This window comes from Myotis yumanensis, unplaced genomic scaffold (genome assembly GCF_028538775.1).
Source record: "Myotis yumanensis isolate MYYU_CA2020_CCGP unplaced genomic scaffold, mMyoYum1.0.hap1 SCAF_15, whole genome shotgun sequence".
Classification (NCBI taxonomy): domain Eukaryota; kingdom Metazoa; phylum Chordata; class Mammalia; order Chiroptera; family Vespertilionidae; genus Myotis; species Myotis yumanensis.
Genome location: NW_027223766.1, coordinates 35719803 through 35791891, shown reverse-complemented (window position 1 = coordinate 35791891; position 72089 = coordinate 35719803). Strand labels below are relative to the sequence as shown.

General features: G+C 37.3%; 1 protein-coding gene across 1 annotated transcript; it reads right to left on the bottom strand.

The window, feature by feature from the left end:
* Window positions 1–23060: 23060 nt before the first annotated feature.
* Window positions 23061–30417, bottom strand: KCNV1 (potassium voltage-gated channel modifier subfamily V member 1). The gene is made up of 3 exons (XM_070392275.1): window positions 29864–30417; window positions 28540–29069; window positions 23061–25009 (listed from the first exon to the last, which is right to left on the bottom strand). Exons 1-3 carry the CDS (start codon window positions 30328–30330, stop codon window positions 24498–24500), a joined length of 1509 nt encoding a protein of 502 aa, XP_070248376.1. The 5' UTR covers window positions 30331–30417; the 3' UTR covers window positions 23061–24497.
* Between the last annotated feature and the right edge of the window lie 41672 nt (window positions 30418–72089).

Below are 72089 nucleotides of genomic sequence, written 5' to 3'. Positions count from 1 at the left end.
ATATTAGCCTTTTATTATACAGGATGACTCGTCTATTATTGGTGGTTTATTTACTCAAGCTCTTTTTTGGGGGTATACATTTTTATATTTTAGGAGGTTTTGTATTTTTTCCTAATACAGTGGGGCCTTGACTTACGAGTTTAATTCGTTCTGTGACAGAGCTCGTAACCCAAATTACTCGTATGTCAAATCTTAAAGTGAACAAGTGAGACACATGATGCTGGGCTGATGTTGTGGCATTCACTGTGACGTTTGCTGCGCCAACTAGTGGTGGGGTATCTGAAGCTGGCTCATAACCTGAATTTTAGCTCGCAACTCAAAGCAAAAAATCGGCCGAGAGACTGCTCGTATCTCGAAAAACTTGTTAGTTGGGACACTCGTAAGTCAAGGCCCCACTGTAATTACCTTTGTACTAAAATCTTTATATAATACCCTATTCTCTCTTTCCCTCCCTCTGTCCCTCTTCCTGCTCCCTCTCCCCTCGGTTTCTCTCCCTTGCTATTAGCTAATGGTTACTTACTATGAACAATACTAAAATTATCTAGTAAATCCTTTTTCTTCCCTCCACTCCCTTTCCCCTCCATATTCTTACTTGAGATAATATCTTCTTACTCACTGGTAATATCCTTTTAATACTCAATTAATCCCTTTAATACTCAAATTAATACCTAAGTCTCAGTTAATATTTAAGCAATTACTGGGCTTACTTTTCAATATACCCCTCCCCATTCCTACCCTGTCACTCATTTTGGGGTAGTTGAAATACATCTATATTTTAGAGCACATGGACATTATATAAGTGCTGCTTTGCAATCATTATTTAGGTAAATATGTTTTTTTATGTTCTTCACCAGTGTTTTTTTTCTCTCTGAAATTTCTCTTATCATATATATATACATCCCACATTCAAAGGCTGTTAAATTGCGTTGTTTACCCATATCTTCATAAAAAAAATCACTTCTGTCATGGTAAACAACCTGCTTCCCTACTTATAATGGTCTGGCCCTCTAGCAACTTCAGCACGAAATTATAGCTAATTTGCCTACAAACATCAGGTGGTCATAATAATCTGGCCACTCAGTGTTTATTCCTCATGGGAACAATATTTCCTAAGTTATTTTATATCCTAATAATTTGTCTGCAGTCTTTAATACTTGGAAGTCAATTTGACCAGATATAAAATATTGACTCACATTCTCACTTCTTGACTATCTTAAATACATTTTTATATTCTTTTCTAGCCTAAAAAAATTGCTTTTGAAAAGTTTAATGATAAGCTAGCTTTTCCTTCTCTTCAAAGTTCAATATATTTCCTAGAACAGGGATTCTTGAATCTGGTCTCAGGAACTTCTTGCAGTTTTAAAAAGTATTGAGTATCACTGTCCTAGCACATGTGGTTCAATGGTTGGAGTGGTGGCCCTCACACCGTAAGGTCACAGGCTCGATTCCTGGGTTATAGGTTTGATCCAGGGCCCCAGCCAGGACACATGCAGAAGGCAACCAATTGATGTGTTTCTCTCACATCAATGTTTCTCTCTCTCTCTCTCCCTGTCCATCCCTCCCTCCCTTTTACTCTCTCTAAAAATCAATAAGAAAAATATCCTTGGGTGAGGATTAACAAAACATTTAAAAAGACTAAAAATATTCCCCATCCCAAATTATTGAGCAGTTCAGTGACTTTTATTTATGTGAATTACTTCTAATGACATTTTCCTTATTAAAAATTAAAACCAAATAATTAGAATACTTATTTATTAATGCAGTTAATATATACCAAAATAATATATATTAAAAATAATATATTTTTCTTTTTTCAAAAGTGGGAATAACTCTTCCTTGTCAAAAAAGAATTGGGAGTTGAAATCTAGTGTAGTAGGATGAGTAGATGGTACTGTGGTAGTTTTGAGTAATTATAGGAAATAGCCCTTTGTACCAAAAGTCTTAAGAGTTTAGTTTCCACACAAGGGCATGAAGGGGTGCAGAATTTGCCACCCCAAAACATGCCTCTAACGATAAGGACTACTTGGGGCTGGTTATTTTGAGAAACTGCAGATACAGCAGAAGCTGTGAAACCCAGTAGAAGTTACCCTTGTATAAAGACATTTACATCTATAAGGGAGATTTCCATTTGCAAGGTGCCTCCCTCCTTGTGCCAAGAAGAGGAGAGGATGACTAAATCTCTAGAAACTTATCAGCAAAGAGGTCAATAACCTAAACCTTCCTAATAACCTTTCCCTTGTTTTCTGGGCTTCTCCCCCACCCCCAAAGCCTCCCCCACCACCCCAATCTCCTTTTGTCTTTAGCTGCAGATGGTATCGAAGGCGGTGGCTTGGGCCATTTCAAGGGGGTCAGTTTTCCTGTCTCTTTCTCTCTCTCTCTCTCTCTCTCTTTCTCCATGCAAATACTACAAAACCATGCAATGATATAACTCAACAGGAATGTCAGTCTACAGACAAAGCAAGAAGGTGAACACACTATAAACTTGAGATTATGAACAAAGTGAAATACATTATTGAAAAAAAAGGTACAGGTACCTCTTACTTCACATTAGTAGCCTGAAAATTCTGAAAAGCAAATATCAGCAGGAAAATGATAAGTGGAAACATATTTTTCCATTAGTTTAAATGAGAAAAATTATAAAGTGTTACAAGTCATTCTCAAACTCCCAATAAATTTCCTAAAATCTAGCTAAGGCTCTAGAAAATCTTAACATGTAAGTAAAAAACAAAAAACAAAAAAACCCTATCATGTTAGCATGTAAAATGCTTAAAACATTGTTTCATGATTATAAAACAACTAATTTGTTAATAGTTGCTCCGTATGAAATTACTTAGATGGTGTGCATGCTGTGACATAAACACTGTATTTTCATATGATACAGCAAAAACAGAGCAATAAATAAATCTGTTAGAAAAATGCAAATGAAATTTATAATAAATATAAGATACTTTTCAGTAATTGTTATTATTCAACAAGAGGACTGAAAACTTGAACTTGACTAGAGAATGGAGGAGACCATTGACGTCATCACTGCAACCAGTTGCAAAAGCTGATAGAGCAGACAAAGAGGGTGATAAAGAGTCATCTCAGGCAACACATCAGGTTAAGAAGATTAGTTATGGATTCCTCATCATATGGTGTTGCTGTGGAGACTCCTGAGCAAGAAGGCTTTGAAAAAATCTTTATAAAAGGTGAATGGATTGATGCCTTAGGATAACATCTCTTATAAGGAGAGCTTGACTTACCTGCCCATTTATTATGTTGGTAAACATTAGGCTTCTAGAACCAACAATATCCAAGGTATATGTTGCCTTCATTGACACAGCATGATTTTTCAAAACATCTAACTTTGATTTTTAACATTTTACTAATTATATTTTGACCATAGCTTCAGACTTTCCTCCTAATGTTATTTTGTTTAAAAGTGTTGAATTGTAGAATATATAAATATAACAATTTTCTATGTTCACATCAGCCAAAAAAGTACACTGAGACATATACATGCTATACATTTTCAATATAAAAACCATAATTGATATTACCAGGAAAATATTGAGTAGGGAGGTTTCTATGGAGATGTGTCTATATGTTTAATTAGATAAAAGGACTATACTCTTAAGGGAAATAGATAGTATAAAAAAATAAAGTGAAATAAATATGATTATGAGAAAAAGATCAAATTAGAATTTCTAGAAATATAATATAAGGCATTGAAGTAAACACTTTAATGGATAGGCTAAACCAAATATTAGCACTAGAAGGGATAATTAGTTAACAAAAAACTATATCTTATGAAATTGTCAAAATCTGTGAGACCAAAGAGTCAATTAGATAAAAAGTATTGACAAACAGCAATGAGAAATTTCAAGATAGGAATTCTGGAAGGGGAGAATTGGGAGAATTAAGAAGGTAATACAGTGGGGCCTTGACTTACAAGTTTAATTCGTTCCGTGACAGAGCTCATAACTCAAATTACTTGTATGTCAAATCAATTTTCACCATTACAATGACACGTGATGCTGGGCTGATGTTGTGGCGTTCACTGTGACCTTTGCTGCGCCAACTAGTGGTGGGGTATCTGAAGCTGGCTTGTAACCCGAATTTTAGCTCGCAACTCAAAGCAAAAAATCGGCCCAGAGAGGGCTCATATCTCGAAAAACTCGTTAGTCGGGACACTTGTAAGTCAAGGCCCCACTGTACTCAAAGAATTGGCTGATAACGTGATGGGTTGATTGACAATTTCTCAGATTTAATAAACGATGTGAACCACCTGATAGGGAGAATACAAAATGGAACAAGCATTGCTAAGAAGGCAACTTAAAATGCAGTTGGGAGGTTCTTGAGGAGGTGGACCTATCTGTGTCTATTATCTCAGTTCTTGGAATTATTAAGTTGTTGACCTGTTGCAAAACTCAGCTCAAAGCAAACATTCGGGATCAATGATTGTTACATGGACATGTATGGACTTCCTTCCTTCTTGTTATAGTGACTAGACCATCAGTATTTTCACCTTGAAAGGAACAACTTTCTTTCAACAACCATCCTCCTTCATTTATATAATGGACCTAACCAATCTCAACTGACTAGCCAACACCATTCATTTACATGGAGGACCTTAATGAGAATAGCTCTTACGGTTTTGATAAACTCTGCTTTTATTTGTTCCTTTTCCAGCAAATTTGTACATGACATGATAAAGGGATGTAAATAGTAACTCTGGCATAATCATTTATTGAAATTTTTACTGAAAATTATTATTAGGAGTACTGTTATAAATTTTTGATGATATATGATTGATAAAAAAGAGGAAAAATAGTTAAAATCAATAATCAACAGACTACACCTATATGGAGACAACATGCCAATCACCACCAGGATATGTTAATTGAGATCAAGGATAATTAATCTGTTGTATGTATGTCTGGTGTTAACACATAAGTTTAAGATGTCTGAATGAAATCTTACATAAAAGGACCATATGTGATTTAAAAAAAAATTAAAATTCTAAGTCTTGCCTTCACATCCCCAATTTAATTATCATTTTATTTACTTGTATTATGTGACAAACTGTCAAAGCTTGGGTTATAACCCATTTAAATTAGATTGTCTAAAGTATATCTTGAGGCATCTATCCCTCTATTCAATTATTTTAATGTGTAATGCAAAGCAAGGGCTGATGTGGCTAAGGGGGAATCAATTAACCTTTAAGCTTGCGGCAGGAAGGAGTTGTTGGAGATTTGGGAGGGTAGAGGAGGAGACAGAGTATTTAGAAATGAAAGAGATGGACTCAGAGGTTAAAACAAGAGACAAGCATAAATGCAGTGCAGAAACATCTTGGTGACAAAAAATTGTTAAATGTAACTTTAAAAATTTTATTTTTTTATGGGGATTGGGAATGAATGAAGAAAATAAATATCTTTTGGCATATTTGTTCTTGAAATGACATTTCCATTTTAGAATATTTCTAATATTTTGAATTAATTCCATTTTAAACACAACCTTGTAGGATAAATATAGATGATTATTATTTTGTGAAATATTTTAATGATGCATTCTAGCTTTAACATTCAGATTGGATTTAATTTTTTTCTTTAGCCATATAATCATCTCATCATATCAACCACTGGGAATATTATTTTCCTCTCTAGTTTTCATTTGCAAATTTCATTTTAGCATGATATGGTTACCATCTGGTGTTTCTTATATAACATCATACTCAGGCTTTTCAGCTTTGAAATAATAATATTTAAAAGCAAGTAGAAATCCTTTCTGAGAATATGATTTCATGTAACATATTTATAAAACATAAAATATAATTTGCAATTATTATACATATTAGAAATATGCAGATAAAACCAATATGCATATTGGTTTTTAATAGTTTATTATTTAGCCTATCGAGTTCTTTAGATTAGCTTTTTTTGCTTAACATTGTCATTTTGGTTGTCTTAAAGTCTTATAATTATTTTGTAAACTTGTAAAGTAGGTTTTTGGAATGTATAAGCATGTGAGTTTGCCTTCCTTCCTTCCCTCTTTTATTTTCCTCTCTCTCTCTCTCTCTCTCTCTCTCTATATATATATATATATATACTTTATAGCTGATAGCTCAATTGATGTTTTTTTCTTTGCAGATTTAACCCATCAGAATTAAAATTATGCAAAGTGTATATATATTTTGTGAAAGGGTTAAAAAGGAATTTTCAGAACTGCACTGGACCTCTAGTATACATATAAAGGAATTAACTTGTATTTAATTCACTCTTAAGGCAACTTGGGCCCAGTACAAACACAATGCTGGGCCCATGTTTGGTGCCCGTAAATGTTTGTTAAACTGTACTCAGTCTGCATCATTTGTTTTACAGGCTCCCTTAAATGTTGCTGCTCTACATGTATAATAAATTCCCATCTTTAAAATGCTCTGAATGGCTAGAAATGGTCTTATATAAATTTAGTCAGTTACACTTTTGGTCCATGACTGACATATTGTCTTCTTCAACACTCAGCATTGGACAGTAACTCCAAAACACGATTCCTGTACTTTAATAGCTAAATTAAGAAAATATATACATAAACAATTGAGTATATGTAGTAGCCAGATTCCTAGATAGTTTCTCATAAAGCATATGGTCTTCCTATGAACTGTTCCTCCCATAGTCATGCCCTGTATAGTTTCCTTCCTTTGAATTAGGAAGGGCCCTTAACTCACTTGTAACCAATAGAATACAGCAAAAGTGATGTTGCAGCAAATTCCAATAAGCGCCATGAAGAATAACAAAGCAAGGAATGGGGGTAATGATTGCTGAGGCGTGTGTGGGTGGGGGGGTGGGGCGGGGGGGAAGGGAGAGAGTAAACTTTTAAGCAGTGAAGCCAGAGAGGGCTTCATTGAGAAGGAGACCCTTGAATGAGGGTCAGGAGAGACCCAGGATACACCATCTACAAAGGCCCTAAGGTGGGAGAAACCTGGCACATTCAGGAAACACACAGGAGATCAAATGGTCTAGGAAAGGTTAAAAAGGAATTGCCAGAACTGCAGGGGGAAATAAACTTAGTCAGGTGACACATAGGTTTATCTTCAAACTTCAGAAGTCCTTAGATCAATGATTATATTTTAGTTTGGGAGAAGATGGAAATGCCAGAGTTTTAAAAAAAAAGTGTTACAGAGTATAGACGAGGGAGAAGTCAACTCTTTAATTACTAGGAAATGAGATTGATATTTTGGAACCATTATTTGCATGTAAATTGCTTTTCTTCATCAAAACCTGAGTCTTAATTTGTCATGATCTAGAAATAAGGTTATAACCTCCTCTCAAGCGAGAAGAGGAATGTGGCTAACATAATTATAATATTCATTTTCAGAGTTTCGGAGAATAAAGAAGCACTTTAGTTATTTCCCCATCTTTATTTCTGTTCTCTGATCAAGTTTCCTTTTCCTTCCCAATTTCTCTCCTAAAGCGCTTTTATATACAGAATTAATGAGAGAGCACTTTGTTAAAAAAATAAAAACAGACTTTATGGAAATGTGGTAGTTAAGGGCACTTTCAGTTAAAAGGAAGTAGAGCCCTGGCCTGTGTTGCTAAGTAGTTAGAGCGTCAGTACTTTTAAAAAATATGTTTTTCTTAACTTCAGAGGAAGAGCAACGGGGGTGGGGGGGGGAGAGAGAGAGAGAGAGAGAGAGAGAGAGAGATCAATGATGAGAAAGAATCATTGATTGATTGCCTCCTGCATGCCCCCTACTGGGGATCGAGCTGGCAACCCAGGCATGAGCTTTGACCAGAAATTGAACCTGGGACCTCCTGGTTCAACTACTGAGCCACACGGGCGGGGCAGTAATATTTTGAATGTCATAGGTAGTATCTTCCTGGAGCCAACACTTGAAAACAATTAAGTTTTTATTCTGAGTAAAGAATAAGACAAGGATATGCACTGTCACTATTGCCATTTAATATGGAACAAGAGTTTTCAGCTAGTACAGTAAAAAAGAAAGGAGATATAAAAGATATAAGGATTAAAGAAGAAGAATGAAGTTATCATTTTTAGTTACAAGTCACATAATGTATATACTAGTAGAAATTTTTAAAAATTGTATAATTACTGAGTGAGTTTAGCAAGGTTTCTGGATAGAAGATCATCATATAAAAATTAATTTTATTTATAAAATGCATCTGGAATACAAATTACCAAAGAACAAATCTATAATAATAAAAGCATAATATGCTAATTAGACCAGATGGCCAAACTACCTTTTAGACGACATTCTGGATGACCTTCCAGATGACCTTCTGGATGAAACCAGGGCTGTGAGGGCCGAGCCCCATGCACAAATTTCATGCATCGGGCCTCTAGTATAAGATATCTCCATAGAAGACAATAAAACTAATTGATAGAATTTAAAAAGTTCCAAATAATTGGAGAGCTCATACATAAATTGGAAAAGTTCAATATTTTAAGGATATCTCTCCAAATTGATAAATTATTTAAATTCAGCACTTATTAAATCCTAGAAGTGTAAAAAATGGAATTGACAAGCCAATTCCAAAATATATATGGATATGTAAGATGTTAAGAATAACTAGGTAACTTGAGGAAGAACAAAATAGGAGGGCTTGCTCTATCTGATATCTAGAGTTGTTATAAACCAACGGTTAATCAAGACAGTGAGATATTGATACAAGATGGACAAATTAGATTGCAGAAAGGACTGAAAAAGCAAACTCATATGAACACTGAAAGCTCAAACTTATATGAACACTGAAAGTTCAACAAATATCTAAATAGTGTTGTTGTTTTATTATAATGGTCTTGAGAGCTACTGCATGTTTTTGTTTTTGTTTTTAGAGTACCCAGCACCTTCACACCACATATAAAAGTTGTTTCCAAATTGACTTTAAATCTGTCAAAAGAAAAGTAATAAAGCTTTTAGGAAGATTATCATGTTCTATTGGGAGTGACAAAAATGCAACTCAAATGAAACTAAGCAATTGTCTTTATTGGGTAATTGCCTTTGTTGGGTAATGCACCGGAAAATCTGATTATGGGCCTCAGCTATCCTAAACACGATGGGTCTGTCTTCCTCTCTGCTCTGGAAGCTCATGCTTGGTTTTGTTTTGTGTATAGGCTCTCTCCTCCAGGTGAACAAGATGGCCCCAGCAGTGCCAGACTCAAACCCTCTGATGGCGGCAACCCCACTGAGGAGGAATGGTCTTTTCAGGTACTAACTGCTTGCTTGTTTCATGTATCCAATAGTGCAGACAGCACAATGTCCAGCAGGAGAGGGCCTTGATAGGATCAGTCTAAACTCTTTTCCCCTGGTGAAACAGGACCTGTGATTGCTACACAAGGATGACCCAAGTGGGAGAGTAGTACTATATATAGATAGATAGATATAGATATAGATATAGATGATATAGATATAGATATAGATATAGATATAGATATAGATATAGATATATAGATATATAGATATATTACTTCAGAGAGAGTAAGGGAGAGGAAGAGATAGAAACATCAATGATGAGAGAGAATCATTGATTGGCTGCCTCCTGCATGCCCCTACTGGGGATCAAGCTGGCAACCCTGGCATGTGCCTTGATCAGGAATCAAATCGTGACCTCCCCGATCATGGGTCTTTGCTCAACCACTGGGCCACACCGACTGGGCAGTACTATTTTTTTTTTTAAGGACGCAATGATGACCATTCAAGTTTAAAAGAAAAATAGCTAAAATAAATTTTCAGTCCAAAACTTACAAATTATATATCAGAATAATGTGACACTCATAATAGCTAGTGAAATGTTTCATAAAAATTTAAAAATACTGCATATATATTTTTTCATCAATATCAAGAAATATATTATGTACTAAGCATCTAATATGTGCTCTGCTTTTTATATACATTATCCTTACTCTCCACAGCAAAACTGAATGATCCCATTTTTATTCCTATTTTAATAGAAGGAAAAATGTCAACATGGAAAAATTGTGATTAAAATCCAGATTTGTCTCGACTTGCCAAGACTGTTGTGTTTAAATGTACCAAGGTGCATCTCAATGGAAGATTGGTTAGCTTAAATTGCAGTGTTAGTAACTATTATAATCAGCAAAGTTCACTGGGTCACTTCTTGGGGAATAAATTTGGACATGTATTTAAAAATAATTAAGATTTACATATACTTTTTAATTCAAAGAGGACAATTTTCACTTATTAAATTTAGAGTTAGATTGCACAGAAAATAGTGGTGATGGAGAGTAAAGGCAGAAATGTTAAAAACAGCATACATTTTGTTCCCTGTGACTAACAAAATATTATTTACAGATTTGGTTGCTGTGGTGATGGTCTCATATGTTCATCTTCATCCAGAAACCCAACAGAGATTTGCTAGCAGTATAAATAAATTCCAAATTAAACATTTCATTTTAAGATATTTAATTTTTATGAATACAGAGAACATTCAATTATATATAATTTTATTACATTACTACTCCTTTATTGGAATAGTAAATTAAAAGATGTATTTAAATCTGTAGCCTTTAAAGACTATATTTGGAAGAAGGGATTCTGTTTTTTTGGCTTTGCATATTCCTGAAATGCTATGGCTTGGTTCCCTTAAGGCTGGGAGACTTGTAAGCTTTCACAGATCTGAGAGCACAGTTGCAACCAGGAACTTCTCAGTTTAAATTTTTAGTGCAGTCTGAATATAAAGAAATGTATTGGGAAGGTTAGATCTCAGATAGGCAGCCAATACAGAAAAAAAATGAGCAGAACTTTAGTTTGAATGAATTATGGCTGAAATATTAATCCTCTCTCTGTATAAATGTTCAATAACTCAGAGGACTAGTGTTCTTCTGCATGTCAAACTTTTAGCCTTATAGGGACTTACTTTCTATTTCCATTCCATATGGATATTTGAGGTAGAACTTCTTATTCACCTTTGAAACTTCATGTTATCTAAAATCCAGGGCTGCTGTCAGTTAAGTAACTTCTCTTCCTTTGCCACTGTCATAATTTCCTTGCATTGATTTTGAGAGCTAGATCATTTAAATGTGCCATCTGTCTCCAACTGAATGAGTGATTGACTATCTTCATTTTTTTTATGTTTCTGGATGCTTGGATTAATCTGTATACAATATTCATTCATTTTGACAGACGATATATAATTTTTCTTTGTTTTCATTGTTCTATATTAACTATGTAATTGCCATTGCCCTTGCCAAGCTTAAAATTTTCTTGTCTAAGTTTCCATCTGCATCTGAAAATGTTGCATTGATCAGTTTGTGTGGAAATTAACAATTCACAATCTAGTAACAAATTATCTAGAAATGACTCCCAAATGGTTATGGTGGAAAGTTTATTAAATGAAAGTGTGGAACATTTCTAAGTATGTGTGAATACGGCCTTTATTTCTGCATAAGGTGAATTATGATAGCAGCAGTCAATTTAATGCCTTCCTAAGTAATAATATTCATGAAATTATAACATTTATGTACCATTTATCCTATCTTACTAATAAAAGCCTAGGTGGTCCTCATGCCATCACACTGTGATGCCCTCACGCTGTGATGCCCTCACGCTGTCACAAGATGGCTGTGTGCACAGTGAAGGTGGGGCCTGGCAGCCACTCCGAGCAGTTTCTGCTGGGGTTCCTGTGGCCCCCTGGTGGTCAGTGTGTGTCATAGTGACCAGTCATTCCCAGTCATTCTGCTATTAGGGTCAGTTTGCATATTACCCTTTTACTATTTAGGATAGAGGCTTAGTGCACAGGTGGGGGCCGGCTGGTTTGCCCTGAAGGGTGTCCTGGATCAGGGTGGGGGTCCCCACTGGGGTGCCTGGCCAGCGTGGATGAGGGGATGATGGCTGTTTGCAGCTGGTCACACACCCTCAGGGTGGGGGTCCCCACTGGGGTGCCTGGCCAGTCTGGGTGAGGGGCTGAGGGCTGCTTTCAGGCTGGTGGTTTTGACTGAAGCTCCCAACCACTCCTTTTTTTCTTTTTTTTTTTTCTTCTGGGCCAGCTTTAGCTCTGGCTCTAGCTCTGAGGCTTCCGCTGCTGGTTTGTTTGCCGTTCTATAATCGAAACAATGTATAACTTCAGCTCTGAGATCCCAGCCGGCTATATTTGTTACAAAGTTTCAAACTGCCAGCTCAGAGGCCGGCAAGTGAGGTGGGGAACGTTGGAGTTCGCAGTCACTGGAGCAAGCAAGCCTCATGTTCGCTTCCAGCTGCCTGGCTGCCGGCCGCCATCTTGGCTGACAGTTAATTTGCATAAGGATATGCTGATTAGCCAATGGGAAGGGTAGCGGTCGTACGCCAATTACCATGTTTCTCTTTTATTAGTGTAGATTTTTCTGTGATCTTCTTTTTGTTGTTTACTCTATAAAGTAGATCTTCCCTTCAACTTCTTCACTTAGAAAACTTTCACGACATTTTCTATCTACTTCTCTTGGAGCAACTGTTACATTACATTTTATGTACTTGGTTGTTAATATGTGTGTGTTTTTTTTCATAGACTGTGCTTCTTGGAAAATATCTGTCTCCTGGTTTTATTGAAGCCAAGTCTTACAGATTTACTATTTACTATGAATAATATTTCCAAATATCGGTGGTTTTTGTATCTATTTAAGTAAACATAGGCATATCCTTTTCTTTTTTATTCCTTGACAGTGGAATTATGACATACTCATTAGAGAAAATTTGGAAAAAATATTAGAAATTCCTTTCTGCCAGGCTGGCTGAGAATCTGAGGTTGCTTTAAAGTTGAGTAATTACATGTTTTTGCAAGCCAGGCTTGTGAGTTTGTTTACAATACAATTTTCTTAAAAACTTAGAACATCTGGTCTATTTGATTCTTGTCGGTTATGTGAAAGAGTAACCAAAGCCAAGGATCTTGTCTGATTATAGTTAGTAAAACTGGGGAATCTCTTCTTTATTTCCTGATGTCTATGGGTGGTGCATCCCTTTTACAGCAGTTAAGATGAAATGATTTAGCATTAGTTAGTTAGAAGCCTAGCTCTCACTATGTGACAGAGGGGTCTCAGTGAGAGATGATTAAGAGAAGTCACCGGAAGCCTTATCTTCTTCTACTTACGCTATAGATGCAGTTGGCTTTTCTAATCTTCCAAAGTCCCAAGTTGCTGGACTCTGCCAATATCTATTACAGTAAGAACTCAGAAAGCTGCTCTTGGCAGCGCCGCTCCATCTCTGCTTGCAAACTGGATGACACTTGCTTGGTTTCATCCCATCTCTTGTGTACCTTGCAAAAAGCAACACCAAGCAGCCAACCTCAATACTCAGACCATTTCCAACTATTTCCCCTAGATCTTGAGACACAGAAAATGCATGACCAGCTTTTGAAATTTCTGCAGGAGCATAGTCAAGGCCAACAGCTCTCCAGCCCACAGTAGCTGTTTCCCCATTGTGTGTTGTCCAGGTCTCCTATGAGTGCCACATCTTTTAGGTTGTTATTACTGTATTCCACTTCTAGGTGCCAATTTCTTTATTAACTAAGATATAACTAGTAGGTAGAGAGGATCTGATGAGAGAAAAGTTTATTTCCCTCTTCTGTAATGATATGGAGGTATGAATAAATGGCTTCATACCACAAAACCATTAAAGGGACCAGGTTCCTGCTCTTTCATCCCTTAGGATAGTGAAAGTGCCTATGAACTCTAAGGGAAATAACTGTGGGCAAGTGCAAATGCTAATGGTTTCATTCTCGATAATGATAGAATTAAACACTAGCTATTCTTGAATGTTATGATTTAGTACTTATATAATTAGGCCTATTATATTAATCACTTAGAAAATTTCATATTGGTCGTTCAATTGGTTGGAAGATTTAGTTTCTCCCAACTAGTCTTTTTAAAAAATATATCTTTATTGATTTCAGAGAGAAGAAGGGAGAGGGAAAGAGAGATAGAAACATCAATGATGAGAGAGAATCATTGATTGGCTGCCTCCTGCACGTTCCCTACTGGGGATCAAGCCCGCAACCTAGGCATGTGCCCTTGACCAGAATCGAACCTGCGACCCTTCAGTCCGCAGGCTGACGCTTTATCCACTGAGCAAAACCAGCTAGGGCTCTCTCAACTAGTCTTTGCTTTCTCTAGAAGCTATTAACTTCAGATTTGATAGGGTAAGTAAGAATACCCTAGTTGAGTGATGTCTGGGGCAGTAGGATCTGTCCAGAATTTGTCACTGCTTACAATCTCTGGCATACCTGGGGAGGGTGATGACATGAGTAAAAGGAAAAACTAAAATCAAGGGAAGATAGTGGAAAAGGAAAAAGCAAATTTTTTTTTAAACACTGAAGAGGAAATGAGTAAAAAAATCTATTGCAGATGTTTGTTTGTTCATTTGCCTTATTTTCCAAATGACTCTTCATGGTAGCCTCAGTCGGTTAGATTATCCAGGTAGAAAAAAAATTATTTAAATAAGACATGGAAAAATAGAAGAATAAAAATGCATTATATTTGTGTGGCAATTTAGAATTTCTATCTTGCCTATGAAAATGAAATCTAACCCTTTGGCAGAACCGCATGGAAAAAAGCAGCTTAAAAGTGATAGGTTCTGAAGGAGAATTGTCTTTCCGACAAGCAAGTGCTTCCTATGGGAACCACATGTTAACCCATCAATTTTGCACAGCCAATGAGATGACTAAGCTTCCAGCCTTCCTTTGAAGGAAAATAGATGAGAATTTTTATTGATCTTGATCAAGGAGATTACAGTGGTGTTGAATAAGCAACACAATAAGATTATCCTCTTAGATTTAAAGGCCAAACTAAATTGATCTATGCTTATTCATGTAACTATTTTGTGAGCTTCTTTTCAATACAAGCAAAGAAAGAGCTAGTGCCCTTTGTAATTATGCTGATATAAAAAAGAGACCAAGTAAGCTTGAGAAAGAAACAATACATCTAGGATTGAATGATTAATCAAATGATGCAGAATTTGATTAAAAATGTAAATAAGCATTTTATTTTTAAAAATTAATATGCAATTCAAAGGAAATTTTTATAACCCTCATATCATTGCATCTGTAACTTTCCCATCTCTGCATTTTAGGAGGCTGCATTATTAAACATTATAGGCATATCTTGGTCACCAGACATATCAACTGAATTATTTAGAGAAGTAATCTGAGACTTTCAGTGAATCACGTGTCTCCTTTAAGTGACTTAAATTTTTTTCTATGTAATAGAAATAACACATATTTTGATACAAAGTTTATTGTTAAAGACAGAAACAAATTAATACATATTTCAAATCACTTCATTTTTAAAATAAAACCCAGTTTTAAGAGCAGTTTTGATTTACAGAAAATTGAGAATACAGTACAGAGGGCTCTCCTATGCAGACCCTCAACGTTTTTCTTATTATTAACACCTTTGATTAGTATGATATATTATTACAAGGAATGAACCCATACTGATGCAATATTGCTGATCAGAGTTCGTAGTTTATTCATACATCCTTACTTTTTACCTCCAATCCTTTCCTCTTGCAGGACCCCATCTAGGGTACCACATTGCATTTAGTAGTTCTCACTGACGGTAAGAGTTTCTTCCACTTTTCCATGTTTTTGATGTCCTTGAATGTTTTGAGAATTGGTCAGGCATATTGAAAGATGTCACATTGGAATTTGTGTGATATCTTTTTCACAATTAGACGGGGGTATGGGTTTGGGGGAGAGCCAGGGTACAACTATCATCATGGTTTATGAATTTGATGTTGACCTAGATTACATGGCAGTGCTTGTCAAGTTTCTGCACTGTGAATATTTTGTTGTCTCTGTCTATGCTGTAATCTTTCAAGGAAGGACTCCATGCACAGTCAACACAATGAGTGTGGAGTGCTACTCTGTTCTTTAGGATGGAGTAGCTACATAAATTATTTGGAATTTTTTTCTGCATGGAAGATTTGTCTCTTATCCCTCATTTATTAATTTATTCAGTCATTTATATCAGTATAGACCCATGGATGTTTATTTTATACTTTAGATTAGAATACAGTATTGCTTGATTCATTTCGTTGCTCAAATTGTTCTAGCTTCGGCCACTGGGAGCTCTTACAATGGGCTCCTCTGTCCTTTTGACATAGGCCCAAACCATGTGTTTGTTTTGCTTTCCTACTTTCTGGCACTATAAAATGTTCCTGACTCTTCTGTTTATTTCCTCACTCAGGTCTAGAATCAACTATTTCTCCAAGGATCCGTGTGTGTGTGTGTGTGTGTGTGTGTGTGTGTGTTACATTGGAGAATAATACCAAACACCCAGATCTGAGCATTAGGTGTGCTTGATTGATACTCAGGTATTGTTACTTTTAGCCCTGTCACCTGACATAGCAAAGAAATATATGTGTGTATGCTAATTTATTTAGGTACACATATGTATAAATATTATTATATATAACCATCTTTAACAATATTCAGCTAAACATGAGTTCATACTATGTCAAACTCTCATCAATTACCACATGGACCATTCCAGCTTCCTCCCCTTATGTATCTGTATTTTCACTACAAGAATGAGAAACCTGGCTTCCACCATCTGTCATCTATTTACTTAATTGTTCTATTCCAATATCAATATATAGCACCATTAAAACTGTGAACGCCTACCCCTATGGGGAACAGCTTTATACCCTAGAGTGTAGTAGCCCTTCTGTTCAGTTCCTTTTGCCTTTAGTCTTATAGAATCCATTCATTTCCAAAATTAGGTCAGCACTTTCTCTCCCATCTTCTTCAGTGAAATTGCTTCACATATTTATAATGTAGTTACATTTTCTTGTCACTGTCTGCATTGCTTTCTGGAATCCCCTAACCCAGCGGTTCTCAACCTGTGGGTCGCAACCCCTTTGGCGGTCGAACGACCCTTTCACAGGAGTCGCCTAAGACCATCCTGCATATCAGATATTTACATTACGATTCATAACAGTAGCAACATTACAGTTATGAAGTAGCAACGAAAATAATTTCATGGTTGTGTCACAACATGAGGAACTGTATTAAAAGGGCCAGAAGGTTGAGAACCACTGCATAACTTTTTAAATGATTATTTTAAAGATTTTTGCACACATTAGAGATTATTTTCTGTGCTGTAAAATTTTATGTTTTTTTTTTTTTTACAAATGCATAATGTAATGTATCTATAAGAACAATAGCATAAGAATAATTCCAGTGTACTAAAATTTCTCTTTCCTATACCTAGTCATCCTCTGCCACTGACTATGAGCCCTGGGAAACCACCATTTTTAGTGCAGGGAAATTATTCTGTATCATATTTTGTATGATATTGGAGTTATAGATATAGAAAACTATGATTTTGTCAAAATAATTTATTGATAAATCAGATAAATCTGAGTAAGAGTGGCACTTATGTACTCATCATAACATATTTTTCTTTTAGTATTAATAGCTGCTGGGTTATTTTTGTTTTATAGTGTTGAGTAGTTTATGTCCATGCTCAGCTTAGTTTAACATCAGACATGGATTAGGGAAAGTAATACTGACATTATGATGAGAGGGTAGGTAGACAAGTGGGCTATGTCAAATTATATTTCTAGAATCCTACTGTAGCTCTAGAGAAAGAACGTCTTTGGTGGTTTATAATTTATGTAAATTGTACTTTTTCTTAGTGAATATACAAGATAATCAGGAGCATATTTTTTAAAGAAAAATGTTTTATTTGTGACAGTACCTTATGCACTTCATTACTATAATACTGAAAAACACCAAATTCTATTTGGCTCTAAGGCAGAATGATGGAAAGGAAGAAATTGGTCTTTCTTTCTGACTGGAACTTCACCAGTGACTCTTCTGAGTCTTTAGCTTATTCACTGCAGATCTTGTGACTTGTTAGTCTCCATAATCATGTGCCAATTTATTATTTTACATATTTGACATATTGAGTATACATACATACATACATACATACACAAATATTGGTTCTGTTTCCTTGGATAACCCTGACTAATTGTTTCATTATATCAGTGTTTTCAAATAATAAAGAAATTGCAGTAAGAAATACATTTTACATAGTGAACAAGTAAACATTCTGCAACATACATACTAGTATATGCTCATACATGTAAGAGAAAGTTTGCCATTTTTATAAAACCAATTTTATATCAAATATTCTATTGATATCTAATAGCTCATGAGAAAGATTCTTAAACCATCTCCCTACAAATTAGAAAATATTTCATTTACCATGATAAGTGTGTCTGGTTGTCCAGGACACACAGAAATAAAGCTATACATAACGTTTATGCTTGATTGAGGTTTTTTTTCCCTTTTATTCCTCCACCTCAGTCAAGGATGAACATTCTGATTCAATTAAGCAAGTTGTGAAAAAATAAAAGTTTCCTCTGTCTGTTTCACAATACAATATATTCTTTAATATTAATCCAAAATCACATAATATCTGATAATTATCTTTCAATATAAATGAAGAAACAAATTATAAATGAAGTATAATAACGAATGAATTGTAATAACGTATTTCCTTTAGGCATGAAGCTTAACTCAATTATCGATGCAGGGTTTTGAATAGCAAATGGATCTTCTGAAAGTTTTTCTATTTTCTTCAATAAAGTAATGATTAAAAGTTTGAGGCAGAAATAAGTTGTAAATATATTTCTAATTTTATTTAATTCAAACTCCCTTTGTTATTCATGTCCTCTTCAATGTGATGCAACATAATTTGGGAACATGTAGGAGATAAGGGATGACTTTGAGTCTTTTTTGCAATAATGATAGTAATACTTTTGGAAACCTTTACATATGTTTAGCTGCCAATAAGGAAGGCTTAAAATGTCAGTTAAATATGATAGCATTTTTATTACCAAATCACCACGTAGAAAATATCTTCCAACTGTGGTTAATTTACATTTAGAAAAAAAATAAAATTCACTTTAAGTTCATGATCTGTCAAGAATTGTGAGGTTTCTGAGATCCCTCCCACCCCCACTTCTTGTAAGCTAACAAGTTAGCCTGCCATAGTTTCAAAAGATATGAGACTCCTGGGAAAGAGATGAAGGACTTTATTATTTACAGCAAACAGGACAGCACAAACTTCATATTTCTTCTTGCTTCCCAAATCACACTGGACAACATGGAGGTTGCATTGGCCAATGCTGCACATGCAGTGAATGTGCCACAGATGAGAGAGTCAAGTACAGAAGAACCTAATCTTCTAAAAGCCTTCAAGTGAACATGTTCAACCTTGACTCAAAGGGAGACATGATCTTTATTATCCTGGGCATCACACCCATCTACGAGTGTCTCAGAGGAGCCATGCTATTTCTATTTTTCAACATTTCGTGCTATCCAGACATTCTTGAAGATATTCTAGAACAAATTTATCAGTGCTTCCATTTGCAAAATATGTAGAAATGCAAGAGACACATGGCAAATTGTCTCCCAGTGTAATCTCTCTTAGACTTTTTCTGGGACAACCAATACATTTCAGGATGATATAATGTTTAATTTTAGACAAAAATACTGGATATTATGTTATCACTGAGAAGTATAATTTTGAATTTTCAACTGATATATAATGTAAAAATATCATACATTTCATTACCATACATATTGTAGGAATGATTCTTTAGAAAGTTGTTCCAAATTATAGAGTAAAAGTACCCCTTTTTATTAGCAGCTATAGAAAATTAAGAAATTATTTAAATTAATATTGTTTCTTTGAATATATTTTGGGGATTTAAAATATTTTTACTGATTTCAGAGAGGAAGGGAGAGGGAGATAGAAACATCAATGACAACAGCTTGCAACCTGGGCATGTGTCCTGACTGGAATTGAACTGTGACCTCCTGGTTCATAGGTCAACTCATAATCACTGATCTTCTTCACCAGCTGGGCTTGGGATATTTTAACAAGTCAGCTGGCTGTATTTCCAATTACTTTTCAATGTTGACATTTTAAATCTTTCTTTTGCAGGGATATCATTAAAATTAATACTGAAATGTATTGTTTTTATTGAGGTTAGTACATTTAGCACAGTTGAAACAGGATGACTTTATGAAGGGAACAATGTAAATAGAGAGGAGATGAGGACTAGGATTGACTGACCACTACAGCCAGAAAAGACGAATGAGCAGTGGGGGAAGGGAGAAATCAGGAGGGTGTGATGGGCTGGAAGACAAGTGAAGAAAGTGTTCCAAGGTAGAGCTTACAGTTATCCTTGTAAATGCTGCCAGTGGATCCAGCAATATAAAGTATGAGAATTGATTATTGGGTTCAGCACTGATGGGGTAATTGCTGACTTGAAGTGGCTTTTCAAAAAAGAATAGGAAAAAAAGTGAATATAAAAATGTAGAGAGTGAATATAGAAAATGCCTTCAAGGAGTTTTGTCAAAATGGAGAGCCTGAAATCAGGTGTTTCCTCAAGATTGAAGTAGATTCAAGGAGGTTTTTTGTTTGCTGGCTTTTGTTTTTAAGAGGGGAAAAATTAAATCATGTTTTTATGCTGCTGGGAGCAATCCAGTAGGAAAAGTTATGGTGGCGTAGTGAGAGGGAACGGACTTTCTGAAGCAGTGTTCTAGAATTGCACAGAAGGGACAGGATGGGCAGTTCAAGCCTCATAATAGGAGGAAAGGCACATAGGGATAAACACAGATACACGTGGGTGGCAGCCCTTGTAGAAAAGCTCTTCTAACTGATTCTATTTTCTAAATGAAGTGGAATCACAGGGAGGTGTTAGAGGTTTATATTTACTGAGAGAGTGGATGGATTCTGGAATAGCAGCATGATTGCCTAGCAGCATCAAGAAGTCATTCGGGGTTGTAGGCATGAATGTGAAACGAGAGCAGTCAGCATACATTGTTTTTTCTGTTATCGTGATCAGCTCTTCAGGGGCAGGCACACAGAGGCACTGAACTGAATTGAACTAGGGTTTGGGTTTCACCAATTGTATGGCAAGAAGGACCACAGAGCAATGGAGTTGTGGAGGTAGATAAGGGGATGATTTTAATATAAGGCAAGTAAAGACCTGAAGATGGTGAGCACCCAGGTTATCCCATTGCCCCTGAAGACACAGCATGTGGACAATTGCCAGTGGCGTTTATGAGGAGAACTCTCCTTGTGTGACATTTTAATGCTATATGTCAGCATGGCTTAGAGACAGGTTTGGGCGTGGGGGTGCTTTGTGAAGGAAACCAACAAGGGAAGCACTGGACCACATCCCCTGTTAACCAATATCTTCTTGGACCTGAATTGAAGGATTGATAAGACAGAGATATTAATGGCTAATATTTCCAAAGAGCAGACTTTTCATGTTATCAAAGTGTATCAGTAGAAATATTTGTCAAATCAGTAAATTTACCAATGATAATATTTTGCTTAGATAACTTGGGCCAACATATATATTTTCTGCAAGGGTTAATCAAAAGATTTTAATGACAGTAAGAATTCCACATTGAAACACAGCACTGAGATTTCTACCTCCGTTATTTTCTTTGTGCATCTCAGACATTGTACTTAATACTAATTTTCATTAAAATGACAAATGAAACAATTTCTTGTATATATTGGAAAAACAATAAAACATGAACATGATGCCATTTCTACCAGAGATACCTCAGTAATTTCTTAAAATTGCTCTTTTCAGTACTCAAGAATTACCTCTGTAAACTCAAATGTTTTAATTAGTATTCTAAGAGCTTACAGAAAGCCAATAATTCCATTATTTATATTTCCAAAAAGTGAATATTATTTTGTAGCAGTAAGTATTAGATTTTAAAAATAATGTCAAATGTTTTCAAATGATGGGATAAAAGATTAACAGAGTTTCTGCTTTGTTTTGTTAATTAAATTTGGTTTGCTTATATGTACATGTGTTGAATAACTACTGGTATTTTATGTAACAACAAAACTGAATAAACATATTTAAAAATTTATTTGAAACACCCATATCATATATGTTTAGTACAAAAACTACATAAAACATATATTTTTTTCATTTTCCAAATTAATTATTCTAAAGATAATGTTTGCCTTGTTTAATAATGACTATAAGGTGTGAGAGCAACTTTTCCGTAAAAGCACCATGCCATCTCTGAGAATAAGCTGATTTTTTTCTGAGGACATATTAAATCTCTCCACCTACAGGAAATCGGCTTGTCTGCCTAAGACATCAATCCCCTACTATAGGCTGTTGGGGTTCATGAAATCTGTAATGTGACCTTTAGGAGTATCATTTCCAGCAGATTAGGATTCATTCCTGGCTCTTTCACCTGTGTATGGGCTGTATGAATGTGGACAAGTTACTTCATCTTAAGCCTCAGTTTTGTCATCTCTGTTCCCCTCAAACCCTCGAATAGAGTATTAAATACAAGAGAACAGGACTTAATGTGGTTCAACAAATAATCTCTAGGGCTAGCACACAGATGGATTCTGAACAAGTATTGTTGAGTGAATAAGTATACCAACTATATACTTAGAAGAGTACAAGAATAGCAATTGTATAATAGGGATGTTTTAAGGCTGAAGTGACATAATACATGATGAGTACAGAAGTCCTAGATTAAAGTAACTATTCTTATTGAGCAGAATTCCAGAGAAGCCTTGATAAATTTGCCTTCTATGTCCAACCTCTATTTCCCCTTCAGATTGTGAATGGGATTTAACTAGTGCCCCTATGGCATACTTTAGCACTGGAAATTGTGTAAGAGAAAAAAATATTTATTTTATTACTACTCATAGCTCCTAAATCTTTCATAAAATTTGGAAGAAGGGGTAACAAGTCAAGTGAACTAAAATATTTTAGCATATAATCTAAAACTCATGCCATCAATAAAAATGTTTTTAGGGCTTAAGAATACATACCAGAAAACCAGAGGTAGTATATGTGATAGTTCATTAATTTTAATATGCATACTTTAAATTTTTACATTTCCTAACTCTGGATGCATTTTATACTCTATGGCATCTTATACTTGATTGGGTTTTCATTTTTCCTTCCTTCCTTTCCTTTCCTTCCTTCCTTCCTTCCTCCCTCCCTCCCTCCCTCCCTCCCTCCCTCCCTCCCTCTCTCCCTTCCTTCCTTCCTTTTCTTTGCACTTCATCATATAATAGGATTTCAGTATAATTGATAAAATATGATCTAGTCACATGTTAAAGCAGTATTGCTCCATATTTATTTCTTATCACCACCCAACCCTGGCAAGAAGCCTCTTAGCCATTTTTTTCTAATTTCCTACCCCATTAAATTTTAATACCATAGATATACTCTATATCTGTTAATGTACTGCACACATATGTGTGTTTTATGAATAAAGAGTAAGATATTTTTTCCCTGCAAGAAACCATTTTCATCCCATTGTTAGCACTATTACACTCATTGAGAATACAGGTATTAAAATTAAAGTGATACTCCATATTATACTTAGCTTTAAAAATTTCATTTACTAGAATATTGGGAAACATTAATTAATTATTAGGTTTAGAACTTTTGGCTTTAATTATATAACAGAATGTCTTGGAATTTTATTATTATCATGAATGTCCAAATGCTGTCAACATGCGTGCAAAGTTTGAACATTTGTTATTTACCCCTATAGTCAGAAAGTTATCCATAATGTTTTTTAACAAATAAAAGATCTTCAAGTTGATCCAGTGATATCATTCAACGTATGATTCTCATTTCATAAAATAAGACTAATTAATGATTTCAGAATATAAATTTAAAATGTTCACTACTCCATTTTTACATGTTCATGATTTTAAAGACATAACTTGAACACAACATCAATAAATATATGTTTAAAGTCCATCTAATTTCCATGGAATACTAAGAGATATTTGCTTTACACTCAACATATAGCCCTCAGTGTGGGGATGAAGAAGTGTGATTCTTGAAGCCACTGGATAGCATTCTTCTACTGAAGTCTAAGCAGTTGGGAGTCCCATCTATGTAACAATGGTGGAATACAGAGCTCAGCCCATTTGTAACCAGGGTTTGCACCAGAGGGAAGAAATGACCAACAAATCAGGATTTTTCTCTTGTAAAGGTAATTGTTGTATTCAACAGCTTTAATGGATGAAGAAAGGAGTGATTTATTTACTTGGGGAATATCTTTAAATAACAAAATTGTTTCATGTACTCTTAAATGTTCACTTATCTTTTCTCTGGGTTTGGTAGTTTTAACATTTATTTTTTAAAGATTAGTACTGCAAAAAACTTAAAATTAGTGATGCATAAAACTTTAACTCTTGTATGTATTGCAATATTTTACATTTGCCAATCCTGACATGTTATATTGATCTAGTTGTATTGGGTTGTGTTAGATGGTTATTTTTGAGACTCAAGTGTATCAAAATACCGTTGTTGGGGAGATATGAACTGTTCTAGCAAACTAAGCAATGTATCAGCAAAAATGAACATAGGGAGAACTCAAAAGAGACTCCGCAGCAGTATGCGACAACCACATCAAGGCTTTATAGATCGAGTTAGTTTTACACAAGCTTTTGTAAATAAACTGAAAATGAACTCAAAACCAGAAATCATCTCCTCCACTGCTCCTAGTACTTGCTCTTTCTCTGCCTTTTAGTCGAAGCATCTCCATGATGCTCCGGGCATAGACATCTCTCAAGTTCACGCTGATATATGAGTCAGTAGCTATATTCTTGGTAAGCTTCTTCAGAGCCTCACGCTGTCTAGCAGCTGCTTCCTTGAGCTTTAAGGTAAAATAGCAAGCAGAGAAGCGGTCGTTAATAATAGCAATAGGCAAAGCCAAGACGAGGATTCCCGATAATATACACATGAAGGCCACGATTTTGCCTGTGGTGGTGTCTGGCCGAATGTCCCCATAGCCCACCGTAGTCATGGATGTTGTGGCCCACCACCACGCACAAGGGACACTTGTGAAGGTTGTGTCAGGAATGCTTTGCTCAGCAAAATATTCCACAGTGGAGAAGATAGAAATTCCTACAGACAGAAATAGGAGCAGTAGGCCGACTTCTTCATAACACTGGGTGATTGTCATTCCAAGTGAGCGTAATCCTGTAATAGAACATTTGCTGTCAGTCACTGGCACCCCTCCTCCCCTCCTCCCTCCTCCCACCCTTCTCTCCCTTCCCTGCTATCTACCCACAAACATGCATTTCATATCTACTATGTCTCCAGCACTGGGCAATGTTCTGGGGTGTATGGATGACAAATCATAATCCTTGTCTTCAGGAAGCTCATAGTCTAGTTGATGGGGCTGGATTGAGAAGGATAAAAAGAAATATAATTAGACCCATTCACTCACTTGTGTACTTGTTAAACACCTACTATTTATACAGAAAAGGTGAGGAATGGAATGAAAAAGCAGGGAGGGGTATATGAATGGAATGTGTACGCGAGTCTGTACAATGGGAGGTCTTTGCAGTGTTGGGTGTGGAGTGCTCACTAGGTCATACTAGTGCCTGACTTTGACACACTTTTCTAATGCCAATTGTATGCTGTCTACTTTTCTCACCCTCCCAATAAAGTTTAACACAATGAGTGTATCATTATCTGAAAACCAGAGGCAATGAAGGACATACACCAGGAGAATGAAGTGAAGCAAGTTAGGCATCAGTGACAAAACTGAGGCCAGAACATCAAATGTACATTCAGAAGATAATCTTAGAGGTCTTCCAGGAGGGGTTCTTGAACTCCCATGACATCCATTGAGATTCTAGTCCTTAACACGAAAGCTCTAGGAAAATACTTCCTTTGAGTACATAGAATTTCTGCATTCTTGTAAGGAAGTAGACATGAATATAAAATATTCCTCCATTGCAAAAAGGTATGGAGGACTGGAGCTATTAGGAAATTCTCTCATTGGTGAATTCCTCATTGCTGTTCTGAGGATTCATTGGGCCCCTGGGAGACAGACCAAAGAGAGGCCATTCCCATATCTAAAGAGATTAAGCCTTAGGGAGAGTAAGATGCGACTGTAATGGGACTGTTATTTGAATAAGGTATCTTCTCCAACACTAGAGAGATACTGCTAAATGTGTACCCACATTTTAAAGCCATATCAACCTGATGCCACAATGATATTGTCTCCGAAGTTCAAAGCAATTCCTCCTAGAATCATTTAAAATTTTTATTCACTCACTAGAGACTACTTGAGATGCATTAAAATACTACTGATGCTCTCATCATTTTGAATTTTGTTCTTAAAATGTTAAGATACTCTTGAATTATTTACCAACTACTTTTGCAGATCAGTGAATATTAATTTTGAGGCTTAACATAAAAAGAAAACTTTTTAGAATATCTTCAGAATGCATTTTAGAAAACTGGCCTTGATGTGTCTGTATTGAGTTGCATTTCTGAAATAAATTGACAGCATATGAGGAAAAGCATATAGTGTTTGGGGAGACTGTTTTCATTTCAAGATGAAATCCCCTAAACAATTTTGTAAAGAAACATAAAGTGGTCTGAACTTCTTCATGCTACATCTATTAACTCAGATTATTCTTAAAATATAGGAGATAGCGGTTGTAATTATTATTCTTTTTTACAGACAAGAAGACTGAGGCATAGACAGGTACCATCTCTAGTACAAGGCTACAGAGCCAGGATTTAAATCTGGGATCTCTGGCCTACCATTGCTCTAACTTATTGCATAATACCTTTCAATTTGTCCTTATAGTTATTACATGGGGGGATATGTCATCTATGTCTATATTCTGCTAAATGTTATGCTTAGGTTAAAATTGCCCAATATTTGTTCAAGTGTCCATATCTTTTCAATAAATGAAGATTCCATTAATACTTTGTATTTCTTTAGAACTGAAAAAAAAAACCTTTGAAGAGGTGGCATTGTGGAAATTACTATTATTTTCTTTTTCCTTTCTTTTGGGAAAAAAATGTACTCTATACTGGGTGTTTAAATTGAATCCTGTGAAGAGTTTATAAATACTAGAAGCAAGCATCCTATTATGTGTGTCAGAAAACAAAGGGTAGTACTTCTAAAAGTTGTTGGTAACCCCATTATCAAATCCTTGGTGTGTGAGACTAGCTAGGAAAACACACTACCAAGATTATATTAGGATAAGTCCCAATTACTTTAGAGATGTGAAAAAAATATCTGAGGTTAATTTCTCTCCACGAGGAGAGACAATTATCATTAACGTCTTTTAGGTGATCCACCAGGCACATTTGTAGAGAAATAAGGTGGTAAAGGACTCTCTATTTCAATTATTTGCATTCACATGTATTGCATTAGTATGTATGGTATCAATATGGCATTCTACTCCAGTTGTTTCTTATTCTACTCCTGTGATAACAATGTCAAGGTTTTGTTTCAAGTCCAAGAACCACCTACATCAAAATTACTTGTGAGCTTGTTAAAATGTATGTTCCTGGACACAACCCCAAATACTAGAATCTAACTCTCTACAGACTGGGGCTAAGAATTAGCCACTTAAGAAGATTTTCAAGGGATTCCTCTTTGCAGGAAAGTCTAACAGAAGGTAACATATGTAGTCCAGAGCATCCAACAGACCCAGGGCTGGCCTCTGAGAATCACTGCCCTCAGACAGGCAAGGGTCATCTGTAATGGATTTGTGTGATTTCCCCTGACATTGGCTATCACTTTTAGGTACAGTTGTGTGGAGATTTTTCTAGGGAGAATGTTTGTTCAATTATGTAGTCTTTATGGTACACAAAAAGCTAAGGAGTTCTTGTTTCCATCTCTCTCATGCATCCCAGTCAAGAAAATTCTCAGATACCAGATGAATTCGTGTCTTCTGCTTTCTCCCCAAACAAATATTTCCATTGTTTCTTCAAAACATAGCAGAAGGCCACCAGTGCCTGGTCATCTCTCTTCCTGTGTAGCCAGAGAAGCCTCAGCAGGGCAGGCTTTCTCTTCTGCCAAAGAACAGTGTGGCAAGCACTTTCGTGGACACAGAAGAGAAACTAGCTTATGTCCCTAAATATCATATGTAACTTAGGCATATATTTTAATGTGCTGTTTATGCATATTTAATTTGGCACCTTCTAGAGGCAGAGTGTCTTTAGGTTTCTGTTTTTGTTTTACATTTTCTGGGCACAGGGTTAAACCAAATTGAAGTGAACAAGTGGTCAAATTATTTCTCCAGTGCCTTGGGGAGAGAGAGTGTGAGAGGCATGGTTTCCTTTGTACCTGTGATAACAACTTCAAGGTTTTACTTCCAAATAACTTCTTGGAGATCATGGTTGGGTGGAATATGGGAGTTGGTAATTTTTAAAATATATTTTTATTGATTTCAGAGAGGAAGGGAGAGAGAGAGGGAGATAGAAACATCAATGATGAGAGAGAATCATTGATCGGCTGCCTCCTGCACACCCCACAGTGGGGATCAAGCCTGCAACCCGGGCATATGCCCTTGACCAGAATTGAACCTGGGACACTTCAGTCTGCAGGCCGACACTCTATCCACTGAGCCAAACCAGCTAGGGCGGGAGTTGGTATTTTGAGTATCAACGCAGAGTTGCTTCCCTTGGAATGTGAGCCACACCCCTCCTGCTTAAAAATAATAACAAACTGAAAGACATCAATGAAATCTGAATACCTGTGGAATGCCTGCCCAGCTTTAGCATGCGCAGGGCCCTGAGCAGCCTCAGAACCTGGACGATGCGCCCCACGTTTTCCAGATCCTGCGTGGTCTCACTCCCACTCAGGCTCTCTACCAGAAGAGTGATGTAGAAGGGCAAGATGGCCAGCAGGTCTATGATGTTTGGCACCTTTCGGAGGAAGCAGCACCTGTCCCGCACACACAAGAAGCGCAGGGCAAACTCCCCAGTGAACCAGCTAATGCAAAAGTACTCCAGGATCTCCAGCACCTGCAGGTCCAGCCAGCTTAACTCAGCCGACATCAGGGCCATGTTGACGATGGACACCACCACGAAGACGATGGAGATGACCCCAAAGATGCGGGAAGCTGTGGAAGACCCAGGTTTCTCCAGGATGTCCCAGAGCTTCTGGCGGACGGTGGGACAGGGTCCTTGTGAGAAGTCTTGTTCACTCTCATGTTGACTTTCCTGGTCTTCTGTGTCCTTCTTAAAGTCTAAGGTTTCACTCAGCTCTTTCCTTCGGAAGTATCTTTTAGAGAAGACAACTTCGTGATTAGTCAACTTTTAAAAAATGCTTAAGTGAAAAAGAGAATTAAACTTGTTGGTAAGGTTATGCTTCTTATTTTAGTTAAATGCAGAACATGTCCACTCATATCGTACCCAGGCTGCCTCTTGCCCACAGTATTCTATCTTTATCATTTAGGCTTATTATTTTTAAAATGGCAAATTTGGGGTAGAAGTTCATACAAAAGCATTTATACAGAGCAAAGCTACTTCAGTGCATTTTTACTCATTTTCTGGCAACAAGAACTGAAGTTTGCCACATGGAACTTTGTGTGTGTGTGTGATGGAAAGGTATTTGTGAAGAAATGACAGCAACAGAAAGAGAACTGCAAAGTGATCGTAAAAGTCAAGGAACCAACTTTCTATTTGTGTATTTAAAACAGAGTTCCACCCAAGTTTTTAAACGAGTGTCCTAGGTTTGCTAAACGATCATGCTTCACATTGAGACTCACACCCCTATATATGCCTCTTCTGCAGCATAGCTTTTGTGACTCCTTTATTCAATCACCAAACATTTATTGCAGGCCTGGCCTCCCTCGCCCTGTAAATGCATCCGCATATGTTCATTTAAGAAAGAAGGTGCAACAAGTTCCAACCAAAAGTAGGCTTTGACCCTTTCCACCCCCCGCCCCACCCCTACCTTCCAGCTCAGAAGTGGCCACATATACGAGACTTGTGCAAACCCTCAACTCTTCACCTCTGGCGCCCTCCCTCCCATGCTCCCGCCTCCCCGCCCAGCCACCGGGAGCCTCTCGGTACCTGTCCCTGCAGCAGGAGTCGATGCTGAGCTCGTCGATGCCCCAGTACTGGATCTCCTGCAGGAAGGAGAGCGCGCACAGCTGCTCCATGACGTGCAGGCGGCCCGTGCGGTAGTAATGCAGGACGTAGCGGAAGGCTTGCGAGCTCCGGTCGAAGAAGTACTCGTTGTCCACCGGGTTGGCGTCGTCGCAGAGCTCCAGGGGGCTGGGCACGGCGGCCAGGGCCCCGGGGCGTCGGTACGAGGCCACCACCACGGCCAGCTTGCCCAGGCGCGTGTGCGGGAAGCAGGACAGAGCCTGCTGCGAGAGCACGAAGCGGCTGCCGCCCACGTTGACCGTGAAGCTGTCCCCGAGCGCCAGGGGCTCCCCTTCGCCCTCGCTGCAGAAGACGCTGGAGTCCAGCGAGGCCAGGGAGACGCTGTCCAGCGGCGAGTCCCGCGGCGCCCGGCCCCGGGGAGGCAGCTCCATCCCGGCGGCCGCTGCCTGGGGGCGCCACCAAGTTGGGGCGGCGGCACGGCCCCTGGTGGCGGCTGGGATTTCCCGGGATGCCGAGGAGGGGGTTGCCTGCCACCCGCGCACCCCTGTTCTCTCCACCCCTCGCTGCTGAGGGAGCTGCGAGTGCGCGGTGGCAGCAAATCCACGTGCAGAGCGCGGAGGCGAGGAGGGGAGGGTCGCAGGGCACACTGCCTGTCCCGATGGCCCTCCCCAGACTTAGGCACCCCCTCCCCGACTTTGTAATGGAGATCCCGAGCCCACGGGGTGCGGGGATGGAAAGCCTGGTTATTTGTGGGGGCCGCGGGTGGGGAGGGGGCGCAGGGAGGTTGAGAGTCCTGGAGGAGATCCGATGACTCCTGGCGGGCGGGATGCCACCGAGGGGATGGCAAGACTCACTCCTGCACGGAGGGCGCCCAAACGGAAAGTTCAGAAAGCAGAGGCAGTGGCAACCCGGCCCGAGTCCCTTCCAGTTTCTCCTACAGCGGCGGCTTCACGTGCCTCCCCGGGAGTGCTCCCTGGGGGGATGGGGTGGAGGGCGGGGGGCGGAGGGCCTGTGGGGCAGGGGCTCTGGGCGAGGGCGCCGCCTCCTTTGCCCCCGCTCACTCTCATTCTAGTCTGATCGTCACTCACGCTCTATTTTCCTCGCCGGGCTCTCTCGGGGGTTGACCTCCTGGTTGAGAAATAAGGATAATTAATATGGCTTTTCATGGAAGTCTCAGGGAGTCACACAGAACGAGGGGTCCCCATGGCCAGCTCCAGCCGCGGGCTGGGGCGCTTTGCGCCCCTCGGTTCAGCCATTTCGGTCCCTACAAGTTTGCCGGAGAGCCGGTCTCCGGGGCGCGCTCCGGGCGCACACAGCTCTCATTTATGGAACAGGGACTAGACCGGCGTGGGGAGCGTCATGGGAACAGCGCCCGGCGCAGGGAGAAGCCGAGCGACGTGTCCAGGTGAGCCCGGAGGTGTTCCCACGGCCCGGCCCCGGGAGCGGCGTCCTGGCCAACCTGTTGGATCGACACCGGGCGGGGTGGAGGGGAGGGACGGGGACTCACCGGCGGTCCGGACACATCTCGGAGGCGCCAGTGGGCGCAGCTGGTTGGGTAGCTGTGCTTGACTCTTCTGGTCTCCACGTGAGGTCCGACTTGACCCGTCCTGGAGGAAAACTGTGCTCTCAGCCTAGCGCTCCGGAGCTCGTTGCCTCGTCTCCACCCGCCACCTGCTCTGTCCCCTTGGCTAAGGCAGCGAGTGGCCGCCCCCACCCTCGCTCGCTCGCTCGCTCGCTGGCTCTGAGCCGTTCGCAGTCCCTGGCACCAGCTGTGGGGGATGCAGGGGGCTGAGGGAGGTGAGGCGGGAGGAGGAAGGGAGGCGGTCTGTGACTGAATATTATATTCATCCTGAAGTCACTTCAAGGATCACCGCATTAGGTTCCCGTTGCCCCGAATCTGTGTGCTCCCAAATCCAGGGAACAAAAATTTCTACTTGCACAAGTCTGCTAAAACCAGGGTTAAGGCAGTTATGACATTAACTGCTTGGTGTGGCATGATTCAAAGTTTTTTCATTTCCAGCAAGCACTTGGGAATACTGCTTCCCCCCCCCCCCGCCCCCCCAAAAAAAGTCTTTGCAAGAGGGAATGAACCACATTCATTTTCCCCTGCCCCCACCTTGTAAATAGTTTTAGAAAATCTATACAAAGAAGAGATGAGCAGGCAGCTTGACACACTCTGAGAACTGCTTCATAGATTGACTTGAGATGTGGCTGTTTAGTTCTGGCATTGCCAGCTGGCTGTGGGAACATCAAGGGCCTCAGTGCCTTCCTCACTAAGATGTCAGGTTTTGATAAAACACCCAGTATTTATTGAGTGCTTATTTTCTGCCAGGAAATTTTAGGTCATTTACTCATTTAGTACCTTTTTTTTAAAAAAAATCATAATAACAATACTATGAGGTACCTGTATACCCATTTTACAGAAGGAGAAACTGAGACCCAGAGAAATTATCGGGTCAGTCATACAGTCCAAATTCAAACTCAGGATGAATTGTCAGAGGCTGCCCTCATGAACACAATGCATGGACGGATCATTTTCGTGTGATTTTTAAGTAAAATTGAAGTGTGGTTGCATTTATTTATTGATTTGTATCTTTCCTGATCTTTCCCAAATGTCTTTTAATTTCCATTATGTACTAGGCACTATTTAGGTGCTTCAGATAGATCCATGAAGAAAACAGGCAAGAGTTCACAGTTCTGTTGAGCTATATTCATTACTGTGTGTGAATACCTTTAATGAATGATTAGCAATAATGGCTGCCCTAGCTTTACAGATGGTGGTGAGGAAGGGGAAACCTTGCAGAGGAGAATGACAGCTCTGGGTGAGAAGGGAGGGCTTGGACAGGTCGCCAGAGGTAGGGAAAGATGACCGAGGCTTGCAGGCCTTCTGCACTGCGCCCTGGCCTTCAGTTGTAACTAGTAGTGTCCTGTAGAAGTCATTTTGACAATCAGCAATCCTTAAGTGCAAGGCCAAGACTAAGCATCTGATCACATCACAGGGATCCCAGTAGGCACTGCCATCCTCCATTACAGATCTCAACTCAGAGGCTCACGGGCACTAAGTAACTTTCCCAGTCGCACAGTGAAAAGGTGAAGGAGTGTATGAAGGGATGAAAACCAGTGTCTTTCTGACTCCAGATTTCATCTCAAGTGCTAGGGTCCTAACATTTTCACTTGGGCTTTAATTATTGATGAAAACAATTTCCACTAATGAAAACAATTATAACAAGAGCGATAATGACTCGTTAACTGGGAGCGTATAAATACAAATGACCCAGTTTAAAAATATAGAGTCTTTCGGGTAACAGAAATCCCTGCCTTCTTCCCTGCCCAATTCCCTTTAATTGATTTTCTCTCTACTTCCTCATTGATCGGCCAGGTTTGAGGCAGAGAGCCTAATGAAAAGGATGTGATAAAGGGGGAAGAAAGTCTCTTCAAAGGATAGCCTTCCTGCTGTCTGATCTTGACCTGAAATTTACCCGAAAGTATGTCAAGAAGTGAAATGAGAATTGCTGCTAAGTAGCTGGGGGTGATGAGGTCTTGCTTTTACTTTAATTCCTCTACAGATTGGGAGGAATGTGATTATCACGTAGGAGGCAGCACAGTACTGAAGTGTGAAAACTCCACAATCTAATGGCTTTGGGTATATTTCCCTTGTCACCAGATGTCATATTCAGGTGATTTTCATTAGCAGTCTTGTTATGAAATGCTTTGCTGTTACTTGGTTTTATTATCAAGTCTTTGAAATATCAAGGTACATATTAAATCGTCACGTACAACTACTGTTTTTAATTCCTCCAATTTTTATGAATATTTCTAAATTTATTAGTGAACAACATTTATTCTTAATAGTCATGTTTTAAATTGGATTAAAAGAAAAAAAAATCACAGCACACTTTAAATGTGACTCACGTGATGATAATTATGAAACAAAAGTTAAAGGTCATTTGTGTACGTTAGAAACTCCTTTTATTAAAAATCTAGAGCAGCCCTGGCTGGTGTGATGTTAGGTGTGATCGCTTGCACCTGGAGGTTGCCAGTTCCATTTCTGGTCAAGGGCACAGGTCCAGATCGTGGGTTGCATTCCCCGAGGCCTGGCAGGGGGCCTACAGGAGGCAGTCATGATGTTGTGCTCTGACATCTATGTTTCTCCCTCTCCCTCCCTCTTTCTCTACAAATCAATAGACTATTCTTTAAAAAAAAAATCTAGAGCATTTTATTTGTTTTTGAAAAAATAATGAGAATGTGTTTATATTAATATTATAGTATCCTTTTCTGTGATTTGTTTAAATATGTTATGATGTTTCTGTGAAATTATTGTCATCTTTTAATATGAATATTTAAAAATAATTATACATAGAGGATCATAAATCATTGAAACATTTTTTAAGGAAAAATGTACATGCTTTATTAATATACAAATAAAATTTACATTTATTTTTTAAAAAATTTAATAGGGGAAATATAATGAGTGAATAATTTTGAATAAAGGGCTTTATATAATTCAACTTGATTAAACTCTACCTTTTCATTTTTAGTACTCTCACTGTACACTCAGACATTGACACTCAAATCCTTTTAATTTTTATCATTCATTAACAATGTGGACCATAGTTCATGTGCAGTGTGAATGCCTATCTTTGAGTCTGTGTTTGATTCCCTAGAGACTGACAACCAGATGAGCTCATTGTAATGATGCTTTTTTTAAAAAATGCCTTTAGGTATAGACAAATGGCTTTGTCCCAGTTCCCTTGAGTGCATTGGGATATGTTTAAAGGTAAAGAGAAATCTGACAAATTCTATCTATTCATCTTTCATGTGCCTTCTAGGTGCTTGGAATAAATCCGTGCAATTGTGTAACAGCCTACTCTAACGCAGAATTTAGCTTAATGTGGGCTTGTTCTGGATTCCTTCCAAGGAGAGGCAATTATCTTTGGAAGTACCCCAAAACTCATTTTTTAGCCTAGTCTGCTAAAGAGATCATTGGATGAGTTGATGATGGTGATGATGAGGATAAGAATATGATAATAATAGATGCTGCCTTCACCTAGTCAACCCCTGCTCTGTCTTTTATTAGCTGTGTGACATTAACAAGTTTCTTAAGCTAAGTCTCATTTTCCTTATCTGTAAAATAGGGTAACAATAGTATTTACCTTATGTTGTTGCTTTAAAATTAAATGAGATAATCTGTGTAAATGTTCAGTGCAGTGTCATTGTTCTTGCTGTCACTTTTACCATTACTATATCATTTCAGGGTGTTTTTCTGAACCCCCTTCTTACCGAGTAATGTGATAGGTACCATGTTAAGACCTTACTTCATTTATAATTCACATAACTCTATGAGGAAAGTATTATCAGCATTCTGACTTTGTAGATGAGAATCCGGGATCACAGTGTTTAAGTAATGCCTCAAGTGTCATCTGATAGTTGATATAGACTTGATCACACTTGTTTGACTCAGCCTCTGAAGGTCATTAATGTGAAAATAATGTGATGATGAGAAATCACTGTTAGAAATACTCCTTTATAAAAATCCTTTATCACGAGAAAATGTCTGTTCTATTCTTCAAATAATTAGGAGGTCATTACACTTTACAGATCGTGACCAACACATTGCTTGTGACTTCACATTTTACTAAATTGGATCTTTCTTCTAACCTCCCTTAAGGAGATAGTTGAATGGATGGGACATTAAGTGATTCTCACTCTGCCACTATGATATGCAAAAGACATAGTCAAAGTTTTCCTGAGCTACCGAGAAAATGTGTAGAATCAGGCACTTATTGTTCACTAGATTAACTCCTATAATTACACTGAAATTCAACGTTTATAAACAAGATTTAGAAGCAGTGGAGCAAAAGCAGGGCAAGTGCTGTGCTCATCATGTTCTGAAAGCTGTTAAGTGAACCCAATATTAAATTTGAAAATTTCAATTAAATCCCTTTCACCCAGCTCTATTGAATTCCCTTCTGTTGATAGAGAGGTTGAGTCATACGGAACCATTAAAAACTGCTTCTCATCAAGCATATGTGATTTATTAATATTAGGAGCAAAATTGCGTTGAGACTCATCCTTATTCTACTCAGTACTTCCTTCCATTATCAAGGAACCGTAAACTTGAATTTCTTCCAGGAAGACAGGTCATCTTTGTGCTCCATACAAGGATTGTTAAGTTGCATTTCCATGATTTTCCTGAAATCAACTCAAAATGGAAAGTTTTCCAATCAATAAATATTTATAGAAGTGTAATTTTGCAAGCTTTGAGGGTGTGGTTATATTTATGTGCAGATAAAATATATATATAATATATATCATTCATATGATATATAATATAAATGAATACATGCACAACATATGCACACATGAAAAAATAAAAATATATAAGGTTAACAATGAGTTCTGTGTCAGTGGATCACATTGTTATCACTCTATGCAAGAAAACTAGTGAGCTATCAGAAGGAATAGAAGGAAAATAGAAGAGATAAGTAAAGAGGAAGAATTTTTCTTTACAAAATAGTTCTTAGTTATATAGTGTAGTTCCTTTAAATTGTATCTTCATAGCATTTAAAACATGATCTAATTAAATAAAGTATGAAGTGACTTTTTAGAAAATACATGCTGAAATCCATGCCAAAGTGTTTTTTGTGAACTGGATTATAAACCTAAATAGAGTACCTGCCATTATAATCTGAGTTTAAGCACATGGAACGCAATTTAAGTAAATCTCTTGTATATTAAATTCACTGCACACAAATGGGAAAAACCCAGTTCTGTCTGAGGTCAAAATCACTGCTTCTTATCTTTAACCATATGTTTCACTTACACTTTTTTTAAAAAAATATATTTTATTGATTTTTTACAGAGAGGAAGGGAGAGGGATAGAGAGATAGAAACATTGATGAGAGAGAAACATCGATCAGCTGCCTCCTGCACACCTCCTACTGGGGATGTGCCTGCAACCAAGGTACATGCCCTTGACCAGAATCGAACCTGGGACCTTTGAGTCTGTAGGCCGACGCTCTCTCCACTGAGCCAAACTGGTCAGGGTACTTACACTTTTTTTAACTGATTGAAAAGCATAGAACAATGGGTTTTCAGTCAGTACACGTTAATTCGGCTGATTTGAAAAAAGAGCCTTGGATCAGTGCATGTACCCAAGTATATTTCTCTCTGCAGTATAATTACATTGCTGAGAACTGAACATAAAAATGTGTCATTTTTCAATATGAAAAACAGCAGTGAGCCATATGGCTTCTCCTTTACAAGATTGCATCTGATTGACAGCTCCGATATAGACCTGGCCTCCCAGTTCTCTCACAAACAGATTTCCCAGAAAGCGAAACCAAATGGGAATCCAGAGAGAAGTCAAAGCATAGAAAATTTATGCTGCTTTAAAAAAAAATTCTATTTGGTCAAATTTATCCATTTTAGTAACTGGGGATGTTTTATTCTCATGGCAGCAACAAGGAATGTTCAATTCAGTATCACATGATATTTTAAATGAAAATAAGTCTCAATTAAATAATTTCTGAGAAAAAAAATAAAACAAATAGGGATTTTTTAAAGAAAATTGTTAACTTAGCAAAAGATTCAATATTTACAATAACTCTAAGGCATGTGTGTTTTACTTTTAACAGCAGAAGCTTATGAAAAATCAAGAACAGAGAATTACCATATAGAAGTTATGAGAATAAAAAGTTTTATGGATATGTATTTATATGTGTGTATAGAGCAGGTATGTTAATTTGTGTGTTTTAAAGATTAATTATTTCCTCATTTGGAATTGCTCAATAAATAGAAAATTATCACCAATAATTTTCAGCATACATTTCAAAAATTGGCTAATTAATTATTTAATTATTAACTAGTAAACTAGTTCATTTTTGGTGAGCTTCACTTTTATTCTGTTAATAGCATTAACAATGGGCAACAAAGATCTTTGCTAAATATTTTTTTAATGATTAAAATGCAAGTAAAGGTTTTGATGTACTTGAACAAAATAAGGCGCTTTACAAGATTACATGAATAAGACCATGATAGGAGAGCATGTGGCCCCTTTCAATGTGGTGAACACGGGCAAGCATTGGCTGCAAACATGGGAAATGGTGATCTATTTTCATCTCCTATTTGAATGAATCTCTGGGGCAATGAGTCACAAGTGAGTGGGTCTCTCTTTAGTGAATTGTTAGAGATCACTTTCTTCTAGAATATGTACTGGATAAGGGACACTATTAAAATATTTGTTTTCAAGGTTCCAGGTTTTCAAATATGGCTATGATATAAGATGACTGATCCATGTTTCAAGGCAGTCACATCTATTGATATTTATCATATAAAAAATTAAAACAGAAAAAAATTAAAATATTTATTAAATCTGTCAAAAATTACAGCAACAGCTCACTACATGTTAACAAAATAACATGTTTTTTGAAAATAAAATATTTTCCAATACTGGTTAATTCAGGAGAATAATGATATTGGTTTATAGTTTTTCATTTCTCTTTTGTATCTGGCATAATAGAAGACAGCAATATTTTCACATCTGCTTCTTCATTCAAACTGTTGCAATTTGACATTTTTGTCAAAGTTGATGGAGAAAATCTGGTAGCTAGAAGATAGGTAGCTGGAAAAAAGAGAAGCATTTAATTGCTTTTGCATACAGTTTTGTATACTCTTTTGTGCTACACTAGAACTTGGCCTGTTAGTTCCAAAGTGGAATCTGAAACTGTATCAATGAGCTCTTCATATTTAGTTCCATTAAAATCCATTGGTCTATCTTGCCCTTGGACTGGATTTTTTCTTTTATCCACACATGATTTTATGTCATGCATTATTCATTTGGAAAATGTTGGTTCCTTGGTTATGCAGATTTCCAAAAAGTGACATATTGGATTAAACAACACACAAAAAATCTCATTAATATCACCACCAATTTCATCAGAGAAATTTTCAACTATTGGGAAGTTATCAATCAAACTTATGGTGGTAGTAAAGAGCTTTCCAAAATTCTAATTTCGGCATGGAAATTCAAATTTTATCATCAGCAACAAATATTGTCAGCTTTTCTTGACAGTAACCAGATCCATTCATTCTTTTTAAAGAGGCTATTCATAAACATCTGAGTAACTATAGTTTTTATGTCAATCATGTTTTCAAGTAAAAAATGGTGATCCATGGAAAAAAAGGAGGCTAGTTCAGCTTGTAACAAAATAATCACACAATGTTTGTTCTGGAGACAATCTCATACTAAAGTGTGCTTCAGTACATTCAGTCAAATAAATTCATTGAGATTTAATAAAATTAATATTCTAATAAAATTAATGACTGTTATTATTGTTCATCAAAGACATTGTTAAGTGAACCTGGCTTTGTTTCCCCCTGCAAATGTGTGAAGAATACAATGACAACTAGTACAGTCTGGTGCCACTGCTTTGAATTGTGTTAAAAACACAAGCATTTTTACCCCCTTCCCTCCATTGCTTTTATACCATTAGTACAAATGTAGATTCAGTGGAAAATATTGTCTTAGTATTATGAAAATGACTTTTTAAGTCAAGCACTCCTAAGAAGATCTCAGAAAATTCTAGGGGTATATAGACCACATTTTGAAAACTGCTGTCCTAAGAAATATATGTATTTTGACAACTTAAGCACAGGATTTATGTTTATCTTGCTAAAGAATTGAGAAAGGATAGGATTTTTATACTTTGTTTTGCAAGGTTTCAACAAAAAATTTCCTGTACCTTATATACACTATATAGAGATAAGTATATATACATACTAGTACCTCCCTAAGCATAGATTTTATACACATACACACACACACACACACACACACACACACACACACACAGAGAAACGTGATCATATGAATGTGTACAGATGGTCCTTAGCTTAGAATAATTCGACTTACGATTTTGGACTTTATAGTGGTATGAAAATGAAATGCAGTGAGTAAAAAGTACTTTAATTTTGATATTTTCAGGGCTAGCAAGACAATACTCTCTCGTGATGCTGGGCAGCAGAAGCGAGCTACAGGTCTCCATCAGTCTGAGATCATGATGGTAAACAACTAATATTTCACAGCATAGCATTAAATGCATCTTGACTTATGGTATTTGAACTTGTAATAAGTTTATTGGGATGTAACTGCATCGTAAATCAGAGAGCGCCTCTACATATTTTCAGATATGCAGAGAAAAGGTAACTAATTTTGGCTCCAATTGATGAGCTATTTCATATATATATTTCTTCACATTGGATATCAGGTAAATCCTAGGTTTTAGTTAAATCAAGTAAATTTAATATAATGCTAAAACTAATTTTTTAGATAATGTATATAGTCTTTTGGGGATAAAAAAGCTCAGTCTCTTAGATTTTTGACATCCTTTATTCCTCACTCAGATGGGTAAGCTATGGCCCAGGAAGATCAGATTCTCCATATAGATTACACTAGAGGCCTGATGCACGAAATTCATGCAAGGGGCTTGGCCTTTGCAGTAGCGGCTTCGTTCAGAAGGTCATTCAGCTGTCTGGTCTAATTAGCATATTACGCTTTTATTATTATAGATGATACCAATTGAATAGTCATTAGCCAGTAGGAGGGTGTTTGGGAATAACAATTGCTGGGCTATGCATGGGTGTGGTTGGGCATCTGCTTCTGGTCTTTACATTCTGCCTCATTTTTCTCTTTTCTTTTCCCCAGTTATAAGTGGTAATCAGGTCTCTCAAAGCTGTTCATCTCTGTCCTCAGCAGTGCCGGGAGCCACTTCTGGTGTCTCTATCCTAGGTTTATTGACCTATAGTTTTCTATTGTTACTTTCTCATGATCACACCCAGTCCAAGTTAGAAGTGGCTGGGGATGGGGCCCCTCCTAGAAAGCTTGCAGCTTTGAACTAAGATGAATGGTGTAGTGTTAACACACATTCCTGGGCTCTCCTATATCTCCTGGAAATTTCTACAGGCCCCTCTGGGACCTCCTGGGGTTTATCATAATGTGTGTTTGTGGGGACACAGGAACCTTGAAGCCGATCCATTTGATGTTCCTATCTCCCTTTCCCCATTTGTTTCCTTATAATTATTCATGTTTTTCCCCCTACTTCTAAATTGTTAGTTCTCCATCACTGTTAGTACTCACTCTTTAAAGAGACACTTGGAAGTGTGGTCATGGTGGTGGTGTAGAGGGGGGAGGTTGTTTTTTACCTGTCCCAATGATGGGAGAATATTATTGACTACCTAGTAGCCAGACATGCTATGTACTTACCATGTGTGGGCAATACAAATCGTTATTGCAAAAATGCTAATAGTGTTCTCATGAGAAACACTGCCCTAGGATACAGATTCCTCAGATCCTAGAGAAGGAGGCTCCACAGCCTGGTCATGGTCTCTAATGACACACATAACACTAATTATCTAAGTCTTGTCACCATCCTTCAGATGGATACTTTGGGCTGACTGAAAAAAATGTCATGCATCAGAAATACAAAAAGCAATATTATAATTTTATGAAATGTACATACATTAGACTTTTGAATTATACGACCAAAGGGATGACACATTAAAGAGAACTAAATACATAAATACATGTGCATACATTTAAAATGTACCATAAAATAACATTGCTTTCTTGTGATAACTGTGGAGATGGTGCTGGTTCTTAAGAATGGCACGCATTTTAGAAGCAGCTTGTCATGTATGCTCAACAGCTGAACCTACAAGGCTTCTAGAAGAATCCATAAAAATCCGAGATTATTTTGGTCTGACTTCTCAAGGACAGAATACCCTAAATGATCTCTGTGCTACCTTCCAGCTAATCATTTCACCTCCAAAACTACACACAGGGTTTGCCGTGTCCAGAATGTCTTTGCTGTGACTTACCAGCCACTTTCCTACACGTCATCAGTCTGGTTTTTCCTTTATTAACTCAGTTTATCAACTGACTTCCTCATATGTGAGAAAAGAGCTTGCATGCAGAAAAAAGCTAAAGGAGTGCAAATAATTAATTACATGTGCCTTAGAAATTGTGTTACTGTTCACTCAGAATATTCCAAACTTTGGTATTTGTTTAATCAATTACATATTAAATGCAAAATATTCATACACAATTCCTAGAACTCTACTGGCAAACAATGAATTCTGAAATCAGAATTCTTACAACTTATTTATATGATTTAAATTCCACTCAACCATCTCCACAAGTGACACAATCAAGGAACAGAGCCCTGCTGAAGTAAGTCCTGCTCCCTGGGGGGTGAGGGGAGGGCGAGGCCTTCATAGCTGATCCTCCACAGTGGTCACAGCCAGTCCTTGCAGCCAAGTAGTCTGGGGAGAAATTCCTCCCATTGATGTGTCAACAGCAATTAAGGCTCAACCACAAGAAGAGGTCTACACTGCCCACAAAGCAGGGGGATAGTGTACTGGAGTGCCCAGCTTGGGTGACTAAGAAGGCCACTGGACCTTATAGGACACCTACTACATTAGGCCACTCAACCAAGCCCCGGAGATGTGTAGCTGCTTTACCTAATACATAGAAACAAACACAGGGAGGCTGCCAAAATGAGGAGACAAAGAAATGTGTCCTAAATGAAAGAATAGGACAAAACTCCAGAAAATGAACTAAACAAAATGGAGACAAGCAATCTACTAGATGCAGAATTCAAAACACTGGTTATAAGGATGCTCAATGAACTTAGGAGAAGAGTAGGTGAATTTAGTGAAAACTTCAATAGCATAAAAAAGGACATGGAAACCATAAAAAAGAAGTCCGAAATGAAGGATACACTAACTGAAATGAAGAATAATTCATAGGGAATCAACCAACAGTAGAGAAGGTGACGCTGAGTATCAAATTAGAGATTTGGAAAAATAACGCAGCAAAAAACACCCAATCAGAATTTAAAAAAAAATTTTTTTAATGAGGGTAGTATAAGGATCCTCTGGGACAACTTCAATCATACCAACATTTGCATCATGGGGGTGCTGGAAGGAAAAGAGAGAGAGAGCAAGGAATTGAAAATCCATTTGATAAAAATGACAGAAAAATTCCTTAACCTGGTGAAAGAAATAGACAAGTCCAGGAAGCACAGAGTTCCAAACAAGATAAACCCAAAGAGCCCATAGCAAGATACATCATATTAAAATGCCAAAGGTTAAAGACAAAGAGAGACTCTTAAGAGCAACAAGGAAAAAACAATTAGTTACCTACAAAGGAACTTCCATAAGACTGTCAGCTGACTTCTCAACAGGCATATTTCAGGCCAAAAGGTATTGGCATGAAATACTCAAAGTGATGAAAAACAAGGACCTTCTTTAAGAATAAGAAAAAAAAAGAAAAAACATGAATAATAAATGCAATAAATACAGATCTATCAACAATTGAATCTAAAAAACAAAATAAACATACAAGCAGAATAGAAACAGACTCATAGATACAGAGAGCATTTTGACAGTTGTCAGATGGGAAGGTGTTTGGGGCAATGGGTTAAGAAGGTGAAGGGATTAGAAGTTCAAATTGGTTGTTATAGATTACTCATGGGGATGTAAAGCACAGCACATGGAATATATTTAATATTCTAATAATATGTGTGGTGTCAGATGGATTCTAGATTTATCAGGATGATCACTTAGTAAGTTGTATTATGTCTAATCACTGGCGTGTACATCTGAAACTAATATATGTCAGCTATAATTGAATAGTTAAAAAAAGAAAAAAGGCAAACAAAATAATTAAAATCGGATATTTTTAATTGGAATATGATCTATTTGCAAAGTTAAATCTTCCTTATAACTATTTTACAGTTTCAATCTATTTAATTTTGCCTAGCCTTTTTCCCCAAATGCATTCGTTAATGGGCATATGTTATGCCTGATGAAAGCAACACATTTGAATTGATTTTTTTTTTTTTTTTTTTTTTTTGTAGAGAACATTGAAGGACTTGCATGATGAGTATTTCTTGAGTTGTGATTCAGGGTCGGTATAAGTTTTGAGATGTTTTAATTTGGGAAGACAAATTAAAGACAATAATGTATGAACTTTCACACAAGTTGCAAAATCTGTAATAATATCCAGTACTTGTGTATACTTTAAATGAGTTTTCCTGCCTGACAGCATGCCTGAAGTGAACTAGCTGTTTATTGACACCAATATCATGAGAGAAATCCATGTCATCTTTTAGATTTTTTACATTTGATTGATCTTCTCCATCTGGTTCTCGATTAAAATGTCACATTAAAAATAAGAATAACCTTTGTCAGAGATTGACTTATTTTTGAGGCTTTAAGAGATAACAATATTGTGTGTTTTGAGTTAACAATATATATTTACAATTTTCATTGCTCACAAGTTTGTGACTATTGCTGTTCATTTGCTTTCACCTCAGTATTGATTTAGGAAAATTTGGGTAAAGATGCATTTGTGGTTCAAAGATACAAATAACCATAGTTAGGTCACTTAGAAACAAAATATGTAGAGAGTTCAACTAAGTGTCCAACTATGAAACAGATGGGATAGGAGCATTTTCCCTAAGACAGGTAAAGAGTAAAACAGAGCGATGAACCCTTTCAATTGGATCATCCAGCCTTTATTTAGTGGTGAAATCTTGATAAGTTTTTGGTGATTGGAATATTTGAGGATTAAGTGAGATCATATGTAAAATATGTTAAAAGTTATAAAGAATTTATCATTATTTTTCTTTTCTGGGCATAAAAAACAAAGCTGTTAATGCTATTCAGTGACTGCTATTTGTATGTTCGGGGGGGAAAAATGAAGTCGTAAATTCTCAATAGTCATTTTCCCCTGCAGCATATTGTAGACATAAAAGACAGTTATTCTACTCATGATTTCAGTCACTGTTAGAATCTGTCTTCTTTTAAAATTGATTTTTAGACACAAAAAGAGCCAGTTGGTCTCTGATTACTGAACACCTGGCAGGATTAACCGCTGTTCCATCTAAGCATCCAGGCAATCTTTTTTATTGCTTGAAACTGTGATTCAGCACACCCTTAATGATATTTGTTCTCTTTTTCTTGCTTTGCCTTTTGATGGCTCTGCTTTAGCTCACCATAAATCTTAGAGGTCTGGGTATCATGACCTTACCCATTCTCCCCATATTTCAACCCAGTGGGGTTTGAAGTTAGATTAGGGCTGCCTGACTTCTCATTTTAGCAATAGGCCATTTATTATCCGTGAGCCTGTGAATTGTGTTGCAAGAACAGTTCTCCTACTGGTTTTTGATGGTCCAGGGTATGAACGGATGTAGTTTTGGATAAGCCATTTCTATTAACATTTCACAAGTCTTCTGGAACCCTCTCAGACTAATGAGGTGTTTTATGAAAAATATACTCTTTTGTCAATTGTGTTGCATTTTAAAAATTAAAGAGCTTTGCTTTTCCAAATGTTTTCTTAAAAAATTCATTCACTCCTCTACTTCACTGTTATTCTAGTCCAGTGGTCAGCAAACCGCAGCTCGCGTGCCACATGTGGCTCTTTGGCCCCTTCAGTGTGGCTCTTCCACAAAATACCACGTGTGGGCCCGCATGTACAGTGCAATTGAAACTTCGTGGCCCATGCACAGAAGTCAGTATTTTGTGGAAGAGCCACACTGAAGGACCCAAAGAGCCACATGTGGCTTGCGAGCTGCTGTTTGCAGAGCTGTAGTTTGCCAACCCTGTTCTAGCCTATCAACTCTTGGTATCCATTAACTGCTTCCTTGTTCTACTCTTAAATTCTACCAAATTTCTATAGGCTGTATCATGATACACAAACATTTTAAATCATGCAGTAAGGCTCCCTAATTAAAAGCTTTTTTTCTTTTCATTGCACACAGATTGAAGTTTAAATTCCTGTCCTGTTCACCACTTTCAGGGCTTCTGACCTCTCTAACCACTAATTTGTAACCACATGGGCTGGGCAATGGATCTGCTGCAACCTGTCTCCTGTGTCTTATTTAGCATTAGTTACAAGATGAGGAAAGAAAAGAGTCTTCTTAATGCCCAATTATCCCTCATTTCTCTGCAACACATCCATGTAAGCCTCAGGAGGGTAGTGATCTTGTCTGTATTGGTCAGCACTGTATTCTCAGGGTTTGATACTGGCCTGTCTTATCACATAACTAGAGGCCCAGTGCACGAAATTCGTGCACTTGGGGAGGGGGGAGTCCCTCAACCCGGCTGCTCCCGACTTAGGCCTGCTCTCTGTGGCCACCGTGCTCACTAGCCATGAGCCCAGCTTCTGGCTGAGCAGCGCTCTCCCTGTGGGAGTGCACTAACCACCAGGGGGCAGCTCCTGCATTGAGCGTCTGCCCCCTGGTGGTAAGTGCGCATCATAGCGACCAGTTGGTCCGCCGTTTGGTCAATTTGCATATTAGCCTTTTATTATATAGGATTAGCATTAATAGGTACAGATTGTGTAGACCAGCGGTTCTCAACCTGTGGGTCGCGACCCCTTTGGGGGTCGAATGACCCTTTCACAGGGGTCGCCTAAATACATCCTGCATATCAGATATTTACATGACGATTCATAACAGTAGCAAAATTAGTTATGAAGTAGCAACGGAAATAATTTTATGGTTGGGGGTCACCACAACATGAGGAAATGTATTAAAGGGTCAAGGCATTAGGAAGGTTGAGAACCACTGGTGTAGACAATGACATGTCAGAAACTTTAATATGCTACTGTGCAATATACCAATTCTTAAAACTCAGGTTTGTAAATATTTGTTTATATATGTAGATTTTCAATTTCCCAGACCAGAGTTGAGGATATTACCATTTTTTTTTTGATAGACTGGTTGCGGGACTTGTTTATTGTTCTCTCCTAGAATTTTGCATAGATATGTCACCTCTTTTTGGCAACTGGCAATGCTTTTTTTCTCCTGATTTAGGTAATCTCCACAAGCCTTTCAACAGGATTATAACAGAGTATGTGCTCAAGTTCAATGTTCTTGAATGCCTGTAAAATGCTGTGAAAAATATTTATGCAGATTTACCTAAAAAACATCCAGCCCATTATTCTAGATACTCTACATGTTTTTTTCTTGTTGATTTAGTCAGATCATTATCAAGACATTCATTGGGATCATGCCAAATTGGTCTAGTATGAATATTTTAAACTGATTTACATTTTGGTGTATCTTTGTTGGTCTATGTTGATGGACTTTATGAGAAAGAGCCTTAAAGTAGCTCATCTTTTGTTTACTGTAAAGATGCTTTTGAGGATGCTATCCATTCCATTGCATAGTACTCTCTCTAGGAGGACCTCTATTGTACCATTCTCTTCTTTCTCAGGTAAAAGAATAATTATTGTCAATTGATTGTTTTGCTTATGGACATTGGAATATAGAGGATTTATTCACACATTTTTGAAACCATTACATTAATATTTATCAAATGCTTACTATGAGTTAGTTATCTTTATAAAAAGCATTTTATATAGGTTATCCCATTTCATTATCACAATGACCCTATGATGTAGGTATTTTTACCCATATTGTTATTTTACAGATAAAGAAACTGTGACACTGAGAGGATAGATTGTGCAACGTCACACAACTAGAAAATATTGGAACCAAATTGTGAACACAGCCTAACTTAAGTAGCTGCCTGTCACATGGATCTAGTTTATTTTCCTAAACTTTCTTTTCCTTTTGTCTTATTTTTAATCTGCTTCAGTAATCTTAAATTGTTGTGGAGAAATTCAGAGTATAATAAAATGAAAAAGTTGGATACCAAGCTGCTTTTTCTGATGAACGGTATGTCATATCACAAAGATCAAATAAATTTATTGGCAGGAAATAAAGTAGCAAGTGTTAGAAAGTATTAGCTGTTTACAAACTATTATTCTCCTCCAGGTACATCATTCAATGTGGATTGTGTTGCAAATTAACTTCCACTTTTGGAGGGTTACTTTCTCGAACTAAACTCATAGGCAGCCAACCTAACATGTTATATGAAGATTAACTGTGCCTTTTAGTATTACATTTAGTCAATGATGAGAAATGCTTGGCATTTCCATAGACTTCATTGAAAGTAAGAGTAACTAACAAGATGTCCTAAGAAGTACTAAAGAACTAATTATCTTTTCAATTTACATCCATAGTAAGGGATTGTATACAACATTCAAGACTTCTTGTTCCTCAGTTTTACAAGTCATAGATTTTAATTATATGTTTTGTACATAAAATCTAACTATAATCTATTTTGGAATATGAAAATATTATATTAAATATATGAATGATTATGGTTTAATATACTCAAATTACTGCTAGAAAGCTTCCCTAATTTATCAATAAGACATTTGCTACTTAAGAGTTTTAGAAGATTTATATGCACAAAAATTCTCACTAACTATTCACCTATAATGATAAAACATGCCCAAAGATCAATTAATTATGTATAATATTTGGCAAGATTAATAGCAATAAGTTAATAAAAGATATAATCAATTTCTATTTATCCTAGTGCCTACTGTTACCGTCTTGGTTTAAGCTATCATTGTATTTCTCATGGATTATTATAATTGGTCTCCCTTACTAAAGTTTTACTCTTTCTCAGTTTCCAACATATTCTCCACTTAGCAGTCAGTGTGGTCTTTCTAAATAGTACATAAACTTATGTCATTCCCCTACTTAAAACCTTTCAAAGGCTCAGGACCCTTTCTCAATTCATTATCAAGGCTCAAAAAGTGGTTTAAGATCCATAGACCTCTTTAGTCTCCTCTCATCCATTTTCTATAGCCATCCTACACCACCCCTACTTCGGAGAATGGGTCCTGTGGCCTTGGTTATATCTATGTAGAACAACTTCCCTCTTCCGTTTTCATCTGCCTGACTCTTACATGGCTTTTTGGTTTCAGCCTAGTTATTTATTCTGCTGAATCTAGAGTAGGTGCTTATTCTTTGCTGTTTGGCCTTTGGGCTTTATCCCATCAGAGCTGTTGCCTATTTACCCATCTGCCCTTTTCCATGAAAGACCAAAACACACTTTAAAGAAAGGGGGTGTTTCTAGATCATCAGCTTGTTCTCTGCCTTTACTCTAGAGATCAGCACTTAATAAGCCCACAACATTTGTTTTTTTAATAAATGAATGAATTTCTAGATATTATAAATATAATTTTTATATTATCTTTAAGTACTTCCTTTAAATTGGTCAGGTTATTGGCATGACCCCAATTGTTCTGTCTCAACTTGAGTTCAAATCTTGTTGGGTAAATGAAGCAAAGTCTTAGTGTCTTCAATTTAAAATCATAAAACACTTAATTTAACATGGTGCTCGAAACATAGTAAGTACTTCTTTTTTATCAGGCTTGTTTGTTTAATTTTTGGTAGCACACGTGTTAGTAACTCTGCCTTTGGGGTCAGATAGGTGTGGGTTCAATTCCTGGCATGCCTTCTTATTCAGTAAATAAGAAGCCAAGTTCCTTGAGAGTCAGTTTTTTTTCATATAAAAATGGAAGTAATAGTAATGTCCATCTTAACAGGTTGCTGTGAGGTTTAAGAAAGATAATGCAAATAAAACGTTAGCACAATACCTGGTACACAGTGGAGGCTTCACAAATGTTAGATATTATTATTCTCAGATCTATCTCACCCATTAGTTTACCAATTCACTGAATTCACAGATTTTTGCTTCATTCATCTTTGAATTCCTAGCACCAATGTTTTGCATTGGTACCTTGCATATAATAATGTGTCTACATGTAAAATAAACCTTGAATAGAGTAAAACATTGAACTACTGTTGTCCACTTACAACTTAGTTTGACTTAGCATTAACCACGTTGGGATATCTAGAGATAGATGCCAGTTGTGGGCTGTCATTTTTGAATGTGGAGACATTTTTCTAACAAAGATCAGTCTATCTGGTGACACTATATTTAAAGAAAGGAACATCAGGAGCTGAGAAAGAAATGCAGCAAGCATACCTGGGAAAAATTCAAGGAAAATTTAACCTAATTCTCAATTATAGCTATGATTAGCCTTGGGGTAGTTTCAGTGCTAATCCAAGAAAACTACCAAAGGAGTTTTGTAAGTGAGCAGTTTTGCATGGTATCATTGTTTGATGACAGGAATTCCATAGAATAAGGTAATTTGGTAAAGAAGCCCAGTATGTGTTTTATTTGGATAGACTAGACAAAATGCCCAGGAGGATATGCATTAATTAGTAAGCTATTAGTGTTAAATTGCTGCTAATTGGGTCTTATAATTGAAAGGAGCTAGAAGGCTGCAGAATGGTGTTGACAGCACTTTGAGACAGAAGGAAATTTGAAACAGTTCTTTCACATCTCATTTTTCAGTGGTAACAGGTTTGTTTCACTTGAGTAAATGAGCTGTTATTTCAACTTCCTGTCTCCCTTTAGAAATTATAATTAAGGATGGTATAGGAATGCATGAGAGTTCTCTTCAAAGTTTAGTTTTGAATACACCACACATTGGTGTGGAAGAGTACTACTAGATATTTTCACAAATTGAAGTAAAAAACTGGTTTTTGTCAGTTTAATATTACTCATATAAAAACACTTCTTAATATTAAGTGTGAGTTTGTAAAGGAAATAACCAACATTTCAATATGAATATGCAATTTAACATGAACCCTATAGTTATAGTTTTTGACACATAATAAAATTGAAGGCAAGTTCTATGTCAAGAATGATAGTACAAGAAGCTCTGTGGACTGTTTCCAAGGAAACAACCATAACTGGTGAAATGATTTTTTTTTAAATCAACAAAGTAAAGTCTCTGGGAATTGTCCTAAGTGCATAGTGAAAACGGAGAAGAAACATTTATTCAAGAAAACCTGCTAAATCTCCGTAAGAAGAGTGAGCGTGTATGGCATGTGAGCCCAACCCCTCCTTCCCTCTCTGTCCCAACCCAGCTGCCCTGAGGAAGGCTCTACTCTGAGCAGGTGTGGCCAAGAAGAGGGTCTCCTCCTGCTTCAGCCCCTAGTCAAGGACAATGATATCTCCCCAGGAAGGGCAGGCCACTAGTATTCCTCCTCACCTTCAGTTTCATGTTGCAGAGGCCAAACTACAGGGGAGTGTGTCCAAGTGTCCAAGAGTTCCCTTCCTCCACCTGGTCCCCACTCAGAGGAGAGACCTACCCCAGATGCTGCTGTGCATTAGCCTGAGAACACTGGGGCCTCAATCATCCTTGCCACAGCTCTCTTCTAGTCGTGTTAGTTCTGTGCTTGGGATACAAGTCTAGAAGAACAAAGGCTATCGCCTCTGCCCAGTGCCCTGCTCCTAAAGCAGGGGTCATGCTGAGAAAAGCTTCTTCAGAGAGGCAGTCCCTACGAGAACTCCAAAGTTCCCCCAAAAGGAACTGACCTTATTTGAAACAGTGTGGGGGAAAGTCAAGCCTAAGGCTGTCCTGAAAACCAATGGAGATTTTGGTGGTAAGTAATGAAAAGGAGGCTGGTAACTCCATGAATACAAGCTTGCTCCTTTACTAAAGAGAATCAGGGGAAAAGAAATTGGAGCCCTCATACCTGCTGGTAGGAAGGTAACATGGCAAAGCTGCTTTGACAAATAGCCTCGCAGTTCCTCCAGAAGTTTAACATAGAGTTACCTTGTGACTCAGCAACTTCACTCTTAGTTGTATATGTGGAGAAAGAAGAGCACGTTTTTTACATAAATATTCATAGCATTATTGATAAAAAAACAAAAAGTGGAAACAACACAAGTGTTCATCAGCTGATGAATGGAGTTTCTTTTGAGGGTGATGAAAATGCTCTAAAATTGATTGTGGCCATGGTTGCACAATTCTGTGAATATACTAAAACCCATTGAAGTATATAATTTAAATGGGTGAATTGGAAATTATGTGAAATATATATGATTATATACAATTGCCCAAACTCACCAGATTGTACACTTAACATGGCTAAAGTTTATTTTATGTAAACTCTACCCCAATACTGGGGAATTGACTTCCAAGAAATCTAGTGGGAAAATTAATTGTTCAGGACTTGCCTTGGTATCTCTCTAGCATTTGCTAGCTGGTTTTCATGACACTGACCTCTTCAATATTCTCCCTTGTTTCTCTAAACATTCCTCACTAGTAGTTACTTCATGTGACTGATTCCCATCATCCATCCTTGAATATTGGAATTATTCAAGAATCTTTCATAGATCATTTTCTTACTCAAGGCATTTTTCCTGCATGATCTCATCTTTACTTCAGTGTATTGAAGTTGACTGCTCTCAGATTCAAATAAAGTCATCCTGATAATAATGAACAGTTACTGAGAATTTTTACGTCCCATGTACTCTCCTATGAATTTCACAGCATTAATTCACTAAGTCCTCACAGTAACCCAAAGGTACTGCGACCATTCATTTCTACTTTATTAGTTAAAAAACCCTTTAAAGTCACACAGTAAATAACTGATAAAGTCTAGACTTAAATTCAGCTTTGTGCCAGAACCCAACTATCCAACCACACTATATTATCCTGCTTCCCTGAACCTTTCCTGGAATTTCTGTTTTTTAGCGTCTTCAAGTATCTTTAACATAGTCATTATCATGGTTTTATTTAAATTCAGCTAACGTAGTCAACTACAGAAATACAAAACTGCTTTAATATTTCCCAATTGTAGAATGTATCTTTTTCCAGTGAAAAAAATTATTTTCCAAATGACAGGTTTATCTTATTTCCATGGCAACAGATTTTTCTTTTATTGAAGGGTAGAAATAAACTAGGAAACTGAGTTTTTGCTCTAAAGTTACCCATCCTTTCATTAATTAGTACCAATTGACTTACAAAAATGCAATAATCAGGATTATTAGAAATGCCATTTACACTCACCCCGATTTCAATCATTTTGCCCTTTAATTCAAAAGAATAATAAAAAATGTAACTCTTATGACAATGAGGATTTTATGAACTGTTACTAATTATTTGAGCCAAGAGTGCACGATGTGCTGACATTTCCAGTGAAATAAAAATTAGAACCTATTAGTGAACATTTGTACAATGAAGTGTGAGTGCCTTTTATTGTATTCAGAAACTGCACATCACCTGGGCTTCAGTGTCTTAGTGCCATCTGTTGAGGTTTTGCAGAATGATGTAGCGAACACTTCAGGCCAGAACTGGGGAAAAGGTCCATGGCCCTGCCATTTCTTTGCTCTTGGAAGTTTGCAAATTATTAAATCTTAGCTTAGTGTCAGGGGTACTGACTAGGAACATTACCCTTGCAATCTTTCAGTAAGGTCAAGATTAGGAGCAGACGACATATTGGACATGAGAACTTAAGGGCTGCCACTTATGTAGGTATTAGCACTGGTTTTTTCTGTTGTTATCTTAACTGAGAGTGAAACTGATGGAACTATAGTTTAACCCAGTGATTTTTCAACTGGTGTGCCACAAGAATTTTTAAAAAAAGTAATACCTGACTATTTAGTCAGGGGCACTGACCTCTCTTCCCTTAGATTGTCAAATAAAACGATGACAACAGCCAACACAACAATAGCTGTCTGGCGTGAATGAATCAAAATTGTACCTATGTTTTTTGTCAGATCGGCCAAAATATATTTTTTGGTGTGCTGCAGAATTTTAATAATTAGTTTATGTGTTCCATGAGATTAAAAAGATTGAAAATCACTGGCTTAACCAATAGGGACAATGGGAATATTTTTGTATATCATCAAAATGCAAATTAATCAGAAAATTGGTATTATTACTTTTTTACTCTGCCAAAACCTTTTTGACTTGATTGTTTTGTATATGTTCTCTCATTTCTACCTTAGGAAAACTTTTGAAAACATGTTAACTATAATTTTGAACTCTGAGAGAGGTGATGTAGTGTTGAGCATGTAGACTCTGGAACCATTTTTCCTGAATTTAAATTCTAGATCTGCCACATCTAGCTGTGTCACTATCAAATTACTCATCTTTTCGTTCCTCAGGCTCTTCATCTGTGAGATCTTAATAGTTATAATTTATAAAGTCTTAATGAGAATCAAATGAGTTAATACATGAAAAGTGCTTAGGGTAGTGTTTATTAACTAATAAATATACTGTGTCACAGAAAAGTAAAATGATTTTTTCACTTTGTTAGTACTTGGTTAAAACATCTTTTAAACCCAAATTTACTAACTCCAAATCTGCATTATTTCTATAATCTGATAATTCACAATTTTTATTTTATTTTATGGTTATTTTATGGTGGTATTTTCTACATATAGTATAGTGGCGAGAGAATGTAGAAATGGATGAAGTAGTCTTTAGCATTGTCCCTTTTTTTTTTGACCCCAAAATATGTTTCAAAATGGTTAAAATTATGGAAATACTTCATGGGTCAAAATAGATGGAATCCAATGATAGTTTATGTTGCACACTTAGATTAAAAGCATATGAGAAACCTAGAAGATTTGGTTACTGGGATTCCTGAGCCCACAGTGGTGATGATTCATCCAGGTTCTGCCTCTCAGTACTTTCTCCTGAAACAATATATTTCACCTTGCACAAGAGGCCATGTAAACAGGGAAACTAATTTCCTTAGTACATCACAGGCTTGACTAGAGGAGAGAATTACACAGGACAAGAACTATCTCTGAAGGTGGTTTGAATAGAAAACTATCATTGTGTTCTAAATGCTAGGAGAATGTAGGAGAAGCAAGGAAAGATGAGGAAAGGAAGCCTCAATTATTAACAAAGATATTATGTTCTATAATAATAGTATACGTCATAGTCCTCTGAGAATAGGGGTTTGGTGGGAAGAATAACGTAGTTAGAATTCTCACAATAACTTAAATACCACGGGATGGAGAATTACACCCTGGATATTTTCAGATTTGTTTCCAGGCAACGTGGTTAATGTGCAAGGTAAGCACAGCTTTATCACATTTGATGAAAATATTTAATTCTTTGCCACCCTTTCTATGAACAAGATCTATCGATTAATAGATATCTCTATCTTTATTTCTTTCACTGTTTATATCAAGCTCTATCTCTACATTAAGTTATTTGCCACCCTTTCCATGAATAAGATCTCGGATCTCTGTCTTCTTCAGCTTGGCGTCTCCGACGACATTCTCTTCAGGAAAATAGGTCAGTACTTAGTTGCTCAAAGTAAGACTGAGTGACGGAGGGAAGATGGAAGTCTTCATAGCGTGGGCTATGGACAGTAGAGGAGATTGCATTTTGCGTATTTCAAGTGGCTTCAGGGTAACAGTTGTCTCTCATGGACCCACTGGAGCTCTTCTGATTAGACGTGGTAGTTGTTTGTATATTTGGGAGCTTTGAAACAAAATCAGCGTGGCCAGTTGTCAACTTGACTTTGGAGATTTCACCTTCAATGATGACACTCTAATGAAGGGCTGATGCTTCAGATACAATTGGACAATTACATCATCAAAGCTAATGTTCATTTAAATATCTGACTTGCTAACCATGTTGGAAGGATGCTTTGAAGCATCACTGAATAATCAGAGGTCGGAATTTGGCTTGTGATGACCCTAGGTCGTTAGTCATTGGTAATAATACGCTCTGTGGCTTAGAAGGAGGAGATACCAAAACTGATATAAACACTAGGTCCACCTGAAGTGGCAGCTAAGGGGGTGAGCACTGTTGATGTAATGAGTAAGCCACAGTCTATATTGTGGGTGTATGTGTTTAGTAAAATTTAAATCTTTGGCCAGCCCTAATTATTCAGATTTGCTATGTCACATTAGATATTTTCCTAGGCGTTTTCAGATTATTTTGACTAGGTATTTCTGTTCTTTTGTCATTTCCAAGTTCCTGAAACTAACGATCATTATTAGCAGGTTGGTATGATTCCTTCTAAAATTTGCTCTTTGTAAACAACCACACATGCACATATGCACACATAAAAATGTAGTTTTTTTTCCTTTTACATAAATAAGTTCATTCTTTACACACTTTTTACTATTTGTTTTTTTCACATATTTTGGACATATTTCTATTTCAATGTGTGTGTGTGTGTGTGTGTGTGTGTGTGTAATTTTCTATTCACTGTAGGGATATACACTCTATAATATTTTTAAAGTAAGCATACAGTATTACATTAGTTTGAGGTTCACAGCATAGTGAATTGACATTTATATATCTTACGATGCAATCGCCACACTGAGTCTAGTAACCATCTGTCACTGTGCAAAGTTATCACACTATTATTGACTACATTCCCCTTCAGCTTTTCCATCAATCTCCTTATCCCTCTCCCCTCTGGCAACTATCATTTTCTTCTCTGTTTGAGTCTATTTTTGTTTTGTTTGTTCTTTTATTTTCTGTTTTAAAAATAGGACTCCTTTTACTGTGTTAGAAAAATATATTATGAGGCAATTTTTGCAAACTATCAATATCTTATAATAAACAATGCAGTTCCACATAATCAAGATGAGGAATGGAGCTGCAGTTTTAAGAATAAGTTGGGCCCTAGCCGGTTTGGCTCAGTGGATATAGTATGGTCTGCAGACTGAAGGGTTCCAGGTTTGATTCCGGTCAAGCGTACCTGCCTCGGTTGCAAGCTCAATCCTTGGGTCTGGTTGGGGCACATGCAGGAGGCAACCAATCGATGTGTCTCTCACATTGACGTTTTTCTCTCTCTCTCTGTCTCTCTCCTCCCTTCCACTCTCTCTAAAAAAACATCAAAGGACATCCTCTGGTGAGCATTAACAACAACAAAAAAGAGTAAGTTGGGTCTGCCCTGGCTGGGTGGCTCATTTGATTGAAGTGTTGTCTGATACATGGAAAGGTTGTTGTGGGTTTGATCCCTGGTAGGGGCGCATACTGGAAGGCAGTCATTGATGTTTCTCTCTCTCTCTCAAATCAGTGAACATATCCTTTACTGAGGATAAAAAATTTTTTTTTACAGAAAAGGATAAATTGGACCCAACTACTGGAGTAATATACTCATACACTCACGTCTTCTAACCATGAATCTTCTTTATAATCCCCTCACAACCCCCCACCCTCACCCCATCTGCTCATTCACAGGGCAGAAAGTACATACAATAATGGGCCTCAGGTATATACATTGTACTTTCAGCTGCACAGACATTGATTGTTTATGTTTAGTTCAGATTCTAAATTCCCACAGAAAGCTCCAGTTTGGGCCAAGTAACTTAATTGAAGGAGGATAGCGTCATTGTGAACAGTGGCTGCTAGAATTTGCCTGCTATTTACAGAGTAACAAATGGTTCCCAGGAAATAAACTGGTGACAGCCCAGTGAGAAATTAATTTAACATTTATTTGTCTAATTCAAAATCATTAGGCATTATGTTCAACTATTCTATTATTATAAAGAATGCTATAATAAATATTTTTGTAAATATCAATACTTAAGATACTTTTTGAACTTGACATAATAAGTCAATAAAATGTCTATTTTTCAATTTTATGGCGACCAAATTTAGACAAGTTTAGATTCCCATCAACAGTGAATGAGTGTGAATGAGGGTTTTTGGTTTTTTCTTTTTTTCAAACTCACCAATATTGAGGATGATCCATTTTTTAAGGCTTTGCCTATCTAACTGGTGAAGGTAATTGGTAAAGATAAAATGTATTTCCTACAATTTTATTGGCTATTAAACATTATGAAGTTTATGGACTGCAGGGCTGAATAGGGTCTAAGTATTTAAAGGCAGCCCGCCATCTAGACAGCTCTCTTGCTTTTGTGGATTCTATGCTTCTTAAGACTGAATTTCTACAAAAAAAACTTAACTAATTCCTAATTTGGAAATTTACACACTGAATACAAAATCAATCTCTGTATTTCATCACCCCTCCCTGCCCCCAGCTTTGCTGACTCCCCTATATTTGTTGAATATCTATCTTTCACATTAAACTGTTCACTCCTTTAAAGACAGAAATTGTGTTTCCTTTATCTTTGTAACTCTTAACCTCGGTGTCCAGCCCAATGTCAATATATATTTTTTATGTAAACTGATTGCGTGCATTCCTCAGGCTGATGGACTTTCAGGGGATCTGAATCTTTTTTTAAAAAAAATATTTCATTGATTTTTTTACAGAGAGGAAGGGAGAAGGATAGAGAGTTAGAAACATTGATGAGACAGAAACATCAGTCAGCTGCCTCCTGCACACCTCCTACTGGGTATGTGCCCGCAACCAAGGTATATGCCCTTGACCGGAATTGAACCTGGGACCTTTCACTCCGCAGACCGATGCTCTATCTATCCACTGAGCCAAACTGGTTAGGGCGGGATCTGGGTCTTTAGCCTGGCCACTATCTCTAGCTCTATGTCAGGCAAGTGCTTTTACTTAGACCAAAGTTTTCCAATACAAATCATCATATAGTTCAACTAGATAGTCATTAAAGCTTTTTTTAAAAAAAACAAAAAACAAAAACAAACCACCAACAACAACACTAAAATTCCATAGTAATACTTTGCTTTTTTTTATTACATGTGAAAAAGTTCTGTATATATTACAAAATAATAGAATTTAAATATGTTGTCTAATTGCGAATTTTCATCTAACAAATCTACAGAATTCAAACGTGGCCTTACTTATAAAACAGGATGTTTTAGTGAGTTGTCACCTCTCTGTGGTGTGTTAGCCCCATCTAGTGAATGATTAATGAATTCTCGAAAGCCAGTAGCATGTGAACAATTTTAAAGAGACGGCTGCATCATACATCATCTTGTTTCCAGTCTTTCAGCCTTTCTATTCCAGATTTCGCCAAGGTTGAAAGAGAAATTTATTGTGAGATTAGTTTTGGAAATGTGTGAATGCCTTCACAGAATAGATTGATTTTAAGAGTGAAGCAATACGAAGAGTTGTTATTTCTCAAATCCCACCTTTGCTTCGGTTTTTGTTTTTACCAAGTATGTAAATGCATATAGTTTAGGAAAATAATTGTATCAGAGACAAGCTTGGGTAACTTTCCTTTCCTGCTCACCTTTTGTCCCAAAGGAGTTGTCAAGTTTTATTATTTGCTTGATATTCTATGTATCTGTCACTAATTCAGCCTCAAATTTGTTGCCCATTATACATCAAGGCTGTGGACACATCAGGTATTCTCCTTATCCTGTGTTTCTGAAAAAGCCTTTCCCAGGACCTTCTGGCCTGCTCCAGCCTGGTTTGGTTTTCTCTCCTTGCCTGGAATGTAGCTTCATCCTGGATCTGCCTTAATTGTTATTCTGAGAAGCCCTCTCCCTTTTGCCCCCATGTTGGGTCTCCTGTTTCCTGTATTGTATGTTTTCTTCTCTCTTGGTTTATTCATATTTTGAAGAAATATACCCTCTGGGACCTCCAGAGAAAACGTGCATGTGAAATATATTTTTGAGACTCTGTATGGTGAATATGGTGAATTGTCATTCACCAGTAATTTCAAACTTTTTTTAGTGTGCCTGCTGGCTGGAAAGCTAAAACTACATTTCCCAGACGTCTTCACGGTAGGATCCTAGACGTACTGGAGTCTGTGCCAATGAGATATATTCATGCAAATTTTGAAGGTGTAAGTTGGGAAGATGCCATCTTTTGCTCATGGAGGCTCCCTGAGCATGGTGGCTTCTTGGTGCCAGGCATTTAATACCCTGCAATATTGCTTAAAATTCATCCGGTGGGTTCTTTCCTGCACTGAATCTTTAATGGTAAATATTATATGCGTTAGCTTGGTTACATATAGAATTCTAATTTTAAAATAATCTCTGTTTATATTTCTAGTGTTTCTGTTATAAACTATGAAGACATCTTAGTCCATGACCCAATGCATGTGATTTTCCTCCCCTCTTCTCTGGAAGCTTTGGGAAACTATTCTTTGTTTCCAGTGTTCTGAAAGTTCAAGGTAATTTGTCCATCATGCTGGTTCTTGGTATGTCCTTTCAATGTGGAAACTTATGTCTTTATTTGCTGGAAAATCTTTTGTTTCAGTGATCGTTTCCTTTTCCCTGGTTTCCTCTGTTCCCTTATTTTGGAACAGAAATTTCTTTTGATTATTGGACTTTTTGGCCTGACTCTCTAACTTACTTTATCTTTATTTCCTATTATTTTCTCTTTCCTTTTAAAATTTTTATAGGAGATGTCCTAAATTTCACCTTTAAACTCATGCCTTAAGATTTAAATGATTTTTGCTATTGTGTCTTTTTTTCAAAACACTTTGTTTTAATGATCAAGTCGTTCCATTTTGATAGCATCCTGTTTTAATTCTATCATTATAATATTTTCTCATCCCTTTAATACAGGGGTGGAGAACCTTTTTGCTGCCAAGGGCCATTTAGATATTTATAACATGATTTGCGGGCCATACAAAATTAGCAACTTAAAAATTAGCCTGCTATATTTGGTCATTTAATGAACTCACCCCTAATGCCTTGGCAGGACCAGGCCAAATGATTTCGTGGGACTTATAAGATCTGGGGGCCAGATGTTCCTCACCCCTGCAATATACACATCTTATTGATGCATAGTCTCCATTTGACTTAAATTGCTTTGCCCTTGCTTTTTGATGGGGCCACTAAATTTCAGTAGAGGTTTTTCTTAAGTGTCTGGTAATCTTAGGTGGCTGCTTATAAGTAACAGTGAGGAACTCAAAGGCTGATTGGAAACTCTGAGAAAAAGCTTGGGTTTGTCCACTGTGTGCTGCTCTGTTTACATTCCTCAAGACAGAAGCCTAGATGTCAGCATCCTGGGCGAGGACAGAAGCATGTGGGTCAAGTCCCAGCATTCTGCAATAGGGGGATTCAGAACAGTGCCCCTGCCCTGGAAGGTACCATGGGTTCCCTAATTCACAGGAGCTCTCTCTTTCCCTATTGCAAAGAGTAAAACTTTAGTTTCTGAAACTCTGGGGGCAGTGATCTGAATATTTGACTGTTGCTTAAGCAGATTTTTAATAAACCCTCCTTATTAAACACTGCTTTTCAGCCCAACTTCCAGAAGGACTGGAGGCAGACGATTCTGCCTGGTAAATTGGGTTGCTTATTGGATTTCCTCAAAAATTTATTGGTTTTTGTCCCTCTTTTGTTCTCTTCCATCTTGTGGGATATGTCTTTTAAAACAACTTCCTTTTTGTGGGGATTTGGGAAAGAGGAAAAATAGGCTTGTGTCCTCATCACTGTATAATTGACTTGATTGCATTTATACTGATAGGATTCCTGAGACAATACATACTTTCACAGGTGAATCTCAATGAATGTATATGTGTACATGCACATGCATGCACATATATAATATACATATTTAGGTAATCAATTGTGATCTTGATGTCAATGAACACAGCAATGGAAAATACAAGGGCGGGCAACCCAAATCTGTTAGAGTGGGTGGAGGAGGAATCACTAAATGTTTCCAAATTAAGGGATGTAAGGAAGGCTTTTTCAAAAATTACACATATAATGAAATTATGACTGGAAACTTTGAAAAGCAATTAATGGTGGGATAAAGTTAATTTTTTTCTTACACATACTTTTAAAGAATTACCTTTTAGCAAGTAATTAAAATAGGACTGCATATATTGACACCTTAGGAAGTGACTTCAGTCCAAGGGGTGATGCTAGGAAAGTTCTCCCCTCAGAAAGATAATATGATGGAGGACTGATTATGATGCTTTTGCTAAGGATTAGCTAGCTAGCTTAATTAGGTAGAGAGGAAGGGGTGGGTGGGGCCAGGGGGATGGAAACATTTCTATCCTCCTGCCCAGATGGAGTTTGTATCTGCTTCCAAGAAACGCCTGCATTTTATTAAAGGAATCTGTTAGTCCATGAATTTATTCTTCAACTTCGTTCGACAAGGACCCACGAGAAGAATTCTGCACCCCGAACCCCACATTTCACTTTTACCATCTGAAGCCTGCCCTCTTAGATTAGGGTTTATGTCAGAGGCCTCAGGGAGGAAGGGAAAGTGCACAGGGCTGGAGCATTGACTCAGAAAGGATATGTTGCACTAATAACCCAATTATTATTAGGTGAAAGTAGGAAGATTTCTTTCTTTCCCAACCTACGTGCGCATCATGGTTGAGCAGGTGGGCTCTGCTCATTTTGGTCCCTCAGAGACCCAGGCAGGCTGAGGAGACCATTTGATACATAGACATTCAGACCATTTGGATTTTCACTTTGAGTTTGATAGGGGCTTAAATAAGATCACCTCAGAGAGAGAGAAAATAAGGGACCCAAGTGCAGAGAACCCTGGAGCATGATAACATTCAGAGGCCAAGAAGAGACATATCAGCCACGGACTCTGAGGAGGAGCAGCCTGTGTGTTAGAAATCCCAAGGCACGAATATCAGAAGATTGATTTTTGGTTGGGGTTCTTCACATACTAATAAATTGCCTTTCAACTACGGCGTTTAGTTAACTTTTGCACATCTACCACACATGGTCCATACTGAATTATTTTAAAAGGTCCTCTAGGCAATAGAAACATGATGTGAGCCCTTCAACCACCCAGACCTAATAATGCTGGACGCTCCTGATAACCTGCCCTCATCCACTCCCCTTTCTTTATTCCTTGTCTGCAGCGAGCTCCTGGCATATTAAACCTGGTAGGGTTTTGCAGGGAGTCTCCAGGAGTGCCCCAGATTTGTTGTGCTGAGCAAGTATAAGGTGTTCACAGAGATATGCTCCATCCCACATCACCACAAAGCCACACACCTTAGAGCAAATTACCTGCCATTCACCTGTTTGTAATCCCTCCTGAAGTCAATGGCAATGCCTGTTTAAAGTGATAATAGGATCTTATTAGAAAATAGGAGATGCCACAGAAAGAAAATGGCAGAAGTCTTTTGCCTTAAAACGGACGGTTGCAATTTACCCATTTTAATTTATTAGCAAATGAAAGTAAAAAAAAAAAAATTGATTGCCATGTAAGTAATAGTTGTTCCGTTTAAGAATATTTTAAAATTTTATTCTGAATTGTATCTTATTGATATTTTATGTCTGGAAAAATTTATTCAGTTCAGAATTCAGGAGCTAGTCATCACAAATTATATGTATAGTTAAAAGTTTTTCAAATTATATCACATACAAATTTATCCTAGCATCGGTGATTCCATTTTGAATAATTAAATTAAATGCTCAATTCAATTTTTTTAAAGTAAAAAATTAAATAAGGGGCTTAAATAAGATCACCTCAGAGAGAGAAAACAGGGGACTGATTTGCCAGCCTGGTTGTGTATATGTGTATATGCACATGCGTGCGCATATATCATATGCGTATTTAGGAAATCAATTGTGATCTTGATGTCAGTGAACACAGAAATGGCTATCAAATAAGCATTTAAAAATGAACATCTAAAACAGAACTTTAATTTCTTTCTCCTCCCTTCAAATTAAAGGAATCTTTGCTGCTATTCAGCCCAGTCTCCAAACATTGGATCACCTTTTACTCTGTTTCACCACAGTCTACATCAGATCTATCAAGGTCTCTGTTATCTGCTGGGTTTCCCATTGAAATGGCTGTTGAGACTTAGCATCTCCACGACTGTGAACCTTGTTGAAGGCACCGCCACCTCTTACATGACTTACTGTAATAGGGCTTCCTCCCCTCCCCCACCCCCCACCCCCGCCACAGCAGTGCCCTGTTTCCGCTCTGGGTGCCCCGGAGTCTGTCTTTCACCCTCACAGCAGCCAGAGTGATACTGTCAATCCGCTGCTCAAGAAATAAATCAATAAAATCAATAAAAAGATGGTATATATTTTTAGTGAATAGTATGCCACACTTTGTTTTACTTGAAATTATCACACCCAAGTGGGCACGTGTTAGCTTTGCTATTATTAGTATTTACTTCCAATCTAATTGTTCTTATTCAAAAGAGATATACATTTGTGGAGTAAACTAGTAGAGAGTATGTATTTGTAACTCTTTCTTCACTATTAAAACTTTTGGAACCTCAAATCTTAGATATATGTCAGATTTGGAAGACCACCCTTTCCCATTCTATTTTGCTCAAATACCCCAAATATTAAAGGTCAGCATGTACTTTCAATAAATTAGAGTAGAGTAGTAGAGTAACACCTTGAAAAATAAAAGTAATTACATTTTAAAGCTTGCTGCTTACAGTCTTTGAAGATATAGGCACAGAATAAAACACTGGATATTGTTATGTATAAAACTGTATCTGTTCATCCAAGTGACAAAAAGAAAAAAATTGGTATTAGAATGCTATGTGAGCAGCTAATATAATGAGCTTAAAGTTCCTAAATTCTGCAATAAAATGTATAAAACATTTAGTCTATAGGTTTGGGGCAGGGAAATGGGCATTTGGGCATTTAAAAAATTGCTGAATTTTATCTTCACCAAAAGCTATGATGAAATTGAACCCATTTTGTTTCAGAGTAACTGCGAGATGAAGTTATTGGCTTCAAGGGGAAATTAAACCCCTCTTTCTAATAGCAATTTGGCATCTATTTCTGTTTATAGGCACTCCTACGCCTCTTACTTTACTAGTGCAACTTTAATAAATAAAAGTTCATGAGTTGAAGGAGATTGCACAGGCTGTTACATTTTTAAAAGGGAAGGTTGAATCACGTAGCTTAAGGCTCCTAGCTTGCTAGATGTGGCTTCGCTTCAGATGAACCCGATCTGTGACGATCTTGGGCTTCATTATAGGATGTGGTATGAAAATTAAAGAGAAAATAACTTCAGGATGGAAAACACTAGCTGTCATTTATTGAATACCTCACAGGCAATAGCTCTGATACCAGGTACTTTATGGAAAGCGCCTTTAACTCAATCATCACTTACTATTTCTATGTATATCATTATTTAGAGAAGAAGAACCTGTGGCAAGGAAAGTTTTTGTGTTTCTCAATTTCAACGAGTCAGAAAGAGTGGGGTGCAGGTCGGTGCCCGAACACATCACTAAACCAGTCCTACTTGCATTTCTAGACATTCTCATTTACCTTTGTTGGATACAGATGATTTTACTTTTGCACAAAAAATAGCCATGGATGAAAGTCAAGGTCTGAGACAAAGATTGTATCAGATGCCAAACATTTAAATAAAAGTGAAAAATGTAGTATACCACGTGAAAAATCTATCACTATTATATATTATTCCCAGACATTTCCAAGCTAAGGTGGAAAATAACTCCTTACACAGCCTTGAATTTACGAGGAATGAGATTTCCTTTTCTGTGCACCTTTCTGCAGCAAGGGGTCCCTGGGCTATATCTTTAACCCAAATCTTCTCTTCTATTTTGGTCCACAGCAAAGACATAAATGTCTCCTTGCCCTGGACCTTGGCTCAGGGATGTATCTCTTGCACTAATCCATTTGCTGCTTTGAGTAAGTACTTGATTCGTGAGGTAAGAACAGAGTCCCCCATGCTTTAATTACTCTATTATGTGCTGAACGACACAGGGAATAACCCTGTGCCCCATTCAATTAGGATTTAGATTGGTGGGTGAATGCTCATGCGGTGAGTGACAGAAAATACTCTCCTGGTAACAACACTGGATTGGGAGTCTGGGTCTACTGTCACTTGCTGTTTCAGCCTTGGATCATGGTGACTTGTATCTGGGGCTTGTTTGCACAACAGGCTATTGCAGCTCAAGTGATTTTTCACATATGTAAAATTTTAAATATGTTACAGTAGGTTGAAGATCCTTACAACAATCACAATAGATGATGTGTTTTATTGGCATATATATTTTACTCAAGAAACTCTAAAAAATATGAGGTATTCTTGTTTAATATAATCAATATACTATGTTAATCTTTTAAGAATCAACTTCATAAAGGTGACCATTCCTCCTTGCAATTATGATCAGGTAAAAATTATGAGAAGACTTACTATGAAAAGGAGAGAAGTACAATAAAGAAATAAAGAAAAAATTGCTTTGAGGTCATGACATGAAATTCAAACAAAAATTCAATGGCATAAATATATTAGAATATTTCCCATGTTGTCCATTGAACACCCACATCAGAATCTCATGGGGTTTTTGGAAGAAAAGTGTGAGTCAAAACGTGGATTCCTAGGTCCCACTTCTGAGACATTTTGCTAAGATCTCTGGAGATGGGATGGAGATTATCCTTATGGTCTCTAATGTTTGACTGTCAATGCATTTTGCTTTGAGTTTAATCCACCCCAGTTCCATACCTTTCTGTATATTAATTTCACACATTTATAAAAGAGTAAGGAAAGGAATATATTATCAATAGGAAAAAAAATCACTGACTATCTTTTACAGGTGAATTGCAAAACTTCATAATGATTGTAGTGAGACTGAAGTTTAGCTCTTGCTAGTCTATCATACTTTAAAAAAAAGTATTGAGCATCTAAGTTTACTGCCTATAAAGCATTTTAGTTTGATCTTGAAAAGTGTGATTACTGTTACGTAAACAGAATTAAAATAAGACGTTGGCTCTATAACACGGATGTATTATGCATTACTACATATTTCCTATGTAGTTTAATAAATACAGAGGAAAGAGAATTGATTTGGAGTCAGACAAAGGGTTCAGAGTCCCTCTTAGTCTTAGTTGCTTTCCCTGTAAAACAGAACAGTTAATACCAGCTTAAGAGTTTTGTAAATGTCAACTGAAACGGTATATGTAAAACTCCTAACCTAGTGCCAACCAACACTCAGCAGATATTCAATAATGATAGCTATCCTTATCCTATTATCCTTTGTATTTATTGATGACATTACTGAGATAACTTTATCGATGATGCACACAAGTAGGCATTCTTGGATATGTAGCAATAGTGACTGGATCCTGCTGTCATTTGCATCACTTATTTGGTTTTCAGTAGTTCACAGATATTTAATCAAACCTATATATTCCATGCCAGGTTACTGTGAGTCTTTCTCCTATCTTGATTTCCCCATACTCATATCACATTTCTCATTGCCATATTTTATGAAATTTTACATCAGAGCTGTACAAACTTTTATACATCAGAGCTTTCTGTTTTGTGCTAGAATCACCCACACTATTAAAAAATTGTTTGGGTTATCTGATTCTCTTTCTTCTTGCATTTTTAAAATGTTAAGTCTACGATTTCATTATTGATCTTTATCTTGCTGCAGTTATTATTTGAATGATTTGTAGGTGAATGTAACAGCAGGGCTTAGAAACAAGAATATGAAGTTTACAGTGTGCTGACAGCTCATACACATATGTGTATGCAATACAGTCTCATTTATCAGGTCAGCCAGTGTTGCTCAGTGGTTGAGCATCAACCTATGAACCAAGAGTTCATGGTTCAATTCCCGGTCAGGGCATATGCCTAGGCTGCAGGTTCCATCCCCAGTAGGGGATGTGCAGGAGGTAGCTGAACAATGATTCTCTCTCATCATTTATGTCTCTCTCTCTCTCTCTCTCTCTCTCTCTCTCTCTCTCTCTTCTCCCCCCTCCCTCTATCTCTCTCTCTCCATTCCTCTCTGAAATCAATAAAGTGACCTGGAGAATACTATGCTAAGTGAAATAAGCCAGTCAGAGAAAGACAAGTATCACATGATCTCACTCATGTGGAATCTAATGAACAAAATAAACTGTTGAACAAAATAGACACAGAGACATAAAAGCATGGAACAGACTGTGGAATCTCAGAGGGAAGGCATGGGTGGGAAGAGATCAACAAAGAACTGGTATGCATATATGCGTAACCCCTCCACACAGACAATAGGGTGGTGAAGGCCGGGGGCAGGGGGTGGTGCAGGCTATAAGGGATTAATGGGAGAAAAAAGGGGACCTATGTAATATTTTAAACATATATATATATATCTCACTAATCACAAAACAACATTCAGTTTAGGTATGTTCTCTTAAGTCATGTACAAGGACCAAGAATATTTTGCATCTGTGCTCTCGCTGATTGCCTTTTCTTTAACTGGGCAGAGGCTCAATCAGTAAGGGGTATACATAGGCAATATTTTAAATAAAGTTTCTCAACCACAAGGAATGAAACAAAAGGGATTTTAAAATGTACTTTTTGGTCAATTAAATAATACAGAAAATTAAAATGAACTATCTTGAACCATGTTTCATGCCCCCTCTGTAATTTCATTAACAATTTAAAGGAAAATTCCAAGAAAATTTTCAATAATAGATTGAAGTTTTAGTTATGCATAGTGTAAGTAGTTATTCATATAAAATATCAATCTTTGGTATTTATTATTATTATCAAACATCCACCATCTGGAAGATGCCAGGATTAATTCATATTAAATCAATTTTCAGATGAAAGAAGGCAATTCAAGTATTTAACAAAAGCTGACATGATCCTGACTCAGGATTTGTCCTAACAATCACAGTATTTCTGAAATGTTCTAATTAGATGTGTGTCTGCATAAATCCCTCTAAAGGAAGGACATACAAATGTTATTTTTATTCTATTTGGAGATACTAAGGGTTTTAACTGGAGTGCCAATTTTCTGCAGCCTTAGCTTAGAATTGCAGCTTTGTGTTTAAAATGTGTCTCATTTAAAATAGATTCTTTCAGGTTCACAGGAGGGGAGGGCAGTGAGGGGGGGGGGGGCAATGGGAGGGAGGAGAGAGGTTCCGGAGGTGTTTGTGGGGTGGGAGGGGAGCCTGTTCTATTCTGTTTGAAAACATTAACAGATATTTTCCAATTTAAAGAAACTGACTTTTGAAGCCTAATTCAGTTAGGCAAAATATAAGAATTTAAAAGTGGAAACCAATTATCTCTAACTTGTACACTTTGTTGAAGAGGTATTAAATTGGAAAAACTTTGAGCTTCAGAAGGCACATTTAGGCTTCCTGTTGACAATAAATGCAAAACAAAAATAATTTAAAAATGAAAACCTTGACACATTAATCAGGTCTCCTTCACAACTGAGGTCTTATATACGCACAGAACTAGACTCTGTTCCTGACCTAGTCATTAATAATATCTTTCAGTCTGTGGACCCCTCACCCCCCACTCCCTGTTTATTACCAAATATAATTCCACTAATACAAAATTCTGTCACTAGGTGGCTCTGTTTAGCTTTTTAAAAAGTCTTCTATGAAAATCTTTTCTGGGAACATTTCTGTTTTCATATTTCATCTCATTTTTTTTTTTGCCTTTGTAATACGTACAGTCTGTGTAGCTTAGTTGCAAGCCATTAGCTGTATGAAATTAGAGCCTTGTGCAATGTGCTGCCAACTCCTCTCTCTAGTCAACAAATAATGAAAGGTGACAGATGACAATTCTACAGGACTATGGTTATTGGCTGGATGCCATTGCTCAATGCCCGGATCCTTTGCAAAACTCTTTCCAATCTTATTTTCTCATTCAGAGCTCCATTTGAGCACCAAGTCATATTTCCTGTAGTGAGAGAAATCCCAAGAAAGTCATGAGGAGAGGGTTGGATTTCTTTTTAAGTTCCTGATTAATTCCTGATCTGAGAAGAATGATGTGAGCTAGTGGGAAATGCCTCAGACTCAGAGATGAAACACTTGAAATCTAGTTTGTTTGATTTTTTACAGGTAGTTATAAGTCACCTTTGCTCCCCAAATCTCAGTTTCCTCATCCATAAAGTTGAAGAGATGGACTAGATGATATTTGTAATCTCTTCTAATTTTTCCATAATGGGTGATATGCCTAAAGGGATTCCTTAAGCAAAAGTGGCCTTGTATATAAATATTACTTACTTTCTCAGATTTTATACTCCCAAGGAAGAAGTGTCATCGATTGTAGCCCCAGTGCCCCAAAAACAGTGCCTGGCACATAGAAGAAACTCAACATATATAGTTAAATGAATAAGCAAACTGCCTAGGAGTACTGAATGAAGAAGATTACTGGCCAATGTTGACTCTCCACATAAAACTCTATTTTAGTTTCTCTGACTGGCATCAGTTTCTACCTTAAAAGTTACAGGTGCCGCCGAAACCGGTTTGGCTCGGTGGATAGAGCGTCGGCCTGCGGACTGAAAGGTCCCAGGTTCGATTCCGGTCAAGGGCATGTACCTGGGTTGCGGGCACATCCCCAGTAGGAGATGTGCAGGAGGCAGCTGATCGATGTTTCTCTCTCATCGATGTTTCTAACTCTCTATCTCTCTCCCTTCCTCTCTATAAAAAATCAATAAAAAATATTTAAAAAAAAAAAAAAGTTACAGGTGCCCATTGATGAAGGCAAGTCATCTTAAGCATGCATTCTCTATGAACACTGTTGTGTTATTTGCATTAAATAGCTGTTGTTGTAGATTCTTTAAAGGAAAAGCCCACCTGTAGCAGTGGGTTTAAAGTCCTGGAGCATGACAGTGATACCATTGGCTAGAGACACCGCTTTAGTCGGCTGGCTCTGAAGCTGTCGGGCCCAGGATGAAGCCAAGGATCTATTAAACGACGGCCTAAGTGAAGGTGAGGTGTTGAGAGAAGGGTTGAAACTTGGTAGAGAAGTGAAAAGATGCTTAATGAATTTTAATAGAATGGTCAAATAAGACACAGATACATGCAAAATATTCAGCATCCACGGAAAAAATACCGTTGTTAAAATACCACTTTTGTGAAGAGTGTAAGAATCTTGACAGCAGGCATTTAGGGCTAACTTGAGACAAATACCTAATTCAGAAACCACCTGATGGGGACTTATTGATAACAGTAACATAATGATGTAAGAATCCTCAAACTCAGTATGGAGAGATCAACATACCATTTACAATATAATTATTTAAAATTATATATAAGAAATTAAAATGCTATGAAATGTGGTTCTGACATTTTTCAATTATGTCCAGCTCTCAGTTATTAGCTCTTTGGAAAGGAAAATATTTATGGAACATTGCAACATTCCATTTGATCTTTTTCTGGGCTTCTCTGAGTTCTACTGTGCTATAGAGAATTAGAATGGCTTTACCCTGCTTGATTTTTGTAGGAAGGAAAAGAATTTCAACCCCATTGCACAGATGCTTTTTCTGGAAAACACTATTTAAATGCCCCTGGAGAGAATTCACTGCAGAACAATGCCCCTTGGAATGCAGGTCACAATGGGAGTACCACAAAAGGTATTGTTAAGGTTATTGCTACTTTTTTTTTAAATGGGGAAAATACTCACACGTTGACAGAATTCTTAGAACTTTGCTTCGATGTTCTCAATGTAAAGCATTTGGGAAATTGTAAGCCTGTGTCAAGCAAGTGTCCTGGCTCATGACTCTTTTTGTTACGACTAAAATGCTTTGCTATGGTGGGAGAGGATAGAACAGAAGGCATCCCCCCTCCTGAATGATGAGGGGAAAAATGTGTTTGTCCTATTTGTAAAACTGTGATGTCCATCTGCAGCAAAAAAGAAATGGTATGTTTTATATAATGTTAACACAGAGCATAAAATTATATGTATGTAAAGTTTAAATATGACACAAGGACAGGAAGTATATGATGTGGACCAGTACAATTTTAACTTTGTTTCCTTGGGACTGTGAGTCATTTTCTACTTGGATTTCTGTTATTTCTCAGCCTTCCCATTGCTCCGTTATGGACAACCATCTCATGCACTTGTTGTGATGTGATGGGTTTGAAATAATTGGAAAAGTGGAGATAACTTAGACTTTTAAATTTATGCATGAACTGGATAGGTTCACATGACAGAAGGCAAGGAGGAGCTATGTATACCAGCCTCTACAGTAGGCCCTTGGGAAAGGGCAGGGGTAAATTGAGTCCCTGGATTTATTATATGCTTCAGTGTAGTTCACCCAGGCAGGGAACCTGCTAGGGATGTCTTTTTCTCTCTCATTCACACGCCTCATTTTGGTAACCCAGCCAGAGTGGCAGTGGTTATGAAATTCCTTAAGTAAGGATTTGGGACTTTGGTATCCTGGCATCTTTTACCATCTTTACCATGCCCAACTTCTTGAAATGGAATCTACTTTTGCCTATGCATGTTGATCTCTTTAATATCTCTAATATATTATAGAATTTCCATCAATAGTGATACTTCTGACTACAAACAAAGCTTTATATATTTCTTATACATATGTTTTCTATATATGAAAAATGACAAATATCGTACTGTAAAAACTGTTAGACTATTTGATTTTTTATATTGAGAGACTTATTCGAAACAACATAATGTGAAAGAAAAGGCAGTGGACTGGGAGGCAGGAAAGGCAGATTCTAGCCTGGTCATTGTTATGATCAGCAGGACCATTTTCACTTTAATAACTCAAGTTCTCTCCTGGACTAGTTGAACTCTATGAAGTGTGATCATACAGGCTCTTTTGCCTGGGACAGTCCTGGTTGACACCTGTTATTCCAAAGTAATTATTAATAGCACCCTTTTCACTCTCAAAAGTGTCCTGGTTTGGATGATAAATTATATGGTTACTTTAT

Bases quoted from the DNA above. Each gene is read 5' to 3' on its own strand.
- KCNV1 (XM_070392275.1), bottom strand. From the start codon at position 30,330: ATGGAGCTGCCTCCCCGGGGCCGGGCGCCGCGGGACTCGCCGCTGGAC. The intron at 29,070-29,863 runs GTACCGAGAGGC...CTTCTCTAAAAG, and splicing joins GACTCCTGCTGCAGGGACAG to ATACTTCCGAAGGAAAGAGC. The intron at 25,010-28,539 runs GTATTCAGATTT...GTTCTATTACAG, and splicing joins GCTGGGCAGGCATTCCACAG to GATTACGCTCACTTGGAATG.